The sequence below is a fragment of the Miniopterus schreibersii genome, assembly GCF_964146895.1.
Source record: "Miniopterus schreibersii genome assembly, chromosome: 20".
Classification (NCBI taxonomy): domain Eukaryota; kingdom Metazoa; phylum Chordata; class Mammalia; order Chiroptera; family Miniopteridae; genus Miniopterus; species Miniopterus schreibersii.
Window position 1 is genome coordinate 1,050,809 of NC_138122.1, and position 72,089 is coordinate 1,122,897.

General features: G+C 41.5%; 1 protein-coding gene across 2 annotated transcripts; it reads left to right on the forward strand.

The window, feature by feature from the left end:
• The first annotated feature begins 9,839 nt into the window (after nucleotides 1-9,839).
• On the forward strand, nucleotides 9,840-32,837 carry SC5D (sterol-C5-desaturase). Of its 2 annotated transcripts, none has more exons than XM_081123370.1 (5): nucleotides 9,840-9,987; nucleotides 23,950-24,167; nucleotides 24,903-25,035; nucleotides 26,561-26,661; nucleotides 28,158-32,837. In XM_081123370.1, the coding sequence occupies exons 1-5, from the start codon at nucleotides 9,855-9,857 to the stop codon at nucleotides 28,611-28,613; spliced, it is 1,041 nt and encodes a 346-aa protein (XP_080979496.1). In that variant the 5' UTR covers nucleotides 9,840-9,854; the 3' UTR covers nucleotides 28,614-32,837. The 2 variants fall into 2 exon arrangements, with proteins under 2 accessions (XP_080979496.1, XP_080979497.1); XM_081123371.1 differs by having other exon boundaries at nucleotides 9,882-9,928.
• The last annotated feature ends 39,252 nt before the right edge of the window (nucleotides 32,838-72,089 follow it).

The following is a 72,089-nucleotide window of genomic DNA, read 5'->3' on the forward strand; positions in this document are numbered from 1 at the left end:
ACCAGGGACCCCATCACTCCCTACTTGCTGTTCATCCAAGCCATTTTCTGGGGATCTTCTATGCAAGTGGCCTCTCTAGCCTCATGCTTGGTTCATAGGTTGGCCTCTCCTGGACACCTCCAAGCCCAGCACAAGTAGCAGCCAACTACAGTTTGCTGTGTAACTCATGCTGGGTGGCCCTCAGCAAGGCAAGGCAGAGGCTGACTTTGCATTTTCCGGGAGGCCCCAGAGAGAGGGCACCTGGTGGTCAGACTCAACCACGCTGGATTACAACCCTACCACAGCCATGAGTGACACTCTAAAGGGGTGTACTTGGTGAACACCAAAACTCCACTAAGTAAACCCTGTTCCATAGGGATGTCTCCAGAACAGCAGCTCTCCGGCTGTAGTTGCAGCTGGTCCTCACAGCCAATTGGCCTGGGAGTCAATTCCTCCCAGTGACAGCAACAGCAACCAAGGCTCAACTACAACAGGACAGTACACACAGCCCACACAAGGGAACACCTAGAACGACCAGCTCAGGTGACTGGGGAGGCTGAGCCACTGGGCCCTACGAGACACCTACTACACAAAGCCACTCTACCAATTCCAGGAGACATAGCAGCTCTAATATATACAAACAAGCACCAGGAAGCAGCCAAAATGCAGAAGCAAAGAAACATGTCACAAAGAAGAGAACAGAAGAAATCTCCAGAAAAAAGAACCAAATGAAATGAAGCCAAGCAAGCTCCTAGATGCACAGTTCAAAATAATGGTTATAAGGATGCTCAAGGATCTTAGTAAGACTATTAAGGAAACTAGTGAGATCATCAATGACATAATAAAGAACCAGTCAGAAATGAAGGCTACACAAACTGAAATGAAGAATAATTTACAGGGAATCAACAGTAGAGTAGAGGACACTGAGAATCAAATCAGCAACTTGGAATATGAGGAAACAAAAAACACACAATCAGAAGAGCAAAAAGAAAAAAGAATCCAGAAATATGAAGATAGTGTGATGAGTCTCTGGGACAACTTCAAGCAGCCCAACATTCATATTACTGTGGTACCAGAAGGAGAATAAAGGGAGCAAGAAATTGAAAACCTATTTGAAAAAATAATGACAGAAAACTTCTCCTACCTGGTGAAAGAAATAGACTTACACGTCCAGAAAGCACAGAGAGTGCCAAACAAGAGGAACCCAAAGAGGCCCACAGCAAGACACATCATAATGAAAATGCCAAAGGTTAAAGACAAAGAAAGAATCTTAAAAGCAGCAAGAGAAAAGCAATTAGTTACATACAAAGGAGCACCCATATGACTGTCAGCTGATTTCTCAACAGAAATTTTGCAGGCCAGAAGGGAGGGGCAAGAAATATTAAAAGTGATGAAAAGGAAGGACCTAAACCAAGATTACTCTATCCAGCAAAGCTATCATTTAGAATTGAAGGTCAGATAAAGACCTTCACAAGCAAGAAAAAGCTAAAGGAGTTCATTACAGCCAAACCAGTACTACATGAAATGTTGAAGTGTCTTCTTTAAGAAGAAGCTAATGAACAAAAGAATCTGACAAACAAAATGGACCCAGAGACACTGAAGCATGCAACAGACGGTTGTATTCTCAGAGAGAAGAGGGAAGGGGGCTTGGGGGGGGGGGGGGAGATTAACTAAAGAAGCTATATGCATATATGCATGAGTCATGGACACAGAGAATAATGGGGTAAAGGCCTGGTGAGGGGGTGGGAGGGAGGTGGAGGGGGAAAAATGGGATACCTGTAATACTTTCAACAATAAAGATAAATAAATAAAAATAAATTTTAAAAAATGAATAAATTACTTACACATGCTACCACACTGACGGCCCTTGAAAACATCACCAGTCACAAAAGACTACATATTATATGATGCCTTTCATGTGAAATGTCCAAAATAGGCAAATCTATAGAGAAAATAGTGGAGTACTGGTTGGCTAAGCTGAGGGAAAACAGGTAATGGGTATGAGATTTCATTTTGAAGTGATAAAATGTTTTAAAATTGATTGTGGTGATGACTGCAAAACTCTATGGATATAATAAAAACTACTGAATTGTATGCTTTAAATAGCTGAATTGTATTTTTTGCAAATCTCAGTATAGCATAACAGAGCTACATTTCATAAAGCAACAATTGATGAACCTTGGCAGAAGGTGTAAGAAACTACTATCTTTTCAACTTTCCTATAAATTGAAATTTTCTAAAATAAAAACGTACATTTATAAAGGTTACAGGATTCCAAGATGGCAGTGGATTAAGTGTAAGCTGCAATGATACTCTCCCCAAACCAAACTGGAATTACAACTAAAACATAGAAAAAACACCCTGAGTAATCAACTGAAGACTAGCTGGAGAGCACCCTCATAACCAAGGACATAAAGGGGAGACTGCACAGAGACTTGTAGGATGTGCGGAGGTGCAAGAGGGCTGCCTAGGCTCCCACAGGCAGCAGCTGAAGTTCTGGAGGGATATCTCAGCTGTGGGGGTTCCCATTGAGAACTCTGGGGTCTACACCGCAAGCTGGGCTCCCCAGCTCAGAGGATCAGAACTGAAAAAGGTGCCCACATAACATCTAGCCATGAAAAGCAGTGGGGACTTTGTCTGCCAGGGTGAGGTGGCTGGAAATGCAGGCACCCTCTTAAAGGGCCAAAGCACAAAGTTTTGTGTGCAGCCAATCACCTTGGGCTCCAGCAGAGAGAGGGCAGAGTGTACTACAGCTATGTGAGGAGGATACACAGTTGTAAGCTCTGGAGATAGAGCTTAGAGGGCACCCATCTGATTCCTGTGCTGAGTCATTCCCCCATACTGTAGAAGACATCTATCTTAGGCAGACATTTGACATCCAGGCAGCTTTTGCCTCAGGGGGGAAGCAATTGCCCTACCCTGTTTAAAAACCTCTCACCCCACCCTGTGTAGTTTACACCTTGCTGTGGTCTATAACTTGAGGCTCATTAAGAGACTGAAAATAACAATCAGCCTACAGGCACAGGCTGATCTCTGGATACTTTGAGTCTGCCTGATCTGCTTTCTGGACACTGGGGTATGAAAAGAAGACCTTGGTGCATATCTTGGTCCTTTCAAATGAACCCAGCCACAGGAGAGGGAGCCACAAGCTGTGGATTGCTAACAGCTCCAAACAGGGTACTCAGCGCCAGTCACAAACAGCATCTGAGACTGTCCTACACCAGAGACCCTCCAAAAAGACTGACAATCATAGCAGATCTACCTAATACATAGAAACAAACCCAAATAGGCAGCCAAAATGGGGAGACAATGAAACAAGCCCCAAATGAAAGAACAATACAATTCTCCAGAAGAAGAGCTAAATGAAATGAAGATAAGAAATTTAGCAGATACGAAGTTCAGAAAAATTACAAGGATGGTCAACAGCATGAGAAAGAGAAATTATGAAAAACGACCAGTCAGAAATGAAGAATGACATAGTAGAAATAAAAAATACATTGGAAGGGATAAGCAGCAGATAAGGGGAAGCTGAGGCTTGAATCAGCAAATTAGAAGACACAGTAGAAAAAAAATCACTCAGAGAACCAAAAAACAAAAACAATTTAAAAACAGGAGGACATTTTAAGGGATCTATGGAACAACATGAAACAATAATGTTCACATCATAGAAGTACCAGGACATCTAGAAAGTAAGCAAGGGTTAGAGAACCTGTTTGAAAAAATAATGGCAGATAACTTCCCTAACCTGGTCAAGGAAAAAGTCACAAAAACTTAGGAGGCACAGAGTCACAAGCAAAAGAACACAAAAAGACCCACTCCCAGACACATCATAATTAAAATGCCAAAAATTCAAGACAAAGAAAGAATCTTAAAGGCAGCAAGAGAAAAGCAAGCTGTTACCTACAACAGCTTCCATAAGGAGCTCCCATAAGGCTGTCAGCTGATTTCTCATCCAAAACTCTATAGGCCAGAAGGGAATGGCATGAAGTATTCAAGGTAACCAAAAGCAAGGATCTGAAACCAAAGCTACACTATCCAGCAAGGCTATCATTTAAAATAGAGGGTGAAATAAAGAGCTTCCCAAACAAGAAAAAGGCTAAGGGAGTTTATCACTACCAAACCAGCATTGCGAGAAATGTTAAAGGGACTGCTGTAATATATCTATGTGTGTGTGTGTGTGTGTGTGTGCATGTATATATATGTACAGAGAGAGAGAGAGAGAGAGAGAGAGAGAGAGAGAGAGAGGGAGGGAGGGAGGGAGGGAGGGAGGGAGGGAGGGAGAGAAACATAGGCATAAATAATTAAAAGGCCAATAGATAAGTACCTATCAATAATAACCTTAAATGTAAATGGATTAAATGCTCCAGTAAATAGACATAGGGTAGCTAAATGGATAAGAAAACATGACCCAAATATATGCTGTCTACAAGAGACCCACTTTGGAACAAAAGACTCACACAGGCTGAAAAGAACTTCTGGAGGACTTTAAGGGAGAGAAGGACAGCAAACAGTCGTAGTAGGGGACTTTACCACCCCATTGACTTTACTGGATAGATCTTCCAGACAAAAAATCAACAAGGAAACAGTGACTCTAAATGAAACACTGGATAAGATGGATTTAACTGACATTTACAGAACATTTCACCCCAAAACTGCAGAACATGCATTCTCCTCAAGGGCACATGGGACATTCTCAAAGATACACCACATGTTAGGACACAAAACAAGTCTCTATAAGTTCAATACGACTGAAATCATATCAAGCATCTTCTTGGACATTTACACCATGGAATACTATGCAGCTGTAAAAACAAAGGGTCTGTTACCCTCTGAGACAGCATGGTGGGACCTGAAGAGTATTATGCTAAGAAAATAAGCCAGTCAGAGAAAGACAAGTATCACATGATCTCAATCATATGTAGAATCAAATGAACAAAACAAACTGATGAACAAATAGATCCACAGATACAGAAGTATGGAACAGACTGATGAATCTGAGAGAAATGGCAGGGCTAGGTAGGTGGGGTGAGACTAACCTAAGAACTTATATGAATATATGCATAACCCATGGACACAGACAATAGTGTTGTGAAGGCCTGTGGGGTGCAGGGTGGAGGTGATCAACAGAAGACAAAGGGGTCATCTTTAATACTTTCAACAATAAAGTTTTAAATTAAAACTTTTTTAAATTCTGTAATAAAAAAAAAGATTACAAAAGTAATAAAACTATTTGTACAAACACTAGAAAGTGCAGTAAGAAAACAAAAAGGAAATAATATTCATACCCCACCTTCAGAAAAATGTCTACTAATATTTTGATGTATTTTCTCTTTGACCTTTTTAAAAAGAATATTATAACACACATGGTTTCTGTTCTGCTCTTCATTTTTACTGAGCACTCTTCATGCTTATGAACATACAACTATAACATCACTTGTAAATGCTACTGAGTATTTTGTTAACATAATTTATTTAAGCAACCCCCTATTATGTATGTTTATATTTTTAATTTTTATTTTAAACCACATGTTTAATGAATATTCTTGTAAACAATTTTCTGTATGTACTCACAGTTATTTTGGGTTAATATCTAGAAAGGGAGATGCAGGGACAACAGTTATGCATATCTGCCCCAAACAAAACTTCCAGTCTCCCGCTTACATAAATAAATAGATCATGCAGACAGAAAATTAATTAGGAAATAATGGCCTTAAGTGTCATATTAGTCCAGACTGGCTTAACTGACATTTATAAAACATATCTTCAAACTGCAGGATACACTTTTTTTTTCCAAGTACAAATGGAACATTCTTTAGGCCATGAAACAAGCCTCAATAAATTCAAGAAGATTGAAATCATATCAAGTATCTTTTCCAACTACAATTGCCTGAAACTAAAAATCAACTACAGAAAGAAAACTGGGGGAAAACTCACAACTATGTGGAGACTAAACAACATGCTATTAAATAATCAATAGATCAAAAGGGAAATCAAACTAGAAATAAAAAACTATCTTAAAACAAATGAAAATTAAAACACAACTATTCAAAATTTATGGGCTGCAGCAAAAGCAGTTTTAACAGGAATGTTCATAGCTATATAGCCTACCTCAAGAAACAAGAAAATAAACAAATAATCTAATTCTATACCTAACTGAACTAGGAAAAAGACAACAAAACAAAACCCTAAGTAAACAGAAGGAATTAAATGAAAATCATCAGAGCAGAAATACATGAGATAGAAATTAAAACAAAACAGTAGAGAAGATCAATAAAACTAAGATCTGGCTCTTCAAGACAATAAACAAAGTCAACAAACTTTTAGCCAAACTGCAACAAACCTTTAGCCAAACTGATCAAGAAAAAGAGAGAGTCCAAATAAATAAAATTATAAAGAATAATTACAGCTGAAACCACAGAAATACAGAGAATCATTAAAAGTACTAAAAACAATTATATCCCAAAAAATTCAACAATCTAGAAGAAATGGATAAATTTCTAGAAATATATGACCCTTCAAGACAGAACCAGGAAGAGATACAAATTCAACAATACATTAAGATGATTACATACCATGATTAAGTGGGATTTATCCCAGAGATGCAAGGATAGTTCAGTATCTGTAAATCAATTAACATAATACACCACATCAACAGAACCAAGAGTGAAAATTATATAATCATCTCAATAAATGCAAAAAAAAAAAAGGCATTTGACAAAATTCAATATTCTTTAATGATAAAAACAGTTATGGATATAGAAGGAACATATCTCAACATAATAAAGGCCATATATGACAAACCCTCACCTAACATCATGCTCAACGGTGAAAAACTAAAAGCTTTTATTTTAAGATCAGAAACAAAAGGATGCCAACTTACACCACTTCTATTCAACAGAATATTGGAAGTTTTAACCACAGAAATTAGACAAGAAAAAAATAAATAAAAGGCATCCAAATCAGAAAGGAGGAGGTAAACCTTTCACTATTTGCAGATGATATGATTCTATATACAGAAAACCCTAAAGACTCCACACACACACATGAAAAAAACTATTAGAAACTGGTAAAGTTGCAAGATACAGAATCAATATACAGAAACCCATTGTGTTTCTATACACCAATAATAAATGATCATTAGGGGATATTAAGAAAAAAGTTCCATTTATAATTGCATCAAAAATCATAACATCACTAGGAATAAATTTAACCACAGAAGCAAAAGACCTGTACTCGAAAAATATAAGACACTGGAGAAAGAAATGAGAGAGGACACAAATAAGTGGGAGAATGTACCTTGTTCATAGATTGCAAGAATTAATATTGTTTAAATGGCCTTACTACCTAAAGCAATATACAGATTCAATGTAGCCTCCATTAAGATACCAGTGGCATTCTTTTGAGAATTAAAATAAATCCTTATTTTATATGGAACCACAAAATGCTCTAAATAAACAAAGAAATCTTGAGAATTAAGCAAAGTGGGATACATCACACTTAGTAATATCAAACTATAGTGTAAAGATATAATAATTAAAATAGTATGGCCCTGGCAGGGTAACTCAGTTGGTTAGAGTGTCATCCTTTTTTTTTTTTTTTTAATTTTTTTAAAAAAAATATATCTTTATTGATTTCAGAGAGAGGAAAGGAGAGGGAGAGAAAGAGGTAGAAACATCAATGATGAGAGAGTCATTGATCAAGCCCACAACCCGGGCATGTGCCCTGACCGGGAATCGAACCCCAATTGCCTGGATCCCAGGTCGACTCTCAACCGCTGAGCCACGCCCGGCTGGGCTAGAGTGTCATCCTGATACTCCAAGTTTTGGGGTTCGATCTCCTGTCAGGGCACATACAAGAATCAACCGGTGATGCATAAATAAGTGGAACAAGAAATCTCCCTCTCTCTATCTCCCTTCTCTCTCTCTCAAAATCAATTAATAAAAAATTTAAAAAACAGTATGGTACAGACATAAAAACAGAAACATATATCAATGGAATAGAATTGAGAGTCCAGGAGTAAATTCTTACTTAAGTTATCAATTAAAAGGAGGCAAGCATAAAAAAAATAATAAATTTTACTATTCGCAACCACGTGGATGGTCCTAGAGGGTATTGTGCTAAGTGAAATAAGTTAGAGAAAGATAAATACCATATGATTTCCTTTATATGTGGAAGCTAAAAAAAACAAAATAAATAAACAAACAAAATAGAAATAGACTCATAGATACAGATATTGATGATTGCCAAATGGGAGAAGCTGGGTGAAAAAGGTGAAGAGGTTAAGAAGTACAAATTGGTAGTTACAAAATAGTCATGGGAAGGTAAAGTACAGCACAGGATATACAGTCAGTAATATTGTAATAACTATGTATTGTGCCAGGTGGGTACTTGATATTGGGGGGATCACTTTGTAAAGCATATATTGTCTAACCACTATGCTATACACCTGAAACTAATACAAAACTGGACAGATTCATGCAAAAAAAGTAAAATTGGACCACTTTCTTAAAAAATATACAAAAATGAACTCAAAGTGGATTAAAGACTTAAAGGTAAGACCATAAAATTGCTAGAAGAAATCATAGACAGTAAAACCTTTGACATCACTGTCAACAGTATCTTACAAAAGAAAAAATAAACAAGACTATATCAAACTCAAAAGTTTTTGCATAGTAAAGAAAATCATCAACAGAACAAAAAGACAACTTATTGAATGGGAGAAGATATTCACAAACGATGCATCCAATATGGGATTATATACAAAATATGTAAGGAACTCATACAACTTAACAACAAAAAACAAACAAAGAAAGCAACAATCCAATTTAAAAAATGGACAGAAGGCAGAGGACCTGAATTGGCATTTCTCCAAAGAGGACCTAGGGATGACAAGATGTTCAACATCACTAATCACCAGGAAAATGCAAATTAAGACCACAGTTAGGTATCACCTCACATCGGTCAGGTGGCTATTATCAATATATCAACAAATAACAAGTTCAGGGGGGAAGTGAAGCAAAGAGAACCCTCATACATTGTTAATGATATTGTAAATTAATTCGGCCACTATGAAAAACAGTATGGAGATTCCTCAACAAATTAAAAATAGAACTGACATACATTCTAGCAGTATCAATTCTGGGAATCTGTCTAAAATAAAATAAAAACATCAATTTGAAGAGATATATGCACACCTATGTTCAGCAACATTATGAGCCGTAGCCAAGATAGGAAGCAACGTAGGTGTGCATCAAGATATAAATAGATAGAATGGAATATTATTCATACACGAAAAAGGAAATTTTGCCACTTGCAACATGGATGGACCTGGAGGGTACTGTGTTAAATAATTCAGACGGAGAAAGACAAACACTGTGTTATTTCACTTATATGCAGGATCTAAAGAAAACAAAACATGAATAAACAAAACTGAAACAGACGCATAGAGAGAGAAGAAACTCGCGGCTGCCGAAGGAAGAGGCTGTTGGGGGTGGGAATAAAAATTCCGTAAAATGAAATGGCTACTTCCCAAAAACACGCATATTCACCAGCTGTGTGAAAACCACAGACGTTCCCTTTCCAACCCCAGCTAACTTTCCCTCCCGGAGCGCAGGCGCCCGGCCGCCCCGCCCCGCCCCGCCCCGCCCCGGGGAACGCGTCGGGGCCCTCGGGCACCGCGGCACCTCCGGGGCGCTCCCCCGGGCGCGCGCCTGCTTCCCACGGGCCGGCCGCGGAGCTCGGGCCCGCTAGGAGGCCGGGGACGAGGGGGCGGAGCCGCGCGGCCGGGCGCGGCGGCCACGTGACGGCGCCGGACGCGCGAGGCTCAGTCGCGCCACCCGCCGTCATATCAGCTTATGGCTCCGGCGCCTGATTGGATGGCGCCCCCCGGGGTCCGCCTCCGCCCTGTGGGCGGCACCGTTCGTCAGCCGGGAGGTTCGTCGGCCCGGAGGTTCGTGGTCCGGGGCACCCGAGAGCCTGCGCAGCTGGTCCCGCGCGGACCCTCTCCGGGTAAGGGCGGCGGGCCCGCGAGACGCGAGCGGGGAGGAGGGGGAGGCGGCTGGCCCCCCCCTTTCCCGCGCGCCGCGGACGTGTGTGGAACGCCTGCTAGGTGCGCGGCGCGGGCCCGGCCCGGGGAGCGTGGGCGCGGGGCGGGGCGGGCCCTCTGGCTCCCCGCGGAGGGGCTGGCGGCCGCGGGGGGGCCGCGCGGGGGGGCTGCGGCGGGGGGGCCGGCGGCTGCGCGGGGGGGCCGCGCGGGGGGGGCCGCGGCGCCGAGACCCCCGGCGGGGCGCTGCCCGGCGGCAGGTGTTCGGGGCGCCGGGCGGCCGGGACGCGGGGAGAGCGCTCGCGGGGGGCGTGGAGGAAGTGGAGCGTGCTTTGTTGGCTGCTGCGGACCCCGCACCCAGGGGACGCCTCCCCGTGGAACACCGAGGCTTTACTGTGAACGGGCTTCTCTCTTTCCATCGGGGACGTTTTTTCGTTTGTTTTTTAAGGGGCAAAGGAATTAGACTAAAGAACAAGCCTTCGTCTGACCGCTGACTGGCAGGGCAGTGCCAGCCCATTACTGCACGGAAACTGGGGCGGGGCGGGACGCTTAGGAGAGAAGGGCCGCGCCCCTCAGCCTAGCGCCCGGGGGGAAAGCCGCGTCTTCCTAGCGCCGTGTCCGAGTGTAAGTCTGGAGGTGGTTCCTAGATAGTTTCCAAAGCGGAAAGTCTGTGGTAGTGGGGTTTTCAGTCAGGACGCGGTGCCTTCCCTGCCTTCCCATCACCTTCCTTTTCGCCCCCTAACTTTGCAGTGGTAAGTGCCCCCGATACTAGTGCGGGGCCGGATCTTCAGAGCGCTTTTCCGTGCGTCCGTGTTGTGTGACCTGGGATGCTCGGGGCTGCATTTGCCCGGGTGACACCCTGGTCGCTAAGTGAGCAGCTCTGGAGTACGCATCCTAGCGGTACTTGTTACTGTTGTTGCTGAACAAGTTATTTAATACTCCTGATCTTAGTTTCCCCATCTGTAAAATGGGGGTTACAGAATTAAGAAATGGGTTGCAATAATTAAGCAATGGAGTAATGAACAGAGCTTTAAATAACACTGTGGTTATGAGATCTTGGGTTACAAGAATTAAGCAAAGGAATACATAAAAAGTGCTTTAAATAATACTTTGTGTTAGCTGCTAACTATACTTTTAAGGTAAAGCAAAAAGGTAATTGTAGACTCAGCCATTCTAAGCCTAATTGCGTTTTATTAATAACTATGTTTTAAGAAATGGTTTCTTTGTTTTTGCAAAGGTAAGTCATATTTACTATAAGCTTCTATTTCTGGCAGGGGTCTTAACTTAAGGTTTGTGGAGCCCCTGAGTTCAGCCCCTTAAAATTATATGCAAAATTATATGAACCTGTGGAGTCACTGATAATTTAAAAAATTAAAGAGCTAAAAAGTTGAGAGTGAGGAAGAAGCAGTAGAACTGGGTTAAAGGCAGTGGGTTTTGCAACCAAACGTCATGTGTTTTAATCCAAGCTCCAGCATTTATTTACTCGATGGCCCTGGGCAAGTTTTGAATTTTCTGTGCCCAACTTCATCTGTAAAATAAGAATATATTAGTACCTAACTCTTGGGGTTTTTTCAAAGGGTTCAATTAGTTAATATTTACAATACCTAGTATATAACAAATATTGATATTTCTATTACCAATGTTTAGCTATTATTTTTCAAAGAAAAGTCAAATGGCACCCTTTTTTGCATTAGGTTAAGGTAGTTTTGACTCACCTTGGATCCCATTACAGTAATAATAACAGCTCCTATTAATTGACTACTTTCTATGTATCAGATGATGCCCCAAAACTATGTTCTTAGTCTCTAAAACTCACCAGTTTATAGATGTGGGTTGAATCTAAACTTCAAAATCGAGTTCCAGTTTTCCAATCATACTGCTATTGACTTCAAAAGATTTTATGTTAGATGTCAGAAATTACAGCAGTATATTCATAAATACCTACTTACTACATTCAACAAATAGAATGAATTGAAACCAAAATTCTGAAAACTGCCTGTAGATTGACTGAGGTACATTTCTTCCTCCCTTCCAGGCACTGGTTTACCGTACAGTAAAACCTCAATATAACAAACTAATTCAAGCGAGGGGGTGTCCGTTAAAGTCAGAAGCCCCTTATGTAATAAAGTAGGTTTTCTGAATGCATATGTTAAAAAATGGACAAATTACTTAGTTTACCTGTTTCTACTTACGTAGACACATTTATGTAAATAAAATTAAGTATGTATGAAAAGTTTGATTTCACAGAAAAGTTTTCTATATGTGTTACTGTAATTTTAAGTTTTTACTGAATAGGTCTAGTAAACACGTGCATTCACCAGTCACCGCAAGTAAACAAATGCACAGGCAGGGGCGGAGCTTAACCCACTGGGAACATTGGCCAGCAGTCATTAAAACCGCTGCAGAAAGTCACTGCACAGGACAACGAACCCGTTACCACACACAGTGCGGTGTGATCATGGGCTCATCATTCCTGAACATTGTTTACAAGCAGTGACTTTCGCATTTAAATCTGTAGACTGTAGTTGTAGATATGTAATATTTATTTATATTGATGAAATTACTACAGTGTTTTTTCCAACATATGGTCTATTCACTAAAATTTGTTAAAAATAACAGTGAATTAATAACAAAAAATAACCTGTTAATTATAAGCAAATCTTGGTTAAAAGCATTTTAAAATTAACAGGGTGTTTGTTAATTTTCACATATGGCATACAGACCAGAAATTTTGTCCATTATATGCAAAATCTGTTAAATTGAGGTCTGCAAAATTGAGTTTGCTGTAACAGTAGTTATATGCAGAGAATACACAAATAAATACAATTAGCATGATCTTCAGAAAAAAGCAATATTAAAGAGTTTTTAAAGTTAAAGATTGAGATCTTGTGAAAGTTTTTACTTCTGATATTAAATACTGAATAAAGAAGATTCTTGGTTAGTGTTTGAGTTATTTTGGACTGCATTGTACTATCTCAGGTTCTACATTGAATTGGGGCTCTGTGCCATTGTAGGTAGCATGCAGGTTAGTCCGTCAACTCTTAACCAGCCTTTAGTGGGGTAGCAATATCCTTTTCAATTGTTAGGTTCTTCTTTAGTGTTTCTATTTCCTGGTAATTAATTACTTAGTATACTTCCCCTGCTACACTGTCTCCCTTGACAGTCTGTACTCCTTATGGCTTCAACTTCAACTACTGGGATCACTGTTGAACTTCAGATTCATATTTGCATGTCTTCTATTGCTCATGTCTAGTAGCCGAGGTCACCTAAGCTGATCTCCTCATTGCCTCACACACTCCCTATCCCTACTGAACCCAATCTACTAGCTCTCCCAATAGTCCCCGTTTCCATGTGTCGGATGGTGGAGTGAAGGTACAGTGTCCACCCTCACAAAAAGGTGTATCAAGACTGAAGAATGAAGCCAGCAACTCTTAATTATAACAATTTATTGTAGGGTAATTTACTTACAGGAAGATTTGGTTGGCTCAGACAGACAAACTAGCACTCTGTATAGATTATTCTCTGCTGCTAGACAGTTGTTACAGTAAATGTTTTGTAGTATAGCTGAACTACTAATGACTGACAAGACAGAGAGACAGAGAATGCCTTACGAGCCAGGAGCCCCACCTCCCCCTGGTCTTACAATGGATAATTGCTTACAGTTGATGCCAGCACCTAGTTTGATATTTATCTCATTTGCTATGCCATTCTGGCCTTTACTGACAAGAATCTTTACGACTACATTGTGTAAGCTTACAGGACACAGGTAGTCATTAACTAGGAGGCTTTGGTGCTGGCTGAGACTAGTTAGGTCAGGGTTCAGATTATGTAAACTAGAAAGACATCAGGGCCACACAAGGATGGAGTCAGCTTTGTTTACATCTACACCCATGCAACAGTATAACAGCACCACCACCCGCTCAGGCAAGATAAAAATCTCATAGTCATCTTAGATTTCTGTCTGACACACATTCCCATGTCTAATCAGTTATCAAATACTGTTGGGTTTTTTACCTGTTAAATCTCTGATGAAGAAATCTATTCTCTCATCTTCTCTGGGTTAATCTACCACGGAACAACCAAACTAGGCTCCCTGCTGCTTATCAATTCTCTATATTCCTAATGGAGTGGCTTTTATGAAATATGGGTCTGATTATACCTCTTCATACTCAAATATGTAGTTTCTCCCCATCGTGTATGGACGTCCAGATTCCTCAGCAGGCATCAGCTCCCTTCACTAACACCAGTTTCCTTTTACCAGCTTCATTCTTGAACACTTTTTCCCTCTGCTCTATTCCATCACCCTGTTTGGCACCCACCAACCACGCCATCGAGCCATGAATGTACCATGACCATTCCATGCCTTTGCACTTGTTGATATTTGAAATGCCTATCCCTAACCTTTTCTTTATGGTAATGTCCTTGAAAGCTCAAATCAAATGTTTTCATTATGAAGCTTTCCACTGTAAGCTGAGATAGTTGTGTTGTCTTTTCTGATTTCACAGTATTTACACATATACCTTTATTAAAGCACTTGTCATATTAATGTAATTATTTCTGTATTTGCCTTTTTTAAAGCCAAATTCTTTATATATATATCTTTAATGATTTCAGAGAGAGGAAGGGAGAGGGAGAGAGAAAGAGAGAATTGTCATTGATTGGCTGCCCCCCACACACCCCTGACTAGGAACTGAGCCCGCAACCACTTGCCTTACAAGATGGATTTAGATGATATGTTTTTAATCTTTGTATGCTCATTACCTAGTGTAGTATTTGATACTTAATTGTTATTTGAATGAATTAACAATGTATGGTGAAGGATATATGTCAATATCTGGCACTTGGTTCTTTGTGTGTTTTTTTTTAATATATCTTTATTGATTTCAGGGAGAGGAAAGGAGAGGGAGAGAGATAGAAACATCAGTGATGAGTCATTGATTGAGCCCACAACCCGGGCATGTGCCCTGACCAGGAATCGAACCCGATTGCCTGGATCCTAGGTCAGTGCTCAACTGCTGAGCCACGCCCAGCCGGGCTGGCACTTGGTATTAATTAAAATTTTCTTTCAGTGACAAAGTGAGAAAAATGTGTGCAACTCATCTCAAACAAAGGGCTATAACCTAATACGTAAAGAGCTTTTAGAATTTGATTTTAAGAGAATAAAAACCCCGTGGGAAAATGGACAATGAACAAAAACAGATAATTGACAGAAAAAATATAAATTACTCTAAATAGATAAAATTATGTTCAACCTCACAATAAGATAAATGTAAAATAAATATAAAGCAAGGTATTATTTCTTTGCGATCAGATTGATGAATATCCAAAAGTTTAATGATATTCTCTGTTGTTAAAGTTGTAGGGAAGTAGGCGCTATCCCACCTTACTGTGGACTTGCAAAGTAGTACAATCCCTATGAGGAGCAATTTAACAATAGTTACTAAGGTACCAAGACAGCTACTCTTTGACTTAGCTCTTCTGCTTGTAGAAGTTCACCAATATAGGTTTAGTCATTGTAGCATTACTGGTAATAGCAAAGGGTTAGTTTCTATCCAGATATCTATATGTGGGTTGCATAAACAGCAGTGAGATCACAAAAAGGAACATAGGCCCACAGTCCCTTAGCCACAGTTTCGAAGTCTGGAAAGTCCTGAAAACCAAAAGTTCTTTTTTAAAAAATTTTGTTCTGAGCCCTGGCCGGGTGGCTCAGTTGGTTGGAGCATCTTGTATATCAAAACGGTGGCCAGTTCACGTCCAGGCCAGAGCACATGCCTAGGTTACAGGTTTATAGATCCCTGGTTGGGGCACATACAGGAAGGAACTGATCGATGTTTCTCTTTTTCTCCCTTCCCCTCTTTCAAAAAATCAATAAAAACATATCCTCAGGTGAAGATTAAAAAAGAAAAAAATGGTGCTCAAACTCATTTAATGGCAAAGCTTGACTCCAGCTGATGGAGGTACCCATTGTGTCTTGGTGCACCTACCAGATCCTTCCTCTACTTTTTGTTCATACTGTTTTGTTTGGGTTTAATTACATGTGAAAATATAAAATGTAGTTAAAGGTAACCCTGTGAATGACAGAGTGAAAGGAAACACCTGTGATGAGTAATAGCACAGACATGGAGCTATTAAAGAGAGTGTGCTTGGTGTGTCCGTGAAGCATGGCACTAGAGAACATGTGACTACAGCCTAGGAGGACAGGTTGCTGAGGTTTTACACCAGCAGTGAGAACTGGGAACGGATGATAAATAGGGGGCCATTGCACCAGTTACAAAAGGAAGGTCCTAACTAGGTTTTGATTAAGTGGAATTGACAATAAGGAGGTAAATAAATGCCACTGATTGCTTTGTTTGTTGATCATGACATAGGCTAGAATGTATTGTAAAGAACTGCTACTGAAGATGAGTGCTCGTGTTGCTGGTGGAAATGGGTCTTTTCATGGGGTCGCGAGGAAAGCATTCTGGGAGACCACATGGGGAGAGTAAGTGATAAGGTTTATTGAAGTAAAAGCAAAGGGCTGCCCCGGGGTTATTTCCGTCCAGCTGTGAGGAAAGTTGAGCCTGTTCTTCATCTGGCCCAGAAGCACGCTGGTGCCCCACCTCCGCTGGAGCGGGGGAGCCCGTGTTGCCTTTGCGGTTGGGCTGGCTCTGTTGTCTTGGGCTTGGGAAGGACCAGGCACTTCTTGAAGCTAACCAGTCAACTTCCCCATCTTTCATGGTCCCCGCTAACCAGCCCATTTCCTACGGCCTCCAGGGATCCGAGTCGTTGAGCCAGTCTTCCTTTTCCCCCGCCAGGGTCGCCATCGCAACTCCTGCGCTTGTGCTCGCCTCCCCTTGTGGCTCTGTCAGCGCCCGTGACCCACGGGGAGCACACTGGTTCCCTGGGGGTGCAGCTGCAGCTTCCTGGTGAAGCAAGCAGGCAGATTGTCCGAGGCAGCTCCTGGTCTGTTAGGCTTAATTTCTGATTCCCTTCACTCCCTTTCGTTAATAACATCTAGCTACTTCCACTAACAGTATTAAGGAGGAAGAGTCATAAGGAAGCAGTGTGGTGAAAAATACCTGAAAGTCTGGTGACTATTACTCTGCTGGTCATGAAGTAGCTAAACATGACCTTGGTGAATTTGCTAAGATAATTTCTGATGGAAGCCTGAGTGCTGAATAAATTTGCGATGGTGATGAAGTAGTTCTGTATTTGTTTCACAATCCTAAAAAACTTTAGACTGTAGGAGAAACACCAGCGCCTCCAACACATAGAAGATAAAGTTGGCAATGACTAGAAAAAGCCACCATTTAAAGTGTTTGAATGAGTCTCAGGAAATACCTAAGCATCTTTATGCAGAAATCTTCAGGCTGATTCAGTAATACGTATGCTGGGGGTTCAAGCTCTTAGCAGGCTGGACTGGAAGACAAAGATTTTTAATTATTGCTAGACAGCTCTTTAGTGCATTTTCCTCAACTTTTTTGTTAAAAGAATGTCTTTTGAATTTACTTTCCATGCACTATGAGTGAAGTATAGCCTTTATACCAAGGTATGTTACACTCTGGGAAACGCAAGTGTTTGTACTACTTGCAGTAGTTAACAGAGACCTACAAATTAGCCAAAAAACATATGTACATAACACATAGACACAGACAACAGTGTGGCGATAAGCAGAGGGAAAGCTGGGTGGGGTAGGCGGAAGTGGACAAAGGTGGGGAAAATGGGGACGGAAAGAGACTTTGCTGGGTCCATGGGCACACGAAGCACTGTGCAGGTGATGTTTTATTAAGTCGTACACTTGAAACCTGTGTGGTTTTCTGAACCAGTGTCGCCCTAATAAATTCAATTTAAAAAAAACAAACTCCCTATGACCCAGCAATTTCACTTCTGGGAATTTATCCAGAGAAACCCGAAACACTAATTTGAAAGAATATATGCATCCCTATGTTCGTTGCAGCATTATTTACAATAGCAAAGATTTGGAAGCAGCGTAAATGCCCATCAGTAGATGAGTGGATTAAAAAAAAAAAAAAGCTGTGGTACATTTACACAATAGAATACTAGTCGGCTGTAAAAAATAAGGAAATTTTACCCTTTGTGACAGCCTGGATGGACCTTGAGAACATTATGCTAAGTGAAATAAGCCAGGCAGAGAAAGTCAAATACCATATGACGTCACTCTCATGTGGAATCTAATGGACTAATAAACAAAATAGAGACAGACTCAGAGCAGGCTGACAGCTGGTGGGGTGGGGGTGGACGGGTTGAGCAAAAAAAAAAAAAGAGAACTCATGGACATGGGCGACAGTGTGGTGGTTGTAGGGGTGTGGAGGAGGGTATAGAGGGGATAAATGGTAATGGATGAGACTTGACTGGGTGTAGTGAACACAATGAATTGTACAGATGATGTGTTGTGGAATTGTGCACCTGAAACCTGCACAATTTTGTTAACCAGTGTTACCCTAATACATTTAATAAAAAGGAAAATAATTCTAGAAGATGAGAAAAAATTCAGTCATAAAGATCTTGTTTGCAGAAATTGCAAATGTTTGAAATGATGTTGATAAGTCAGCATTAGTAAATGCTCAACATTGTAGCTGACAGTGAGGTTTGTAAATTAACCTGCAGATAAAGATTTTGCAACATTTTATATCACCAATAAGAAGATGATACCTGACTTCATTAAGTATGCCATGTATTTTAGCAGCCAATACCATAAATAAGTCAGGAGAATCTCACATTGAAGAAATGCTGGACATTGATCATGGTGCTTCTGTTACTCATTTCTTGGGTGGTTAGGAAGCTACTGAAAGATTGTTCAACACAAGAATGAAGCTAGTCATGACTATGATAATGATGGTGACAGCAATGGCTACATTGTGAATACAAATGGAAAAATTGCTGAAGGCATTATGGTAGGCAAACAGCAATGGTTTAAGCAGAAACATGCTAATAAGGCAGGTGACATTGGTAGAAATATTTTCAAAACGCCATCTTGGGTAGCATTGCTTTATCACTTGAGATCCTGATCCTGGCCCATCAGTGTCTAATTCCAACCTCATGGACCCTTCTCTATAAGATCCTCAAGCAACCAGATTTAATGAAAATGTATTAAACATATAACACATACATGTATAGTTATTTAACTTTAGTATGTATTTGAAAGTTTACTGAATATTTTTCTTTAAAAATAGAATAAAGTAGTGTTTTAGTCTATACCAATTCTATTTTTATTAATTACTACATATATAATTACTACATAAATTATTACCATACATATAAACTAATATTGTTTACAGTGTATATCCATTTGATGTGACTATTCATACATTTTTCTAAACAAATGTTTGTGTTTACTACTAGGGATATGTTTTGACCTTTGAAAAATCTAGAAATTCTGAATTACAAATACATCTGAACCAAATGTTTTGTGAAAAAAATGGTAGACCTGTACTATAGAAAAGGAGGAGCTGGCGGTGTCCAGACTAATAGAGTAAAAACCTCTGAAGATCTGTTTATAAAAGCAACAAAATACAAAAATTGTCAAGGTCAACTTTTGTAGAACTCTAGAAATTAGAGATTTACAATAATGCTAGGAAGGCTTATTCCAGAAAAGTGGCTGAAACACAGTAAGAACAGAAGGCTTTGAAGCATTTTAGCTTTCCTTGTTTCCACCCCCTTTCCCCAACTTCCTGATAGCCTTGAAAACAGCCTTGCAGCCTAGCAACCGGGCAAGGAACAGAACAGGTTTGCAGCTCCCCAAAAAGCCCCATCCCAGAGAATTTTCATCATTTCACCTCTCTGGCAGTTCTCTGAAAACCTTTATTGTCAAGGTTTGTCTTTATTTGACCTGAATTAGAATTGGCTTGGTGTGAATAATCCTGTCCCCAGGGCTTTTGTCAAGATAATCAGTGGTGATTGTTTAATATCATAGTTCTAGGAGACAGTTTTGACAGTTGGCACTAACAAGAGCCAAACCAAAAAACTTAAAAGGAAACACTGAGGAATGTCCATAGGAGGCTTTGCAAAACTCTGATATTTTATTGGGAATCTAGAATGATTTCCATGAGAAGGGTTGTGCACGTACCCAAGAAAAATGATAGAAGGCCCTAGTCTCTCACTTCTAGCTGACCTTGCAGGTCTGTCAAGCAGGAAGTGAAGGCTAAGTAAGAGCTGTAAACTGCCCAAGGAAGAATTGAAAGCATGGCCCCAACACACAGCACCTCACAAAGCCTGGGAGACATACTGGTTTTTAAGGCATTTAAGGAAATCTGTCCATTCATAGTTAGCAGAGACTTCAGTTGCTGCACACAATGAAAAATACAGGTGATATACAAGCAGTCTGGGAAAGTGACTTAAATAAACAACAGCAACACAAAACCCCAAGGGAGGCCCATGGGGAATCTGATTTCCAGAACTGCCATATTATGATATTTTAAAAATTCCATTTTCCACAAAACGTTATGAGACACACAAAGGAGCAAGTAAGTATGGTCTGTACACACACACAGTCGGTTGAAACTATCTCTAAGAAAGCCCAGATTTACGGGAAAAGATTTTATAATTGGCTGCTATAGCCATTCTGGTAGGTGTGAGGTACTACATCATTGTCATTTTAATTTGCATCCCTTGATGATTAGTAATGTTGAGGATTTTTTCATTTGTCCATCTGTATGTTCTCTTTCGAGAAATGTCTATTCAGGTCCTCTGCCCATTTTTTAATTGGATTGTTTGTCTTCCTGATGTTGAGTTGTATGAGTGCTTTATATATTGTGGAAATTAACCCTTTATCAGATGTATCATTGGCAAATATGTTCTCCCATACAGTGGGTTCCCCTTTCATTTTGATGCTGCCAGGATGGCTCCATCAGTAAATCAACAAACAAGTGCTGGCAGGGATGTAGAGAGAAAGGAACCCTGGTACACTGCTAGTGGGAATTCAGACTGGTGCAGCCACTATGGAAAACTGTGGAGTTTTCTCAAAAAATTAAAAATGGAGCTGCCATTTGGCCCAGTGATCTCACTTCTAGGAATATATCCTAAGAATCCCAACACACTCATCAGAAAGAATATATGCACACCTGTGCTCATAGCAGCATTATTTACAATAGCTAAGACCTAGAAACAGCCCAAGTGCCCATCAGTTGATGAGTGGATAAAAAAGCTGTGGGACATTTACACCATGGAACACTATGCAACTGTAAAGAATGAGGATCTCTTACCCTTTGAGACAGCATGGAGGGACCTGGAGAATATTATGCTAAGAGAAAGACAAACGTCACATGATCTCAGTTATATGTGGAATATAATGAACAAAATAAACTGACAAAATAGATCCAGAGACATAGCAGCATGGAACAGACTGACAAACCTCAGAGGGAAAGGGGGGGTGAGACAGGAAAAGATTAACCAAAGAACTTATGCATATATGCATAACCCATGGACAAAGACAATAGTGCTGTTGGCCTGGGTCAGGGGGGTGGAGAGGGGTGGAGGGGTCAAATGGGGGGGGAAAGGGGACATATATAATACTTTGAACATTAAAGGTAAATTTTTTAAATTGGCTACTGTACATATGTTTAAAGAACACCATCTAAATAATTCAAAGTATGAGAACAATATCCCACTAAATAGAAACTGTCAATAAAGAGATAGAATTTATTTTTTTAAAGAAAAGAACCAAATAAAAATTTTTGAGTTGAAAATATAACTGAAGTTTAAAATGAACCATCAGACTTAACATCAGATTTGAGCCAAGAGAACAAAGAATCAAATAACTTGAAGATAGGTCAGTTGAGATTTATCCAATGTGAGGAACAGAAATGAAGAATGAAGAAAAAATAACAGAGCCTCAGAGACTTGGAGGATACATCAAGAATATCAACACAAGCATAATGGGAGTCCCAAAAGAGAAGAGAGAGAAAGATAGTAAAATGGTTATTTTAAGAAATGGTGGCCCAAAACTCCCTACATTGAATGGCGAACATTAATTTTCACATCCAAGAAGCTCCACAGTATGGAGAATGAGGTTTCTTTGGGGGGGGATGAAAGTGTTCTGAAAATGGATAGTGGTGATGATTGCACAACCAGGAATATGCTGAAAACTTTTAATCTTTCTCTAGTACAGTGAATTTTAGAGTATGCAAACTGTATTTCAATAAGCCTGCTTAATTAAAAACAAAAAGGAGGTATTCTTCATATGATGGAGAGAGTTTCAAAATACATTTTTAAGAGAAAAGACTGTGTGACAGTGTATATGTCACTCTTTGTAAAGAAGGAGGGAAATAAAAATTTGTAGTTTGATCTTATATTTAAAAATAAAGATTCATGGGAAACTAATAAATATGGTTACCCAGAGAGCTAGAAGTGAGATGACGATTGTGGTGTACAGAGATATGTATGGAAGCAATGCTTTCTGTATCTCTATAGTGATCATTTTAAACTTCATATATGTATGATTTTTAAAAAGACTTTCTAAATTCTTGTGGGGAACCTAATAGGGGAAATAGTCTTTAAATAAGTACTTAAATATTTTAAAGGATTTTTTTTTAAGTTTTCATTTTATTTCATAAATTGCTGTTTATATGGCCCAATATATAGCAGATAAAGGCCATTTGAATACCTGAAACCTAATATGTATAGACAATTTCCAGACTGGATTTTTGTTGCTGTTGTTCAAAAGTTTCAATTATAAATGAGAGATTATTTACAATGTTGGACACATTTTCCTCTCTAAACTATGCAGTAAAGAATGAGGGTGTAGCCCTGGCCAGGTGGCTCGGTTGGTTGGAGAGTTGTCCCATCCACCATCCACCAAAAGGTTGAGGGTGGGATCCCTGGTCGGGGCATACGGGAGACACACGATCGATGTTTTTCTCTCTCATTATGTCCCTCTCTCCCTTCCTCTCTCTGAAACCAATAAGAACATATCCTCGGGTGAGGATTTTTAAAAAAAGGAGGTAGCAGATCAAAAATGATCCAGATTCAGTAGTCAGTTCAGAAAAGCTGACCGTAATGTTGCTGAACTGTAACAGGATTATCAGTATAGAATAGACTTAATTATTTGCTTAATTGACTAAAGTTTTTTAAAAGTTTAAGCCTCTGGACCAGGAGTTGACAAACTTTGCCTTTAAAGAGCCTAATAAGAAGTATCTTGCAGTGACTCAGCCCTGTCTCGAGAAACGTCCCTACAATATATAAACATCTGGACATGGCTGTATTCCAATAAACTTTTGTTTTTGTTGCTGCTGCTGCTGTTTTTACAGAACCAGGCTCTGGGTTTGGCCCGTGGGCCCCAGTTTCCTAGCCCCTGATCCAGAGTACCGTTAGTGGGGAGAGGAATAAATGTATTCTGATCCTTAACATTAAGAATACATCTCCCTTTGTTGTGTCAATGAGAGAGGCCTTGTGTCATAAGAACAGATAGTCCCTGACTTCTATGCTTGTGGTGGCACATAGACACCTTTTAGGAAATTAATTTTGAGTTTCAGCACTGAAGCAAAAATCCCTGAAATAATTTTTTTAGTAGAGAGAGGCTGCTAAAACTTGTAACTGAAAGAGTAAACCATTTGCCTGAGGACCTAGTGCTTTGCATTCCCCATCTTGACTACTTGCTGCCTTGCCCTAGGACACAGTAGATGAGAACACTAAGGAGGAATCAGATCTATACTTATGCCGTGGGTCAGCTAGACCTTAGAGAAAAAAAGTCTGAGTCTCAGTTTCTCTAACAGAGCTTTGGTGCTCCCTTGTATAATATGAAGAGATTGGACTAGAGATTATATTTAAGCTCCCTTCGAATTTTAAGGATGGCATTTAGTGGAGTCTGGTAGGAGCAGACTTACACTACACATGCTTCTTAAAGCAGAAACATCATGTATAGTTTTTCTGGAAAATACTGCTTTGAGAAATGTCAGTGTGGTAAATAACTGTTGCATGTGTTTATCCTTCAGGTGCTAAAATGGATCTTGTACTCAGTGCTGCAGATTATTATGTTTTTACACCGTACATATATCCAGCCACATGGCCAGAGGATGACTTCTTTCGACAAACTATTAGTCTCCTGATTGTAACAAATCTTGGTGCTTATATCCTTTATTTCATCTTTGCAACACTAAGCTATTATTTTATCTTTGATCATTCATTAATGAAACATCCACAATTTTTAAAGGTAAGTGATTTTCTTATCTATTTTTAACTACTGTTTTAGTAAAAATAACAATATGATGAGTTTGTGAGCTATTTGGATGCAAAAAGTTTTTGAAACCAGCCCCAAATGGGCTATATATTTTTGGTAGGGCTAATCCCACCTCTCCTTCCTTAATTTAAATAAATAACGAATCCAGATTTTTTCTTTAACTAAAAGTCTGGTATTTTGCTAGTTACATAGACAAGAATTTCTTTGCTACTAGTGATGAATAAATAAATGCACACATTTGTGTAGTTATTTTAATGTTTGACTTACAACTGAAATAAATTTTGACTATGTATATTTTTCTTTAGCTATAGGATCCAAACTTAGTTTTAGGTTTGTTTACAGTCATTCTTCTATTTCAGTTATTTGTATTTTTCAAATACAAGTCTGCAAGGACTGGGGGAAAAGGGAGGATTAGGGATGGAAGTTAATTATGAAAGAAGTTATTATTTAATAAATAGAAATTTAGAATACAGATTTTGTTGGAAGGAGAATAAGTTTGGGGATTTAAAATATTTATTGTTTTTGCTCAATACAAAAAGAATTTTTTTCTTACATACCTATTCCTGCATATTAGCATTGTAATAGAAACATTTTGGAAGTAAGCTGGTTCATATAAAAGAGATTCTAAAAATCCAACCAAAATAACTTTATGCTAGTTTTGCTTAGTAGACAGTTTGTGGTTTTAAGTATTGGAAATGTCATTTTCAGAACCAAGTCTATCGAGAGATCATGTTTACTGTCTGGGCCCTGCCATGGATAAGCATTCCCACAGTCTCCTTGTTCCTGCTGGAGTTGAGAGGCTACAGCAAGTTATATGATGACATAGGGGGCTTTCCCCACGGTGAGTGAATATCAAGAATGTCAGGCACAGGCTGGTGTTTCTAAAGAAACAAATCTGCCTCTTTTAAAATAATTACAAATTGCTCAGTTTTTAATATCCTTTCATATTCTTTTATGCATTTATGTCTTGTCACATAGTATGCACTTATTTAAGTTTATCAATTTTAAAGGCTTTGTTTTAGATAAAATTGTGCCAGAGGGAGATTGGCATGGTCAGACATAAAAGCCTTTGCATTTGCTTCCCGTTACCTGTGTTGAATTCAGCCTTCAAAAAAAATAACTCAAATAGGACATGACACTCACGGAAAATCAGAAAGTACAGATTTCAAAATATCAATTATCTTTCTACTTAGAAACTATAAATCTTTTGACATATGTCCTCTCACTTTTCTATGCCTTGTATTACAAAAATGAAACTTTCCTATGCATACTGGTTTGAACTCATTTTTTTCCGTTAGCAATATATGCCCATATTTTTGTGCCTATAAACATTGGCATTATATAGTATGTTAGTTATAGTATCTCATTTTGTAGATATCCTTAGTTTATTTAAGTGATCTCTAATTTTGGACCTTTAGATTGTTCCTGTCTTGTCTATTATAAACAGTCCTGCAGTAACTAAACTAACTTTCTGTGAAATTTTGAAATTATTCCATCAAGATATATTTCTAGTATCTAGTATTATAAAGTAAGAATAATAGTTAACATTTATTGTGTGTTAATAAATACCAGCTGCAGTTTTAAGCTTTTCACATATATTAGTTCATTTTATTCTACATCAGTTCTGTAAGGTAGGTTCTATTATTATGCCACTTTATAGGTGAGTAAATTAAGTTTACAGAGAATTTCAGTAACTTGCCCAGGTTTCTAAACAAATAAGTGGTAGAAACCAGCACCCCTGCTTTCTAAGAGGTTAGTTAGTTAAAGGAGGGAACAAAAATCATACACTAAGATGATGACTAGGTTTTGAAAAGTATATGGGATTATGAATAAAAATAAACAGAGGAAGGGCATTCTAGATACATGGAAAGAGAGGTAAGACTTTCAAGATGCTGGGAGGATATTGAGTAACCCAGCCTGGTTAGTACAGGAACAGATGAGGTTGGAAAGATCAGAAGGGGTAGGTTATGGAATAGTTGCTCAGTTTAAGGTATTTAGTGGAAAATAAAATTCAAAGCAGGGAGATAATGTATAAAGATATGTTTATGAAGGAAAATTATTAAATAGAATTATTCTCAGAGATTTAAATAATACCAGTGCTTCAGGAATATATTTTTTATCTCACAAATAGCTTAATAGTATAATTAAGAAATATTTTAGGTGGGACACTTCCAAATTTTTATATGAGGAAATGAGCAGATTCCAGAGAGTCAAAGGAGATTACTTTATAATGTGTTTAGTTGGCCAAAACAGATAGTTCATAGTATTTGACTCTAGGATCATATTTTGCGTTTAGATGTGTAAAAAATAAAGGCTAATCAAAGAAGCTGAATCTTGATTCTGCTGTATACTATTATGTCTTCTAGGCTGGTTTCAGCTCATCGTTAGTATCCTGTCCTTCCTCTTTTTCACGGACATGCTCATCTACTGGATTCACAGAGGCCTTCATCACAGACTTGTATATAAGGTAGAGTTGTGTTTATGGAAAAGAAAACAATATTATATATGAATCTATATAAAACTGAAACTCATAGACACAGACAGCAGTCTGGTGGTTCCCGGAGGGAAGGGGAATGGAGGTAATAAAGGATGAACAGAAGAAGACTTGACTGTGGGTGATGGACACACAGTGCATTGTACAGATCACGTATCATAGAAACGTACATTTGAAACCTATATGACCTTGTTCACCAATGTCACCCCAATAAGTTTAATTTTTAAAAATCTTGTCAAAGGGTAGAATAACCACATAGAAATATACCTGAGTTCAGTAATTTGACGTGGCTTGTGAAAAACATTCTACACCTGACCAGATTTACTGTTTTACTCAGTGACGCCCACCACTCAGGATCCTTGTGTAAAACTTCAGGAATAATTTGAGTTTCTCCCCTGGGTCAGTCCCGCTGATGCTTTTAGCCCAGCCTGGCGTCCTTCAGGCTTGGCCCGGCCCAGCGGGTCGGCTGGTGGGGGGACAGAGCGGCGGGCTCCCCGTCGGCACTTCCACTCAGCTGTGCCGCATGGTGCCCGGAGCTGTACACCAGCTGATACACAGTGAGGAGAGTGGAATTTTATTGACTCCATTGTGATTTCCACATACCTCATTCTAACTAAAATCCTACAGCAAGTGTTGCAAAGAGTTTACCCTTAATATGACAGTAATTCAAAGACTGGTCCCCAGACTGCCTGGATCAGAACCGCCTGGGTCCTTATTAAAAACTGATTTCTGGCTCCCACTCCAGACTTAATATATCGTAATCTTGGACACAGAACGTGGCTAGGGTATCGGGAGAAAAGCCATGGTTAGGGTCACTGTGGCTTTGGTGGGAAATGCAGTGTGTGGTGCCCTGGAGTGTGATGTAGGGCAAGCTGGGTGGTAAAAGAAAAGAAAATAGTGTACATTTCAGCAGTTTGTGATTCTAAATTCAGTTCTCTATTTCCAAGAATTTCCTCTAACTATATTAAATACCTAAGTAACCATAATGATGACAAATACCAGGTATATTTTGTTTGTATTATTTTGTTATTAATCCTTCCAAGGATATTTTTTCCATTGCGTTTTTAGAGAGAGTGTAAGGGAGGGAGAGGAAGGAGAGAGAATCAACGATGTGAGAGAGACACATTGACTGGCTGCCTCCTGCACACACCCTGACCAGGGCTGGGAGTGAATCCGAAACCCAGGTACATGCCCTTAACTGTAAATTGAATCTGCGACCTTTTGGTGCATAGGCTAAGGCTCTAACCAGTGAACCACACCAGCCAGGGCTGTTTGTATTTTTTATGAGTCTGGAGTGTTTGTGCTAAAATTTTACTGTTTGGGGGTAAAGAAGGAGGGTATTTTATAAAGTGATTTTGCTAATTTCAAAGGGATTTTTAAGTCATTTCCACAACATAAGTATGAAAAGCTAAGTTGAATGTTACACTTGGTAAAGTTTGTGGTGCTAATGGTGTTCTTTTCTTCTATAGCGCATACATAAGCCTCATCATATCTGGAAGATTCCTACTCCATTTGCCAGTCATGCTTTTCACCCTGTGGATGGCTTCCTTCAAAGTCTACCTTACCACATATATCCTTTTATCTTTCCATTACACAAGGTGGTTTATTTAGGTTTGTACATCTTAGTCAATATCTGGACGATTTCCATTCATGATGGTGATTTTCGTGTCCCCCAAATCTTACGGCCATTTATTAATGGCTCAGCTCATCATACAGACCACCACATGTTCTTCGACTATAACTATGGACAGTATTTCACATTGTGGGATAGAATCGGAGGCTCATTCAAAAATCCGTCCTCCTTCGAAGGGAAGGGGCCACTTAGTTATGTGAAGAAGATGACTGAAGAAAAGAGCAACAGCCATGCAGGGAGTGGTTGCAAAAATGAAAAATTATTCATTGGAGAGTTTACAAAGACTGAGTAGATTATTGCCCAATTATTAAATATTTTTAATAAGAAAAATCTATATACAGCCAAGAGACGTAGCAAGTAAATGGTATCATTTGAAAATCAGCATTGTGGTACTGCTGAGGGATGTCATAATGTAAATCAAGGGAAGATGCTGTGAGCACCATGATTTTAACCTCATGCTTAAAATACTAGATGCTGGTCTCAGGGACAGCTATGTCTTTCTGCCCAGCAGAGCTGTAATTTCTATAGGTAGCCTCAACAACCATTTTTAAGAGGTGGAAAATCAGTTACTGAGGGGACTAGGTTATGTCTTTCTGCCTTTATTATATTCATTAAGAAAAATCCATTGTGCTTGATGACACCAAGATAGCACCATCACAGAGAAACACTGTTATAGAAATGACTGCTTGTGTCAAGAATGGTTACATCTTTGCTTTTGGTATGATTTGTTCAAGTGCAGACATCAGTGTTGAAAAATATACTGATAGAACATATCAGAGGCTTTGTAGATGATCTAATTAATAGCAATGTAATTACATTATCGCTTCCTACACATAGGAAGCTTATTCACTAGAGGTGAATAAATAAATTGGAATTTAAAAAAATAACTGATACTACCATGATTTAATCCAGATCTAGGATTATTTTGATGGTTATTATTCCAAACTATTATTTAATAAGTATAAAAGTATGTGAATCTGAATATGCAGTATTCCCCCCTTATTCATAGGGATACATTCCAAGGCCCCCAGTGGGTGCATAACACGGCAGATATTTCCAAACCATGTATGTGATATATACTATATTTTTTTCTATACACACATAGCTATGGTAAAGTTTAATTGATAAATTAGGCGCAGCATAACAACAGCTAATAAACTACTGTAGTTAGAAGCCCAAATAATATATTTGAACTACTGATTTTTAAATTGAGTTGGTGCCCTGCACTTCTTTATTGTTCAATGTGTTTTGAAGAAAATGTAAAGTAGTCCTTTTATGAAAATTGCACCACAGTGGCTATTCAACATTTAAAGAAAATAACCATCAGTAATAAAATAGGGCATTTTTCATATGATCTTCAGTCAGAATTTTTAAATTTCTAATACAACCCAGAAACTATATGTCAAAAATCACAAAGACAAATTGGTTCAGTTTTGAAATATGAATGGCATTGGTCATGCTGAATTAATTTTACAAAATCAAATATCCAGTGGAACTATTCATTTTGGCTGGATTCACTGCACTGCTAATGTTTCAACATTACAAACCTATAATGTTCTATAATCAGGAATAATTGTCAAACATTTAGGCCTAATACAAAGATTAGTTTTGAAATAACTATTCTCCCTCTCCTCCCCTCACTTTTTCCCACTTCCTCTGCAAAGATTTAACTAATACTTTCATAAATGTTGTGTATTGTAATAAATATATGGAGAAACATGGTTTGCAAAGGCGTTCTAGAAGCTATTTAAAATTGATAGTTTATTGTAATTATCATTAAGCTGTATCACAAATATTGTAACAGCATAGAGTATTCTTTGTACAAGTTTTATATTAATTTGAAACCACAGAAATGATGTGGATTGTCAAAACTGTTTTACAGTGTCCCCAAGTTCTCATTGTCAGGGGGAGAAAGAATCTCAAGTCTTTTTATGTTTCACATTGTTATTAGATTTGAGTGTTTTAGCACTCAATTTTATGAGACTAGTCATAACATTTAATGCTTGAGATCCAGATGAATTTTTTTTCTCTTTGAGTTGCTCTCACAATGTTTAGATTAAATATGCCCCTGTACGGATCATTGTTTTAACTGGTAAATGCATCTGAGTGCTCTTCCCTAGCTATCCCACCCCACAGTACTCCACTTTGCCCAAGAAAAAGAAGGAAAGTAAGAGTAAATTTTGTTTCCTAATAATAATGGGAGCTAATATCTATTGAGCTTTTACTCTTGATCAGGCACTGTTATAAATACTTGACATGAGGAAACTGGGACCAAGCTGTGTAACTTTTCCAAGGTCATTTCTTTCTCGTTAGTTGGGTATGGATGTTGCTGGTCAGTGGGCAGCCTTTCACAGTTATTCTGAGTCCCAGTCTCCTTCCATCTTGGAAAGCCGCCTTTCTCCAGTCTGCATGCAGTCTTTGTTGAAGGAGCGCACAAGGGAAGAGGGAACGGCATGCATGGAAAAAGTTTGTCAGGCCTGGAAATCATGCATATCCCCTGTATATTTCCCTTTGGACAGAACTCAGTCATGTGGCCCATCTAACGGAGAGATTCAGAGAACGTTAGCCAGTTTGCCATACCCCTATAATTTATGCCCTGTGTTTAGAGGGTTCCACTAAAAGTATTGAAGCGATAACTGCTCAAAAGTATGTCACTATTCTCGCACTAGTGTCTTCACATCCTTAATTCCATAACTTAAATTATGAGCGTTCAAGTTTCCTCAGGTTCTTATTACTGTGTAGCTAATAGAATAGAAAGGGCATAATTTATGGAGAGAGGGAAGCTTCCTCGAAGGCAATCAGACTAGCCTGTGCCCTCCCACCCTTTTTCTTTTCTTTTAATCCTCAAAGGTATGCTTTTACTGATAGAGAGAGAGAGAGAGAGAGAGAGAGAGACTTTGATGTGAGAGAAAGCTGCCTTCTGCATGCGCCCCAAATGGGGATCGAACCTGGAACCTATATGTGCCCTGACTAGGAATCGAGCCCACCACCTTTTCTGATGTATGGGATAGCGTTCCGCCTGCCATGGCCCACCCTTTTCCTTCAAGTTTGGTCTTACAAAGCATTGTTACATTCAATCCTAAGATTTTTTTGTGTGCACTACCATCACATTCTCCTATTCTCCATTAAAGGAAGTCACAGAATAGTCAATGCAGGGAGGATCTAAATTCCCTTCTGCAGGACTATCAAGGGAAAGACTTTTTCCCTTGGCTTTGAAACTTTTTATACTTATAGGACAGGAACGGAAAATCAAGATTATATTTTGCACGTTTATGTTAGAAATTGGAAAATGGATGGAGGTATTACAAAACCCAGAAGTCTTTACTGGCTCCTCATCTCTCTCCTGTGTCCGTCTCTCCCTGTCCATGTGTCCCGAGGCTGTGACTGACTCCTCTCAGAGCCCAGCATCATGCTGCTTTTCCTCCCATTTCAGGAAGTCACAGTGAGACTGGGAGAGAGTTACAAGTTCCATGTTTGATACATGGAGATTACAGTGCAGGCTGATTATATAGAGATGATGTCTGAGAGGGAGATGGAAACGAGGGAGACAAATCAGAACTAATAATTGGGATTAACTCATGGAAGAAAAGTTTGAGACCTTGAGGTCAATTGCCAGGGAATGCGTGAAAAAGGGTGTGCAAAGAAACAACCCAACTTACGGTGTAAAGAACTTCCTTTTTTATTTTTCTAACTTCAAATTCAAAACACTTGATAGGCAGTCTTATGTCAGTATTTCCTGCTTTCTGTCATCTATCATTGTTATGTGTATTATTTATTCTAGACCCTAAATTCCTTCAAAGTAGAGACCATGTGTGACTCATGGCTGTGTCAAACCATATGTCCTTCCCGAATGCCCAAGACCTGGATGAGGGTCGATAAATAGTTTGCCAAATGAATTAATAAAGTGGCGGAAATGCCATTCTCTTCAGTAAATATTTAGTAATCCCTTTGTCAAACACTGAACTAGATGCAAATATTTAATCCCAGCCTCTTAAGTGCTGTCCTTTTAGCCAACAATTTGTTTCTCATTTATTCACTAGCTGGCATTTGCTGTGTGCCTTGGGGAGTCACAAGGAGAGCTAAAGGGAACTCAAAAAGATGGTTCCTGCATCAGGAATAGGCCACCTTTTATTTCCTTACTCAAAAGGCATACATTCCTCTGGAAACAAAACCCATCAAGTACCTGGATTCAGACCATGTATGAATCAGCAGTATGAGTACTAGAGAGGTGAATGAATCTGTGGAGTTGTTACATAAAATAGTGCTCTGGACACAAAAAAGATACAATTATTGATTGCTTACATGAAGAAATTACGAACCTAGGAGGATAATCTAGAACTTAAGCTGGAATGTAATTCATATCAGAGGAATTGTAGAAGCTAAAAGCTCTGGACTTAAAACAGTTTTGAATCCTGGCTCTGCCACTAGCAGAATGCATGACCTTGGTTTCTCCACCTGTAAACTGATGACAATACTACCCACCTAATAAGAGTAAATAAATTTAAAACAAATTTGATTTGAGGTTCTTATTCATGTAAATTGTGCTTAATGTCTCTAGGTTTAATGATTATTTTTAAGCCTAGGGTATGCCCTGAGTAGAAATCAGTTGCAGGGAGGAGAAAGCCTAGAGAGGCTCTAAGATGGCTGCGGAGCAGGTGGAAGCTACATACACCTTCTCCCAGCGCTAAACTGGATTTACAACTAAATTTTAGTCAACATGAATGACCAACTGAAGGACAGCCAAACAGTAGTATACCCAAGGATTCATAGAAGAAGCTACACAGAGACTGGTAAGAAGGGAGGAGATGCGAAGAGGGCTGGCCCCTGCGTCCTGGTGTGGTGGCTGAGAAACTGGAGGGATATCGTGGCTGCAAAAGTCCCCCCTGAGGAGTGTGGGGTCTCAACCCCGGAACCCCCAAACCAGAGCACCAGGGCGGGTAAGAGGAGCCTGCATAGTGTCTGGCAGTGAAAATCAGTGGGGACTCGTCCACTGGAAAGACGGGGGAGTCTACTAGAATCCCAGGTTTCTCCTAAAGGGCCAACTTGGGAGCTCTTGGGCACTCACCTGGAGCTCTGGTAGAGGGAAGGCAACTTAGGGTATATGGAAGCCATGAAGAAAAGATCTGGATGGAGTGGCTCTGGAGAGGGATCTGGAGGGTCGGCTACTGAGGTCCTGGACATCCCACACTGCCCTCTGGTGCCATCTTCCAGGGTTGGGCACTCCTATTCTTACAGCGTCAGCGTAGGGAGTACACCAACCAGGTCCTCCAAATAATGGTGGCACCACCCTGCCAAGCTCGAGTCTGGCAGAAAGGACTGTTGGCCGCACCCAACAGGGACCTGAGGTGTGCCCTTTTCCTGGAGGAACTATAGGCAGACTCTCGGATGGTCATTGAACTGTATGGCTTTGGAATGGGGTCAAGTATCCCCCCCCCCATGGGTTTAGCAGGCACCACTCCCAGTGGAAGACTCCCTTGTCAGGGTCTCTGGCAGTGTGGCTGCAGAGCTAAAGGGAGGCCTGCAACTTGCTTCCCTCCGCTAACCTGCACCACCCCCAATGGAAGACTGCCTTGATCTGTTTTTATAATTGTGCTCACCCTGTCCTGATGGGCTCAGTTCAGCAGGGGGGAAAGGTGGCTCCACTTAGAGGCGGGACATTCATTCAGAGTACATCTCCCTCAGAGGCTCCAGTTAAGGGCTCGAGCAGGCGTGGCTACAGAGCTGAGGGGAGGAGTGCAACTTGCACCTGCCCCATGGCCCACCCGGTACCACCCCCAATGAAGGGCTTTGGGGCCCACCCCCAATGAAGGGCTTTCTTGATCTGTTTGTCCAAGTCCCAGTGACCTCATCCTGCCGATCTTGCTTCTGCAGTTGGGACAGCTGACTGCACCCAACCTGAACCTGTGGTGTGCTCCTCCTGAGGGGGCTAGAGTTGGACACTCTAGGAGAGAGTGAGTTTGAATGCCTCTGGAATAGGGGCCACAATCTCCCCGTTGAGTGCCTGACCACACTGCCCCCAAGTTGGGGACCCACTAATCCTGTATTCCCAACCCAGCTGTCCCGCCCTACAGAGCTTGAACTGTGTGGGAGGGTCAGTGGGGCACTACCAGCCTGGGCCCACTCTATAGCCTTCGTAAGACTCTGGAGGAAGTCTGGGCAGCCTCGGGCATGGAGTAGCTGACAGGAGTTTGCCGACCTTAGGGAGCCTTCGACTTTTAATAATCTGCCCCCAACTCAGAGCTTCAGGAAGCTGATCACTGTACACTGCCTGTAGACAGCCACAAACAATGAATAGTGTGGTAGCTCCAGATGGGGAGCCCAAGGCTGGTTACACACAACATCTGACATCGACCTGCACTGGAGCCCTGGCCAAGGGGTCCAAAACCAACACAACTGGTGCTGGGCTTCAAACCACACCAGAGATAAACACAACTAGCCACACAAATGGCATAGACAAGTGTGGGACGCTGGCAGACACTAGACCCTGCCAGGAACAGTGACGACTCAGGGACCAGCCCTTGAACAGTGACTCCTACATGGTGAACGAGGTCTGTCCATATAGTCAGCCAGTCTGAGGTTAACTACCCACCAAGGAGCTAACAGCACTCAAGACTACAAGAGGGCACATAACCCACACAAGAGTCCTTTCTGGAGCACCTAGCTCACGTGATTTAGAAGATTGCACCCCTGAGACCCACAAGGAACCTACATCAGAAAGCCCTCATAACAAGCTTGGGGGTCATAGCAGATCTATCTAATACACAGAGACAAACACAAAAAGCAGCCAAAATGGGGAGACAAAGAAATAGTCTTCAAATGAGAGAACAATAGAAATCCCAAGAAAAAAAATTAAATGAAATTGAAGCAACCGAAGTACCAGCTGCAGAGTTTGAAGCAATGTTTATAAGGATGCTCAGGGACCTTAAGGGAAAAACGGGTAATCTCACTGAGAACTTAAACAGAGAGTAAGCATTAAAAAGGGCAGAAACCATGTAACAGAACCAGTCAGAAATGAAGAGTACAATATCTGAAATGAAGAATACGAGAGAAGGAGTCAACAGCAGGTTAGAAAAAGCAGGACTGAATCAGCAATTGAGAGGACAAGGTAAGAGTAAGGGCTGGCCCCTGCGCCCAGGTGTGGTGACTGAGAAGCTGGAGGGATACTGGTTGCAAAACTGAACGATCCAATGCTCCTAAACATTTAACATCATTTATAGATTTGATTAATTACATTTACTTAAAATTTGATAGATTTAATGTATTTGTTTCGTCCCCCACAAAGGCAGACTTGTACACTCAACAGATTTTTTCAGCCTCCTTGACAACTCATACATTAATATACCCATACTTAAATACACTTAAACACAAAGTAGCATAATGATATCAAAACTTAGTCACTCAACGTTCAAGTATCTATACGATAGACTTTTATTGACTTCTCGTCATTTTGGTATGCCTTCCTCCAAGATTATAATTTTACTAATCATGCCATTTACTCAGTGAAAACTTGGCCCCTTGACATGTGCTACCAAACAAATAGGAATCTAGAAAGTGCACATTTCATTACTTAACAGCAATTGTTGTAGTGACTTTTGTCTGTGCCTTCATTGGATTTTTTCTTTTAATCAACTTAATGGGGGGGAGTATAATTTACATTAAATGTACCCATTTTAACTGTACAATGAATTTTTACATATTTGTGCACCATGTAACCACCACCCCAATCAAGATAGAGGACATTGTCTTCACCAGAAAAAGATTTTTATCTTCCTTTGCAGTGTCTCCCCAGCCTTAGGTAACCACTGATCTACATTTTGTCACTGGAGATTAATTTTGCCGATTCTAGAATTTCAGATGAATCAGATGATACGTACTCTTGCATTTAGTTTCTGTAGCTTACCATGTTTTAAGATGCATTTGTGATGCTGCAAATATCTATACTTTGTTCCTCTTTATTTCTGAGTAGCAGTCCATTGTAGTATGTCAGTTTCCTTATCTGTGTATCTGTTGATGGATATTTGAGTTATTTTTAGTGTGAGGTTATGAATAAAGCTGCTACAAACGTGTACAAGTCTTTATATGGATATATATTTTAATTTCTCTTTGGTAAATACCTATTCGTAGAATTGGTAGGTCCTGGATAGATACATGTTTAATTTTATAAGAAACTAAAACTTCCAAAGTTATACCGTTTTAAATTCCCACTACCAATGGTGAGAATTTCCGTTTCCTCTACATTCTCATGAACACATAGTATTGTCAGTCTTTATTTTTAACCACTCTAGTAGCTTTGAAGTATGGCTTAAGTTGTATTTTTTTTTTTATGACTAATGATGTTAAAATAAACCTTATCTCTTGATTTTGGCTGTTTTGTGTTTCTTCCGTGAAATATCTGTTCTAGTCTTTACGCCATTTTTTCAAATTGTGTTATTTTTTTTTGTATTATTTTTAAGAGTTCTTTGTATATTGACAAGGAATACTTTGTCAAATATATGAACGTTTAATCCAATCTGTGGTTGCCTTTTCAAATCCTTAATTGTGTTTTTGATATTTTTTAATTATTTAATTTTGATTAAGACTAATTAATCACTTTTTGTCTTTCATAATTATTGCATTTGATGTCCCATCTGAGAAATCTTTGCCTATCGCAAAGCAAGTCTGAAACTTTGGTGAGGTTTTTTGTTTGTTTGTTTGTTTGTTTTTAAATATATTTTTATTGATTTCAGAGAGAGGAAAGGAGAGGGAGAGAGAGAGAAACATCAATGATGAGAGAGTCATTGACCGAGCCCACAACCCGGGCATGTGCCCTGACCGGGAATCGAACCCCCATCGCCTGGATCCTAGGTCGACTCTCAACCGCTGAGCCACGCCTGGCCGGGCGTTTGGTGAGGTTTTTGATAATTCAAATTTTAATAGATATAAGGCTTTTTATATTTTTATTTCTTCCTTTGTGTGTTCTGATACACTACCTGAAAGAAATTTGTTGATTTCATTTAAGTTGTCAAATTTGTTGCCATAAAATTGTTTGTAACATTCCCTTGTTCTTACAATGTCTGTAGGATCTGTAGTGGTTTCTTTTCTAATTCCTGATATTAATAATTTGTGTTTTCTTCTTTTTCTTGGTCAACTTAGCTGAGAGAATATTAATTTTATTGATAGTTTTAAAATAACTTGTTTTTGGCTTTTTAAGTTTTTCTGTATCATTTGTCTCCAATTTAATTAATTTTTACTTCTATCATTTTATTTCCTCCTATTTATTTTGGGTTTAAATTGCTCTTCCTCCTCCCCCAACTTCTTAAGGTAGAAGCTCAGATCATTGATTTAATTTTTTTCCTTTATAAATATAAACATTTAAAGCCACAAAATTCCCTTTAAGACCTGCTATGACTGTATTCCACAAATTTTGACATGTTGTGTTTTAATTATTATTCAGTTCATAGTATTTTTTATATATGCTTTTGTTGGTTTTAGGGAGAAAGGAAAGCAGAGGGAGAGACAAACATCTGTTGGCTGCCTCCTGCAGTCCCCCTACTGGGGATCAAGCCTGCAACCTGGGCATGTGCCCTGACGGGGAATCAAACCGGTGACCGTTCCATGCATGGGACAACACTCAACTGACTGAGCCACACTGGCCAGGGCAGTTCATAGTATTTTCTATTTTCAATGAGATTTCTTTGACCAGTGGTATGGAGGGCTTGTATTTTGTCAAGTTAGCTAAGCCTGAACTATGTTTCCCAGAATGACTTTCCTGTGTAGTTCTAGGTTAGCATGGATACACAGGTCATTTTGTGTAAGATTTAGGTGGAAGCACAGCAGCAGACACCCTGCTTGTTATGCTTGGGAATATGAAACACTTGCTACTCACTCATGCAGTCTCTTACCTGCTGGCTCACCTGGCTGACCTTCGGCAGCATCTGGCCCTATGGAAGCTGCAGTTCCTCTCTGCTACACTTCAGCTTCCCCAGATTCTGGGTCTGATGTGTGATTAACTCCATGATGAAGAGCTCCAGCCTCTGATGTCCTTCATCTAAGAGCTGTAAGAGATGACAGGGGTGCCATTCTGCTGTCGTGGGTTCCAGCTCGATGTCCAAGGTCTCGGTTGTCCTTGCGACCCTTCACACCCATACCACATTAAATCTCTTCTTCCTAGCTTCCTACCCTGCAGACTTCAGATTCCAACACTAGACACAGAAGCAATCATGTATATAGGTTGTGTGACCTCCTTTCACAGTTGTTTGTGGTCAAATCCTTACATCTCTGATTGAACACTAATAAAGAATTTGGTACTGAAAATAGTTCCAGAGGTCAGAACCTTAAGAAAGTTCTCTGAATTGATCCTGTGCTATCTGCAATTGGTTTGCCGATTTGATTAGGTTTCAAGTCATTAGTGACCTTGTTTCCAATATTAAAGAGGATATTGGGAGTCCATGGACTTTTGCAATAGCAAAAGTTATTTAAATAATCCCTTACAGATACCTGTAATCAAAGGCCTATACAAAGCAAGGCTTTTTGGACCAAGTATTTGCTGCATAGAACATTTTAGTGGAAATTAAGGAGTATAATGCAGTCAATTGATTGCTTCTAAGTGTGCTGAGGAACTTGGGCAAAGAAAATGATTAGTTCATCACTAAATTCTCAGTTCAGAGTCCAACTAAGGAACCCAAAATTTTCTATGATTGCCCTAAAATAACCCCTTTTTCCTATAGTTGTAGGGCCAAATCCAGTGTGGGCTGGGGTGGGGTGTACTTCCCCACACCAACGAGCAATTCAGCCAGCTGGGTGTCCTAGATTTCCACTCAATTCTGGCATTACTCAGCGATACCAGATTCCACAGGTTAAGAGCTCAGTCCCATAAGACTGCCCTTCCCTTCTGATGCCCTTCACTTCACTTGCAGGTTAATGCTGGTGCTTCTGACTGACAGACTATAAATCAGAGGTTCCCACAACCACCACCTAGATTATCAGTTTATTACAAAAAAATATTAAAAATACAAATCAACAGCCAGATGAAGAGGTACATAAAGCAAGGTACTGAATGGAGGAGCTGATGTCCTCATGGAGTTTAGGGCCTGGCACAGTGTCATGTGGTAGCATTCTGGTCCCACAACCTGAAAGCTCTCTAAACCCTGTCCTTTAGTTTTTATGGAGGCTTTCTTACATAGGCATGCTTAATTAAAACACTGGCTATTGGTGATTGATTCAACCTCCAGGTCCTCTCCCATCCCCAGAAATCCAGGAGGGAACTGAAAATGTCAAGCCTTGAATCACAGAGTAGGTCCTCCTGACAACCAGGGCCCATCTTTAGGATTGGTCCAAAAGTCACGAACATAACAAGAGACACCTTTATTTCTCTCTACATTAGAGAATTGTTTTTTACTTTACATATTTTTCATTTTTCAGTTACAATTGACATACACCATTGTAGTAGTTTCAGGTGTACAATTCAATGGTTAGACATATCATTTGTTAAGTTATTCCCCCCCAAAATCTAGTACCCATCTGACACCACACATAGTTATTACAATATTATTGACTATATTCCTTATGCTGTACTTTACATCCTTGTGACAATTATGTAACTACCAATACGTACCTCTTAATCATTTCACTTTTTTTCACTAATCATCCTTAGAATCCCTCCAATCTTAAATAAGACCATTTAACATTTCTTGTAATGCTCGTTTGGTGGAGATGAACTCCTTTAGATTTTTATTGGAAACTTACCTGTCTTTAAGTCTAGATGATAGCTTTGCTGGGTAGAGTAATCATTTTTTCCTGTTTTGTTTTTTTTTTAAATTATTGTTGAGTTCAGAGAGAGGAAGGGAGAGGGAGAGATAGAAACATCAATGATGAGACAGAAACATCTACTGGTTGCATCCTGCACACCCCCTACTGGGTAGAGTCATCTTGGCTGTGGGTCCTTGCTTTTCATCACTTTGAATATTTCTTGACAATCCCTTCTGGCCTGCAAGGTTTCTGTTGAGAAATCAGCTGACAGTCTTATGGAAACTAAATGCTTTTCTCTAGCTGTCTTTAAGATTCTCTGTCTTTAACCTTTGGCATTTTAATTATTATGTGTCTTGGTGTGGGCCTCTTTAGATTCATCTTGTTTGGGACTCTGTGCATGCTGGCCTTGTATGTCTGTTTTCTTCATCAGGTTAGGGAAGTTTCCTGTCATTTTTTCACATAGATTTTAAATTTCCTGCTCTCTTTTGTCCTTCTGGCACCTCCATGATGCAAAAGTTGGTATGCTTGAAGTTGTCCCAGAGATTCCTTATACTATCCTCACTTAATTTGGAATATATATATGGAATATACATATACACATATAGAGAGAGAGAGACAGAGAGAGTAATATATATATTACAGATGTGCCCCATTTACCCCCTTACCCTCCACCAGCCCCCACTCCACCCCAGGTCTTCAGCACACTATTGTCTGTAGCCATGCCTATGGATATATGTATATAAGTTCTTTGGTTGATCTCTTCCCATCCCACCAACACCCCTCCCCTCTGAGCTCTCTAAATCTGTTCCATGCATCCATACCTCTGGACCTGTTTTGTCCATCACTTTATTTTGTTCATATATAACTGAGGTCATGTGATATTTGTCTTTCCCTCACTGGCTTTTTTCACTTAGCATAATACTCTCCAGGTCCATCCATGCTGTCCGAAAGGGTAGAGATCCTTCTTCTTTACACCTGCATAGTATTCCATGGTGTGAATGTCCCACAGCTTTTTTATCCATTGATCTACTGATGGGCACTTGGGCTGTTCCCAAATATTAGCTATTGTAAATAATGCTGCTGTAAACATAGGGGTGCATATATTCTTTCTGACTGGTGTTCCAGGATTCTTAGGGTATATTCCTAAAAGTGGGATCACTGGGTCAAAAGGCAGCTCTATTCTTAATTTTTTGAGGAACATCCTTACTGTTTTCTATAGTGGCTGCACCAGTCTACATTCCCACCAGCAGTGTACTAGGTTCCCCTTTCTCCACATCCTTGCCAGCAGGAGTCCTTTGTTGATTTGTTGATGGAGCCATTCTGACAGGTGTGAAGTGATACCTCATTGTGGTTTTAATGATGCTTTCTTTTTCTGTACAGCAGGTTTTTGGTTGGATGTAGTGCCATTTGTTCATTTTTTCCTTTGTTTCTCTTGCTCTAGGAGATGTATCAGTGAAAATTATGCTATGTAAAATGTCTGAGATTTTGCAGCCTATGTTTTCTTCTAGGACTTTTTTTATGGTTAAATGACTTAAATTTAAGTCTTTTATCATTTTGAGTTTATTCTTGTGTATGGTGTAAGTTGGTGGTCTCGTTTTAATTTTTTGCATGTGCCTGTCCAATTTTTCTAACACCATTTATTGAACAGACCGTCTTTACTCCATTGTATGCTTTTGCCTCCTTTGTCAAATATTAATTGACCATAATGTCATAGGTCGATTTCTGGGGTCCCTGTACTGTTCCACTGATCTAATGCCTGTTCTTGGGCCTGTACCAGACTGCTTTGGTTACAGTGGCTTTGTAGTATAGTTTTATATGTGGTATTGTGATCCCTCCAACTTTGTTTTTCTTTCTCAAGATGGCCGGAGCTATTTGAGGTCTTTTTCAGTACCATATAAATTTTTGGAATATTCTAGATCTGTGAAATATGCCATTAGTATTTTAATTGGGACTGCACTGAATCAGTAGATTGCTTTGGGTATGGACATTTTCATCATGTTAATTCTCCCAATCCATGAACATAGTATGTGCATCCACTGGTTTGTATCTTCCTCAGATTCTTTCTTCAATGCCCTATAGTTTTCTGAATACAGGGTTTTACTTCCTTGGTTAAGTTTAAGCCTAGCTATCTTATTTTTGTTGTTGTTGCAGTGTTAAATGGGATTTTTAAAATTTTCTCTTTCTGAGAATTCATTATTGGTATATAAAAATGCCATTGATTCTTGGATGTTAATTTTGTATCCTGCTGCTTTGCTCAATTCATTTATTAAATCTAGTAGGTTTTTGGTGGAGTCTTTAGGGTTTTCTATGTATAATATTGTGTCATCTGCATTTAATGACTTTTACTTCCTCCTTTCCAATTTGGATGCCTTTTATTTTTTCTTCTTGTCTGATCACTGTGGCTAGGACTTCTAGTACTATGTTGAATAAAAATGGTAAAAGCAGACATTCCTGTCTTGTTCCTGTTTTTTAAGGGAAATGCTTTTAGTTTTGCACATTGAGGATGATGTTGGCTGTAGGTCTGTCATATATGGCCTTTATTATGTTGAGTCATTATCTTTCTATTCCCACTTTGCTGAAAGTTCTTGTCAAAAATTCGTGCTGGATTTTGTCGAATGCTTTTTCTGCAACTATTGATACGTGATTTTTATCCTTCATTTTGGTTAGGTGATGCATCACACTTACTGATTTGCAAATATTTTACCAGCCTTCCATCCCTAGATTATATCCCACTTGGTCATGGTGTATTATCTTTTTAATGTATTGCGGGGTCCAATTTGATAATATTTTGTTGAAGATTTTAGCACGTATGTTCATTAGGGATATTGGCCTATAATTTTCTTTCTTTGTAGTGTCTCTATCTGGTTTTAGAATTAGGACAATGCTGGCCTCGTAAAAAGAGCTTAGAACTCTTCCTTTTTCTTGAATTTTTTGTAATAGTTTAAGGAGGATAGGTGTTAGTTCTTCTTTGGATGTTTGGTAAAACTCATCTCTAAAGCCATCTAGTCCATGACTTTTGCTTGCTGGGATTTTTTGATTACTGCTTCTATTTCATTAGTTGTTATTGGTCTATTCAGATTTTCTGATTCTTCCTGATTGAGTTTTTGAAGATTGTATATTCCTAGGAATTTGTCTTATCTTGCCCAGCTTGTCCAGTTTGGTGGCATATAGTTATGTATTTTCTTACAATCCTTTGTATTTCTTTGATAGTTGTTGCTTCACCTTTTTCATATTTGATTTTATTTATTTGGGTCCTCTTTCTCTTTCTTGATGAGTGTGGCTAAAGAGTCATCAATCTTGTTTATCTTTTCAAAGAACCAGCTCTTGGTTTCATTGGTCTTTTGTATTATTTTTTTTAGTCTGTGTCATTTATTTCCACTCTAATCTTTATTATTTCATTCCTTCTATTTACTCTGGACTTTGCTTGTGTTCTCTTTCTAGTTCTTTTAGTTGTAGGGTTAGATAGTTGATTTGAGGTTTTTCTTGTTTCTTGAGGTATGCTTGCAATGATATAAATTTCCCTTTCAAGACTGCTTTCCTCATGTCCCATAGATTTTGGGTTGTTATGTGTTCATTTGTTTCCAGGCAGTTTTTTATTTCTTCCTTGATCTCATTGTTAATCCATTCATTTTTTTAACAACATGGTATTTAACCTCCATGTGTTTGAATGCTTTTGACTGTTTTCCTTGTAGTTGATTTCTAGTTTCATGTTATTGTGATCTGAGAGGATGCTTGACATGATTTCAATCTTCTTGAACTTGTAGAAACTTATTTTGTGTCCTAAAATGTGGTCTGTCTTTGAGAATGTCCCATGTACACTTGAGAAGAACATATATTCTGCAGCTTTGAGATAAAGTGTTCTGTAAATGTCAATTAAATCTCTCTTATCTCATGTGTCGTTTAAGGTCGCTGTTACCTTGTTGATTTTTTGTCTGTAAGATCTATCCAATGATGTCAGTGGGGTGTTAAATCCCCTACTATGACTGTATTGCTGTTGACCTCTCCCTTAAAGTCCTCCATGAGTTACTTTATTACATATTCAGTGCTCTATATTGGGTGCATTTATGTTTACCAGGGATATATTCTCTTGTTCTCTTGTTTAGTATTATGTGGTGACCTTCTTTGTCTCTTTTATGTCCTTTTGTTTTGAAGTTTGTGTTGTCAGATATAAGTATTGCTACCCCTGCTTTTTTTTTGTTTCCTTTTGTGTGGAAAATTTTTTTCCATCCCTTCACTTTCATCTTGTGTGAATCTTTTGTTCTGAGGTGAGTTTCTTGTAGACATCATATACATTGGTCATGTTTTCTTATCCATTAAGCTACCCTATGTGTTTTGATTTAATCCATTTAAATTTAAGGTTATTATTGATAGGTACTTATTTATCAGCATTTTTATTCTTTATGCCTATGTTCCTTTTTCTCCATATTTCTTCAACTTACAGCAGTCCCTTTAACATTTCTTATAATGCTGGTTTGGTGGTGATATACTTCTTTACCCTTTTACTGTCTGGGAAGCTCTTTATTTCACCTTCAATTTTGAATAATAGCCTTGATGGATAGAGTGGTCTTGGTTTCAGATCCTTGTTTTTCATTATTTTAAATACTTCATACCATTCCCTTCTGGCCTTTAGTGTTTCTGTTGAGATTTCAGCTGACAGCCTTATGGGAGCTCCTTTGTAGTTATCTGACTGTCTTTCTTCTTGCCCTTAAGATCTCTCTTTGTCTTCAACATTTGCCATTTTAATTACAATGTGTCTTCCTGTGGATCTCTTTGGGTTATCTTGATTGGGACTCTCTGTGCTTTCTGGACTTGTGTGACTTTTTCCTTCATCAAGTTAGGGAAATTTTCTGTCATCATTTCTTCAAACAGGTTCCCTGCCCCTTGCTCACTTTCTTCTCCCTCTGGTATCCCTGTGATATGGATGTTGTTCCCTTTCATGTTGTCTTAAAGTTCCCTTAAACTGCTCTCATGTCTTTTAAGTATTTTTTTCTTTCTGTTGCTCTGATTGATTTTTTTTTCTACATTGTCTTCTAATTCTCTGATTCAAACCTCTGCTTCTTCTAACCTCTGGATTCTTTTCTCTTTTTGCTATTTTGATTGTGTGTTTTCTGCTTCCTTATCTCCCAAACCTCTGATTTGACCTTCTGCTTCATCTACTCCACTGTTGTGTCCCTATAATGTATTCTTCATTTCAGTTAATGTATTCTTCAATTCTGACTGATTTTTTTAATGTTTTCTAGGTCCCTTTTTATTTATTTTTTATTTTTTAATTTTAATTTTAATTTTTTAAAAATATATCTTTATTGATTTCAGAGAGAGGAAAGGAGAGAGAGAGAGACAAACAGAAACATCAATGATGAGAGAGTCATTGGGGATTGAGCCCGCAACCCGGGCATGTGCCCCGACCGGGAATCAAACCCCGATCACCTGGATCCTAGGTCGACGCTCAACCGCTGAGCCACTCCCGGCCGGGCTAGGTCCATTTTTAGGTTCTCACTAAGATAACTTAGCATTCTTATAGCCAGTTCATTGCACTCTGCACCTGATAAATTGCTTGTCTCCATTTTGTTTAGTTCTTTTTCTCGAGTTTTTTATGTTCTTTCATTTGGGACATGTTTCTTTGTCTCCTCATTTTGGCTGCCTCCCTGTATTCACTGTTATGTATTAGGTAGAGCTGCTACATCTCCCTGACTTGGTAGAGTGGCCCTAGGTGGTATGTGTTCTGTGGGGTCCACTCTCCCTGATCACCCAAGCTGGGTGCTCCAGTTTTCCTGGCCCCCTGTGTAAGCTGTGTACATGTTCCTATTGTAGCTGAGCCTTGATTGTTTTTGGTATGTCAGTGGGTGGGGTTTACCCCCAAGCCTATTGACTGTGAGGACTGGCTGTAACCACAATGGAGGATCAGCTGTGCAGAAGTCAACTCCATGGAGCAGGACTTACTTATAGGGGCTCTGGTTCCCACTGAGTCTGCCTCTTGTGTGTGTATTGCTTATGGAGGTAACTCTGGGGTCTCCTGGGAGGTGCAGGCCATGGTCAACCACCTCCTCTGTCCTGCCCAGGGCTACCCAGCTTGAGTTACAAAGTGATCTGCAGATGGCTACTACTTCTGCTGAGCTTAGAGATGCCCAGGAGAGGCCAAGCTGAGAACCAAGGCCAGCTGCCACTAATACTGGGCCTGGAGCCCCTTAGTGAGAGGTACAGGCCATGCAGAGGTCAAATGCTGCTTGTTTGAGAGATTTTAGGAAAGCCTGAAGCATGAACCAAGACAGGCCATTTGTATGGAAAAGCCACTGGAAACAGCTTGTGTGGGCCTTATTATAAGTTGGGTGTGGTGAGGTCTCAGGGAGTCACCAGGGCAGAGCTAACAGTGTGAGCCAGGTTGATGGAGACTCAGGTATGGTGCTCACCTGCTGGCTCTGTGAGGGGAGGGCAGAGAAAAGGAACAGCGGCCTCTTCCAGTACTTCTAAGAGAAAGCTTCCCCTCCAGCCTTCACCCTGAAGTCAGACAATTCAGTTCTTCCCTTTATGTCCCTGGCACCTTCTGAGCTGCTGCCCCATCTCTGGAGCTCAGAGCAAGTGAGTCCAAGTAAGTCTGTACACAGACCCTTTAAGAGGAACGCCTGAGACTCCAGAGCCCTCTGTCTCACTCAGCCACAATCCCCACTGATTTTTACAGCCAGAAGTTATCGAGACATGTCTTCCCAACACCAAAACCCTGGGCTGGGGGTTCTGATGTTGGGCTGGGACCTGTTGCTCCTTAGGGGGAATCCCTGTATCCGAGATATCCCTCCCTATTTTTAACTGCCACAAGTGGGTTTGGGACCAGTCCATTCCATGTCTCTTCCCTGCCTACCAGCCTTGGTAGGCTTCTTCTGTAAGTCCTTATTTATAGAACTTCTGTTCAGTTAAATTTCAGGTGGTTCTGAATGATGGTTGTTCTATAGTTTAGTTGTAATTTTGCTGTGGTTGTGGGAGGCTCTGAGTACTGTGTTTAGCTATGCCACCATCTTGACCAGACCTCTTCCTCCACAATTTTATGAGTCTAATTGTTTCATTGAACAGTTTGTTGGCTTGGAAGCAGCGGTTCATTAGAAAATGGGAGAACACACAGGACCACCTTCCTGAAGGAATGTGAAAATTCTTAAATATGAATGTTCAGATAATGTTATTATTATTTAGAAAATTTTTTCATTCAACTAATAGTTTTAAGCATCTTGCACATATTGAGCATTGGGCTAGGAGGTGGGATGTGACATGAATAATTAAACAGGAGCATCAGTAAACTATGGTGAATATTTGATAGGAAATGTTCAGAAGTGCTATGAGATCAGAAGTTAGTAGGACCTAACCTAGCCGTGGGTGAGGAAAGTTCTCTCAAAAGGATGAAACACTTCACTAGAGACCTGAAGGTGACAGGTGTGTGGGCCAATAAAAGAGAGTTCCAAGTAAAAAGAAATGAATGAGAAAGATTCATAGTTGAAACAGCATTGACAATTAAGGACAATGAAGGAGGTCTACCATGGCTGGAATGTAGAATTCTAGATAAAGTCTGGAAAGTGAGGAAGGCTGGAGTGCAAGGTAAGGCCAGATCCTGGAGGGCTTTTTTGCCCAGCAAAGAGGTTTGGTTTTATCCTAAGAGCAATGGGAAGACACAAAAGAGTGTATTCAGTGAAGTGATAGGATATGATCTGTTCATGGGAAATATGCTGGCTGCTATGTGAATATACGGGTGTCATAGGGGTGTCGTTTTGGAAGTTAGCAGTATATACATGTTAATAAGAGACATGAGAGGGATGGCCCAGAGAATGCCTATTGAATGAGAAATGGGCCAAGGACAGAAGAGGAACCAATAAAGAAACTTGGAAGGAGGAAATGAGGTTAAGCAATAGAATATTGCTTTGCAGGAATAAAACAAAAACAAAAGACTACTTCAAAAAGGAAGGAACTGCCAGTGGTGACAAATGTTGCCAAATAGCTAAGCAAACTAAGGGCTAGGGACAATTTAGTGCATTTAACACAGGGAGGTCATAGGTGAGCTTGATACAAGCAGTTCCAGTCGGGTAAATAGGAGTGGGAGCAAGGTGACAGTGGGATATACAATGAATGTTTGGCGAGCAAATGGAGATAACTCTTCAAGCAGTACAGCTCCACATGTGGGGAAAAGATAGAGCCAGTAGTGGATGGATGGTAGGCGATTGGGTCAAAGTATTGGGTATTTTATAAATAGGAGAAATTTGGAGGATATTTAGGTACTAAAGAAAATGATAGATTGAATGGAAGGGGTTGAAGGGAGTCTAGATGGAAGTTGTTGAGAAGGATGGCAGGTGAGATCCAGGGTGCAAGTAGAGCGACAGCTTTGGACAGAAACAGATGCACTTCTGCTCCACAGGAGGGCAGGAGGGAAAATGGGTAAACCGGGGCACACTAGTGAAAAGGCAGGGATTTAAGAGTGTTCCCCTCTGATGACTCATTTTCTCTGTGAGGAAAAAAGGAAATAAGGGGTACCTATTTCAATATACTCATTGTGAAAGTTTAAAATCCTGTTGAACAGGAAGTTTTTAAAAAGCATTCATGAGGTTGAGAGAGAAAAGTTTCTAAATATTGTACTTTGAAAAAAAAATTTAGACAAATGTAATTCATGGTCAGGACAGTGTATAAAAATAAGGGAACCATTGTGAAAATTCTGCTTAAAAAGATGTGAAGGGTGCACTAATGATATTAATTAAAACTAAAATTGTTTATCTTACTGCAGTATTTTTTGATCAAGCCTAATGGCTAGATGAATTGAAATAATTCACCTTACACATCCTAATTTAATGTTTTATTTTCTCTGAACAGTTGAATGAATACATAAAATCAGTAGTTTAATAAACTTTATAGAGCTGGGTAATAATTATCACAATAACCTGACCTTAGATACTTGTATAAAATGCTGGCAATGAGCAAATGCTTTACTTAATATCCACTTCAAGTGCATACTAAATATCACAGCATGGTCCAATAGGAATATGGACAGTCAGTGAAGCTTGAAGAAATTAGAACAAATGAATTATACTTGATTCACACGGATCTCACCCTGAGAGGAAGAGGGCACAGGGACACAGCACAGACGTGGCACTCCTTGTCCCAGGTTCATTGTGCAGAACTCAGTGCTCTGAGCCATGAAGAGCTAACCCCCAACTGAGCCCTGGGCGGTGTTTGAGAGGAGGGTGACTTCTCCAGAAAGGGCTTATGAAGCATCTGGAAGGCTCCTCAACAGCAGGGACCCAAGTCCCCTTTGTTATAGCGCAACCTACAATTTTCTCTATTTTCTACCCAGATACATAGGAAAATTCCCCAAGTAATCATTCTCATACTCCAGATCTCAGCTCCTCAGGCATCATCTCTGCAAAAAGTCCTGCGTATTAACTGTCCTCTACAGCAAGGCTGGAGAATCAACTTGAAAGCCACAGTTGTACAAGGGCACAGATGCTCCCCCACTGTTCTAAATAAATTACAGTGACTTCAGATTTGGTGCGGCCGTCTTGGAAGCCATACTCACATGGGCCCTACTCCAGCAAAAGTGTGCCAGGAACTACTGACATCAGCCCCACGTTCTTTCGTCACATCAGAGTAAATTATTAACAACAGCAGGAGGGAAGCAAAGCTTTACTTTCTTCCTGAAGATCACTGCCCTGTGGTTCAAGAATCTTGCAGCAACTTGTAGATGCCTTAAATCCCATAGGCCAGAATCAGCTACACTAGGGCATGTGTTAGCTTGGCCATTCTTCTCATCCTTCCTGGTTCTATTTCAGGCCAGGACCCAAAGACCATTACAGCTAATGGTGTTGAAGGGGCCAGGAGTGACCACCAAGGAAGCCACTCTCATACGCTTTCTCCGCCCCCCCTCTCCCCCAAATCTAGTGAGCTACATTTATCTTCTTGAAAGGCTTTCCAATCAGCCCTGCCTGTTCCTGTTCTTTCACTCCCTGTCCTTTATGTATTTATTTCCTCAGAAATATCTGGCTGCCCTTGCCTGGTGCATTTTAGGTAGTTTTGATTGTGCAGTCATTATGTATTACCAGGAAAGATAACTATCTAGGTAGCTCTCTTTTTCTTTACTTGTTTCCTAGGATGCCAGTTCCCGGTTCTGTGTAGTGCAGGTTCAGACAGTGCTGTTCACAATCCAGCTGTTTATTTGTAATAAGGGTTAAGTATTTGAGCTTTGTCATTGGACAGACTTATCTTTGGGTCCTGCCTCTTGCCAATTGCTAAGTTTGGAGACTGGATAAAGTTGTCTAATTTCTATGGACCTCATTTTCATCATTAGTGAAATTAGAATAAGTGTATCAAGTATTACTGTAGCATTACCACAGTACCTGGAAGACAGTGCTTTTTCAATCCTGCTGTTATTAAGAGTCTGAGACTTTACTTTGAGTTGCACAGTTGTGTAAGGGAAGGGACCATGATTTTTTGTCTCCATGCTGTGTAAGATATTGCCTTTGTAGATGCTAAAAGCCCAAAGTGAGGGCATTTGCATTTCTCTTATAAGTAGTAAGAATCTTGTCCCCAACTGCTCAAATGAAGATGAGCCTTAAATCAAACTTTATTAGAATAATACATTCTGACAGTCTTATACTGGGTCTTGAATAACCCAAGTTCAGGTGCCACTTGTCTTGAGATAAATAAGTTGCATGAATTTCCTACATAGATCTTAAGAACACAGCTAAGAAATGACTCATGTTTTGCTATATTTTCCATAAGAATATAATAAATTACAAGGAAATATTAAGCTTTAATTCATCTCATTTAACCAATATTTATTGGGATGCTAAGGCCTCCCAATGAGACAGGCATGGACCCTTTCCAGCTGTCGTGTGGAGCTTAGAGTCCAGTAGGAGATCCCATTGACACAGAACAAACAAATTAAATAAGCTGATGTGTGCCATGAAACAACAGGCACACTGCTAGCAACAGTTGTGGGCAGGGGACCTGCTTTTGGTAGCATGGTCAGTAAAGCCTCTTAAGGAGTGATACTTGACCCTGAACCGAAAGGATAAGAGCCAACAACCAGGGAAAGGGGGAGGGGAAACTTTCAGATAAAGAAGTGGGAGGTTCTGAGGTTAGGACGTCCTGTTCAGCCTAGTCAGGAGCTGAATGGGCCAAAGGGGGCCACTGTGTCGGGGAATGAGTGGGGTAGGCCCTGTCTAAGAAAGGTGATCCTGTTCCACCTGTGGCCTCCTGAGTATTTCAGAAGCCTGTTCAAAGGGGCTCTCAGCCCTGGCCAGTTTGGCTCAGTGGTTAGAGCATCGGCCCACAGACTGACGGGTCTCGGGCTTGATTCTGGCCAAGGGCACAGAACTCAGTGGCCGGCGCGTGGGGGAGGCAACCAATCAGCGTGTCTCACATCCATGTTTCTCTCTCCCCCTTCCACTTTCTCTGAAAAACAATGGAAAAAATATCCTCGGGCGAGGATTTAAAAAAATGCTCAGAAAGCACCAACCTACATATTTCACAATTTAAAAATTGGTATGTTATTAAAGCAAATTGGGAGTTCTGGTAGAACATAACAATTTATGGAAGGGCATTTTAGGCTCAGTAACCTGAATTGGTAACTGGGACTACACTGTTATTTTTAAATGGTCCATCTGCACCTTTTATATAGAAAACTATTACACCTCAGGTCTCTGTGTCAGGAATCACCTGGATATTCAGCAGCTAGAGGTTTTCTCTTTTATAATGAATTTTAATACAGTTGTAGTCTCCAAAATTTTCTCTTGCTTGCTTTTCTTTAATGTTTTTAAAATATATAATAATTGTAATTTTTTAATATAATTTAAAATAACTGCAGGCTAAATGAAATGTTTTTGGAGCACTTTAACAACACTATTAATGCCATTGTTAGACTCAAATCAAGCTTCTCATTTAGTTAGGTCAGCTTGACCTGCTATGGCTTTTTTGGCAGATTGTCACACCCCCTCGCCTCCTCCCCTCTCCCCCCTGAACATCCTGAGAGAGGAGAGATGTGTACCCACAAACCAGAGAAACTGAGCAGCAGTGCCTCGAAAGCTCTGCGCCTCCGCCGTGCCCCTCCCCACCAGGCATCAGCTGCCCTGAGGGCAGCCTGCTCGTGCAGGCCCCACTCCTGAAGGTCGGGTCCACAGAGATGGCCTCCTGCCTGGCAGGGGCCGGCTCCTCTTACTCCCCCCACTCACTTCTCTCTGCACCCTTTCTGCCACTTCTCTTTTCAGAGTGAACATCAACCACCCGCCTCACTGACTAAGAGAAAATAACAGATCCTTTGAGAGGAAAAACCTCCATCACCTTCCTTCACAGGTTTTTAAAACATGATCATAGTAAAGATAATGAAAGCAACAACCTTCTCCACCATTTACTACTAAATGAATTAATATATGTAAAGTACATCTTAATGCCTGACGTGCAGTCAATGGATAATATATGAAAGGTTACAGGTTGGTGGTGCGGCAGCTAAACAGCCATCTCAGACGGGTGAGTAAAGAAAAGTTAAATTTATTAAAGGGAGGTGGGGATCTCCAGGATCTCCAAAGGGAAGGACTGCACAGCACTGAGCCAAAGGGTATTGGGTCCATGATGATAGCAAAACATACTTGGGACAGTGAGACAAGAAAGAACACAGAAGAGGCAACAGGAGAGCCTGGCTGGGCTGCTCTGGCTCCCTGCGAAGTAGGAGAGAGAAGGGGCCTTGGGGACAGGTTCAGGGGGCAAGCCTGGGGCAAGCTGCCGCTGTCCAGTGCTCCCCTGGTTGCAGGTTTCATAGGGTCCCCTTGGAGGGGTGGAGATGGTGCTGAAGTACTCTCCTGGTGGGGAGCGCACACTAGGTCCTTTGTCCTGAGCATGTTTATCTCTTTCTTGCAGGTGGGAATCTTAGGGGATCTCTCAGGGGAGGGTCTTAATAGAATATTCATCAGCTTTCCAGGTGCTCTTTCAGGGTCCTGGTCTCCACTGATGGGTCAGTGCCAAGGCAGGGGGTCATTAGTCAACGTATCTGGTCCTGAGGCAGCCACGGTGCCACTTGTCTGGTTTCAGGGCTTATCTGGACCTGGCGCTAAAATACAACCAAGGCCTAGATGTTATCTTTAGGGAGGACACGCTCAGCGGGTCTAAACCGCATGACCAGTGATATGCTAGGGGAGGAAAGGTTACCCTGGGGACAAGGTTCTTGTTTTCCCAGTTTCACCCCTTACTAGACATCCTGGGCTTCCTGCCCTGGTGAGTTTATGTACCCTAGTTTCTGTACCTGGCCCATCTAACAATATATATTAAATATTAGCTATTATCATTATCAATATCATGTATGAAGCAAATACGAAATTCCAGGTCACTATGATGAATCTTTTCCATATATAATCTCAAATCCTTGCAAAAAACCGAGGAAGTAGCATATCTTTTACACCCATCTCACAGATGAGAAAATGAGGACTATAAGAAGTCAAGTGCCCGAATTCAACACCTGATATATGTGGGATCAGGAATTCAAATCTAATCTCCATAGCCTGCGTGTTTATCCTCTAAGTCAATAGGATTTATGTTCAGGTGGGAATGATTTAGGGGCAATCCTTGTAAAAGGTTGGGAGATCATTAAACTGGAAGATTCTCTTGGGCTCGAAAATTCTATAATGAAGACTTAGATGGTTTATTGTACATGAAATGCATCTGAGTGAGGTGGGAGGAACAGAAGAAAGAAAAAACATTTCTGAAGTATATATTTGTACATTTATATTTATTTAGTATATAAATTTATTTATACACACATACAAATTCCTTAGAACTTTGTAAGTATTGTCTCTTTTTTAGAGGCTAATTTGCACAAGCCCACCCAATTAATTAGCAGTCACTTCAAAATTCAAACCCAGGTTGGCCTGACCTTGGAGCCCAGCCTCCTGCCTGGAACTCCAGGGTTGCACATTTGTGCTCCAATTCCATAACTCTACAGCATGACAAGTGCTTTAGTAATAACTCCACATTTTCCACTGAGACACTAAAATGTCTTTTCAAAGGAGGTCAGAGAAGCAGCTTCCTTAGAGAATAGTCAGCAAAAAAGCTAGATAGTTGTATTTGGGGAATGGGTGAAGATGGACGAGCTGACCTCTCAGCTCCTTTCCGGCCCCAGAACCACAGAATTTATTTGCCGAGAAAAGTGTCAGACTTTTTCTTCCATAAAATTATGTATGATATTCTGAGTATATTCCCCACTCCCACCCCCATCGCCTTATATCTGATTAAAGAGCAATGATTAAATCAGCAGAAGCAGTGGAAAGGAAAATTTTCTCCAAGAGTGATGAGGTTTCCTGAGATAAGGCCACAGGAGTAGAGGGGACACAGAGTGGACTGGGAGGGACAAGCTGGCCTAGGCATAAAGTGGGCGGATGGGACAATGGACAGATACAATTGAGCTATATGGACCATCATTTTGCATTAACCAACAGGCGTAAAGTGTATACCAGGTCTCTACTTTTGAAAAGAATATCCTCTAATTAGACAAACTAAATTAATGCATTTGAAACAATTGGAGAAACATCTGTTTCTAACCAGAACATATTTGTTCAATAAATATTCACTGAGTGCCTACTCTGCTGGGCACTGTTTTGGGTGAGGGAATAATACAGAAATGAACCAAACAGTTCTAAATAGCTGCCCTACTTGGGGAGACAGGGAAACAAAAAAAGTACAAGTAGTATTCCAATCAGCACTGACTGCTAAGTAGAAAAATAAAGCAGAGAGATGAGTGGGAAATACCAGTGTCAGGAGGAGGCAGGTGTAATATTTGGAAGGGTGGCCAGGGTGCCTCACTGAGGCCATGCCTGAGTAAAGGAGTTGAGGGAAGAAAGAAGAGAGCAATAATGAAATCTGAGAGAATTCCATGCAAGGAACATTGATGCAAGGTCCTAAGGTGGGAGTGGGCCTGGTGCTTTAACAATGAGGATGCTGCGGTAGCTAAATAGATGTGAAGTCAAAAGTAACAGGGGCCAGGTCACATAAAACACTGGAAGGATTTGAAAGGATTTTGTCTTTCACAGTGAGTGAGATGGGAGCCATGGAAGGCTAAGGAGCAGAGGTGGGACCTCTTTGACCCACACTGTAAGAGGCTGGCCCCGTGCTGTGTTGGGGAAAGCTGGAGGCGGGAAACCAGTTAAGGAAGAGGTTGTTAGCTCGGACAGGTGGTGGTAGTGGAGGTGGGGGAAAGTAGTCAATGTCTGGATATTTTAAAATTCTAGACCTTTAAAGGTGAAAAGAAAGAAGTCTCAGGGCAAGGAAGGAAAGGCTTTGCTAATGATCTGCCCCTGGACGCTTCTGCCACACCTTGTCACCTCTGCAAAAGAATCGCGAGGTTGTGTTAAGACTGAGAGTGTGATGGACTAATTCATGCTCTTAGCTGGTTTCCACTGAGAGTTGTGTTAAAGGATCAGGTCGCCAACTCTGCGCTGGGCACTTTGTTTGAAGATAAAAAGTTCCTGCCCCCAAAGAGCTTGTTCTAATGAAGGAGATGGGTGTTATCAGCAACAGTATCAACGTGAGGGAATAAAGGAAGAGGCCAGGGTACCTGTAGGAGCACAAAATAGGGTATTTTGTTCAGCCTGCAGTAAGAAAGGTGCTTGGGGAGTTTTGAAAGATTGAAGAGTTAGCCAAGAGAAACCACAGAAAGAATATTCTAGGCAGAAGGGCAGCAGGTACAGAAGCATGGAGATGTGAACCAGCATGGGGTGTGCAGGGACCCATGTGAGCTGCGTGGGCCAATTAGCCAGGTACAGCCAGGACACACCTTGATAATAAATAGCATGCCAGTCAGCCAATCAGCTGAACTGTGGTTATGGTCACAAGGTAGAAATGAAAAGATTCATCTTTACTCCTAGAAAAACTAACCCAAAGTGTATATTTTTATGTTTGACTTGTCTCATCACTGTCTTTTAATATCAGATCCTATCTGTGAGAAGCCTGGAGACCGGATGTCTAGTTCCAAGTCCTGCCTTTGCTACTTGCCTGACCTTTAGAAAGTCACTATTTCTTAGTCGTACCTTGTCTATCTGCAGAATAGGAAAATAATAACATAGGTCTCATAATGCTACTATGAAAACTAAATAGAATACGTTTGCAAAAACTTTTCCTAAAATGTAGAGTTGTTCAAATGTTGTGTTGTTTCAGAACTAAACAAAAAACAAACAAGAACCTCTCTGCTGCTGATCTCTTCTTTCCACTGCTCTCATGCCCTTGTTACCACTGCTAGCATTTCATGGGCCACCAAGTTCCCTGCTCGTTCCATTTCACCTCTGCAAGGTCCTCCATCTTCTCTCTTTTCTTTAACCGGCCAACTCCCCTATAGATCACCATTTCCTTGTTTAGAATCCCCTCACCCTTAGGCCTGGTGTTGATGCCAAACCTTCACTCTCTTCTCAAGTCTCAACACTCTTGGCAAATGACATTACCTCCTATTCCCTCAAGAAAACTGAGGCCATTGGCATGAAGTTCTGCTTTCTCACCTTCCTCCAGCCACCACCAAAAACAACATCAACAACAAAACAATGCCCGTCTCATTTATAAACACCCTTCCTTCTTTTTTAGGGTCTCAAGAAAGAAGCCAGCTCCTCTCCTGCTCAAGATAACTCCCACCCCTTTGACACACACACTCCTCCTCACCTCCACCTCAGCTTTTCATTCGTTATCTCCCTTTCCCTTTGGGACCTTGCTCCATCCATAATCCCCTTTCTTCTATAAATGCACTTTCTTGCTTTCTATCAGCTCATTGCCCTCGTCCTATAAATACATCACGTTTAACCTTTTGAAGAGAAAATTTCTTTTGACCTCCCCTTGACTCAGCCAAGGATCTCGAAAATAGCTCGTCTACACACTTCACATTTCCACGGCTGCCCCCTGGCCTCTTACCAGACTGCTTCATTTCCACGCCACGGGACACGACCAGCCTTCATCTAACTGCCCGTTTCCGTTGCATTTGGTACTTCTTACCATTCAGCTCTTCCTGAGACTCTCTATTTCCTTGTCATCTCTTATGACTCTTTTCCTACACCTCTGATCATTGCTTTTTGTCCTATTTAAAAGGATCTTTCTCCTCTGCCAACTTCTTAAATGTTTGCGTTCCCCAGATGGTTTCCTTCTGGCCGGCTCTCTTATTTTCCAATACTGACCAGCAGTTGTGAATTTAATGCTCCCCTTCCTATGTTGATGGCTTCCAGATTTAAATCTCCAGCACTGACACCACAGCTGGACTTAAGACTCCAAACCAACAGTAGTATGATAAACATCTCACCTAAAAAGCCCACACATGAATCAATGTGGCCCAAGCTAACTGCATCATTGCCTCCCTTTCCCCAAATAGGCCATTCCTCTCTTGGTAGGTGACAATATAACCCACTCAGTTACTGAAGTCAGAAAACTGGGACTCTTTCCAAATCATTCTAATACATCCCACCACAGTGGGCCAGTCCTTGCACGTTATTTCTGTGGTCTCCTAGCCATTCATGGGTCAGCTTCCTCTACACTTCCTCCCCTGAGCTAGCTCAGGCCTCCCCTTCCCTCACAACTTCAGTCACTTCTAGATTGGTCACCGTCCCCAACATTCATGCTCTACAGTGTTGCCAGAGACTAATGTAGAATGAATTCTGAGTGGGTTACTCCCCAGCATAAAACCAAATTCACAAGATCCCACACATGGTCTTGAAGATAAAGGCATTCCATTACCTGGCTCTTCCAGACCTGTCCAATCTCGTCTCCTGCCCTTGGCACCTCAAGCCTACGTTTCCTATGTGGCTCTAGAGTGCCCACTGCCTCGTACCCTTCCCTGCTCAAGTTCTGAACCAATCAAGTAACAGGAAAAGGAGGCCACACGAGAAAGACCAGTACCCCTATTACCACAGACACAGCTTTTGTTTTTAAATATGTCTGTATTGATTTCAGAGAGAGGAAAGGAGAGGGAGAGAGAGAGAAACATCCATGATGACAGAGTCATTGATCGGCTGCCTCCTGCACGCCCCCGACTGGAGATTGAGCCCACAACCCTGCATGAGCCCTGACCGGGGATTGAACCTCGATCGCCTGGATTCCAGGCCGACGCTTAGCCACACCGGCTGGGCCCTACCTGACTTTTCAAAGTGGATCCTGGCAAAAGATTCTTCTGTCTGCAGACAAGGGCTTTCCTCATTGTGAACCCAGGAAGAGACAAACATGTGCTCCCTCTCTAGCTCGCTCCATGGGGAGAAGAGAGCTGAACCACACTTGTTATTCTTCTCAGACTTGCTAATCAGAATTTACTCCAACCCCCATGAGAACAAAAGGGGGGGGGAAGGATAGGTGTTGAGCTCCCTTTATATGAAGATGAGCCACAGGAATGGGGAAGGTGCATTCACTCACACTGCCTCACATCTGTGTGGCCTGTCACCTGCTGTTTTAACTGCCTAGAATATCATCCCCTCATTTCTCACCTAACTTCCACTTATCCTCCAACACACAGGTTTCCTTCAGAAACCTTCCATGAACTCCCAGGACGTGCCCCTCCTCTGTGCTCAGGTATCAGCGCCATCCCCTTAGTGCCTTTAATGTGTACTAATCTGCCTGTTTTCCTTAAGGGAAACATCAGGCCACTCGTTGTGTGATACCATGAACTGTCCCTCTAACTCCGTATTATTCAGGCCTGTGCTGTTCCCATGGCCTTCAAGCTAATAGCTCCCGTCGGTCTTGCACAGACACGCTCATCATTAGAGGACTTCTGCTTGTAGCCCCAGGTTTACAAAACAGGCCCCTCCCATTTCCCCTTTTCTGATGTACAAGAAACCTGAACTCTGTACTTTAAGATGGATTTGAGAAAAAGGGCCATCTGTAATATTTTAAACAAAAATAAAATTTAAAAAAAAAAGGGTGGATTTGAGGAATCATGAGGGTCCTCACCCTCTCAGTTTGTGCCTTCTCTATCAACACGGCATTGCTGTAATAACCGGACTATAATTTAACCGGGAGGTGTAAAGGGAAGACTAGGTAATACAGGCATGCCCTTTACACAGCTTTGCTAACCCAACACCCTCCACGTCTGTTCCCTGCAGATCGCTGGGGGAAGGGACTGGAAAAGGGCAGTTTAGTCTGAGTGACATGGGGAGGTGCTTACCTGTCGGTCAGTCACACCTGAGAACAGGTAACTGGCCAGAATAGGCAAGGCCACTGCAAGGGTGTGGAACCTTAATATGTAAACTTCCGAACAAAAGGAGATGTGCTCGCTCGGTTCTTGGGTCCGGATCCCTTACACTGGGCCACCTGCCCGGCAGCCCTGCAGACGCCACACGGGACTGACGGGCTGGAGCCGGCTGATGCCGAACTGGACCCGCCGCAGCGCGGACGCCAGCTGCGGACAGCGCCCCGCCTCGGCCTGTGCCGGACGCCGGCTGCACCTTTCTCAGCGCTGCGTTCAGGGCCCGCAACTCCGCGACCGAGGAGTGCGGCTCGGCGCGGCGAAGGCCTCCGTTCTCCCGCCGACTCAGACCCCGGGGCTGCACAGCTACGGCACGAGCCGCCCCGAGGGCGAGCGCACGACCCGCGGGCCGCCGGGCGGGGGGCGGGCGGCCGGGGAGCGGAGCCCGGCGGGCGCGGAGCCGGGGGGGCGGGGGGGCCCCCATTCCGCGTCCGCGTTCCGGGAACCCCGGCGCTCAGCGCCCGCGTCCTGACCCCGCGCAATCGCGCTCCTGCTTTCCGCCGCCCCGGACGCCGCAGCTTTAGACCCGGGACTGCTCCGCGGGCGGGGGCGGCCGGGGCCGCGGGGCTCGGGCCGCAGTGAAAGGCGCCCCCGCGGAGCGAAAGGGAGGTGCCCCGCCCAGCGCCCCTGCTTAGGCTCGGCAGGCGGGGCCTCGCCGCAGCCCCGCGTCTCCGCGCCCAGGGCCCGTTCCCGCGTCTCCGAAGCCTCGGCCGGGCGCGGGGCGCTAAGCTCGGCCCGCGCGGGGGGGGGCGCTACGGGCCACCTGCCCAGCAGACGCCCCGCTTCTCCAGCCCGGCGCCCGCAGCCCCGCCCCGCCCCGCCCCGCCGCGCGGCCTGGGAAGCCCTGGGCACGCCCCCCCCACGCCCACGGGCTTGGGGAGCTCGCGGGGGGAGGGGCGCCGATGGGACACCTTCCGGAAAACCGACGGAACCGACTGCGGGCCACGACGGCCCCGCCCCTCCTGCTAAACTGCGGGCGCGGGCGTCGCCCCTGGCAACCGCGTCGCTCTTCCGCCGTTTTGCTTAGGGGCAGACTGGTCCCTGAGGCCCCGCGGCTGGCGGGCGGAGGGCGGAGGGCGGAGGGCGCAGGGCGGAGGGCGGAGGGCGGAGGCTGGAGGGCGGAGGGCGGAGGGCGGAGGCTGGGGGGCGGAGGGCGCAGGGCGCAGGGCGCAGGGCGCAGGCTGGAGGGCGGAGGGCGGAGGGCGGAGGCTGGGGGGCGGAGGCTGGAGGGCGCAGGGCGCAGGGCGCAGGCTGGAGGGCGGAGGCTGGAGGCTGGAGGGCGGAGGCTGGAGGCTGGAGGGCGGAGGGCGGAGGGCGGAGGGCGGAGGGCGGAGGGCGCAGGGCGGAGGGCGGAGGGCGGAGGGCGCAGGGCGGAGGCTGGAGGGCGGAGGCTGGAGGGCGGAGGCTGGGGGGCGGAGGGCGGAGGCTGGAGGGCGGAGGGCGGAGGCTGGAGGGCGGAGGCTGGAGGCTGGAGGGCGGAGGGCGGAGGGCGCAGGGCGGAGGCTGGAGGGCGGAGGCTGGAGGGCGGAGGCTGGAGGGCGGAGGGCGGAGGGCGGAGGGCGGAGGCTGGGGGGCGGAGGGCGGAGGCTGGAAGGCGGAGGGCGGAGGGCGGAGGCTGGAGGGCGGAGGCTGGAGGCTGGAGGGCGGAGGCTGGAGGGCGGAGGGCGGAGGCTGGAGGCTGGAGGGCAGAGGGAGGAGTGCAGTCGCATTGCTGGTCAGTAACGCTGTGCTTCCCTGGTATCTCAGAGCGAAGGCTCAGGTGTACCAACACTAAGGGAAGGGAAAGGTTTTTATTACTTGATCTTAAAAACTGACTGAAAAAAATTTAAACCCAGGGCACAGAGTTTTAAATTTTATGTAGTCGAATTGAATACTAGTTCCTTTCAGTCTCATGATATCAAGTCTCAAGTTTCTGAGACTTAGGAAAATATAAGACAGTGACAAATTACTGGCTCAACTATGAAAAGCTAGTTAAAAGAGCCAGCTCGTTTCTATGAAAGCCTTCAATAAGAGCAGAGGCCATCAGCATCACCCGCGTGGAAGGAAGGAAGCCCGGCACAAGGTGCCTGCTCAGCACCGGCCTGGGTAACCCTCCGCACGGCGGAATCACATTGCCGCTTCGGCAGGCCCCTGCTCCAGCCTCGGGGAGGGGCGGCAAGGCGGGTCTGTGGGCGCAGAGACCGTGCTGCGCAGGTCCTAGGCCCTGGCACAGGACCGGAAAGTGAGAGAAAATTAAGGATACTTAAGCATTTCCTCCACTTTCCAATCTCTCTCCACTCCGGATATTTCTTTGTCTCATAAAGTAAACAATACAGTTTTCATTCCTCAAAAGCACCTGCTCTGGCATGGAATGCAGATTCTGAGTTAAAAGAGATCTTATCTGAGCCTAAGGTTATCTGAGCCAATTGATTTAATTCACTTCACCTCTGATTACTAAGTCAGTGAATTAAAATAGATCTTATCTGAGCCTAAGCCAGCTAAGCCAATCAGTTTGACTCAGTTCACCTGTGGTTTGCTAAATCCGTGAGTTTTGCCGTATACCTGTCTCCATTAAAGATGTCACTTAAAATGTCAGTATGTTTACTAAAAGATCATGATGTGTTTGCTAATGTAGGAAATGATAATTGCTCACTTTTCGCTTTTCTTCCTCCCAACCTGATCCCTCCAGAACTTGGCAGTTCTTAAGAAGTGAGTCATGACAATGCATTTCTCCATAAATTCAATAAGTCCAATTCCAAACTGTGTGGTCTTATTGATTAAGACTTTGAAATGCCATGTCTGAGACAGACATGCCTGGATTCTGGATGCCACCAGAAAGCCTTTTAAAGAATTGAGATTGACTCTCAAACTAATGGAAACCAATCAAAAACCACTTGCAAAACAGGCCAGCTACATTGCTTGGTCATGTGGTTCATCACTGTCTTTCCAGGGAAGGAACAAAGGTTGCTTTCCTGAATGATGACAAGAAAGAAAGTGCAAGGGGACCTCAAGGACCCAAACCAATATTCCAGGCACTGTTGCCAAAACCATGGCAACCATGGTTTTGGCTTCTCTGCCGTAAGGGGCTGACTTCTCACTAAAGCTCAATCTAAATAAATGAAATTCCAGCAAAGCAAATTTTAAAGAGCCTATGTAATCAATTTGATCAGTTGCTACTCTTGTTGTGTTTATGCAAATAATCTAGCCAAACCAGAACTAGACTTAATATAGTCTCTTTAAACGCGAGGGTAATCTTAGGGAGAGAAAAATTATGCTTCAGTTAAAATCGCAATGCCCAAATGTGAGTACTGGACTCCAATACTGTTAACTGTCTTCAAAATGTTGATTTTAAGGCTGTATCTATGTATACCATACAGACCTCAGCACCTGATGACATCACCAGAGATGTTCTAACTTCAGACAATCTATCAGATTGTCACTGCTTGCTTTCCTTCCAGCCATAGCCTTACATCTGGAATCTTCACAACTGGTTTATGATTTACTGTGTGCATTAACCTTTGTGTCCTGTTTGCTTCTATTTTCATAAAATGTATGCCTATGTGTTTGTGTACCTAATTCCTTATACATGCAATATAGGCCTCACTTTAGAAGCCATCTGCATTATTGTCTTCTGCAATGAGACTCAATGGTTTGGACTTATGGTTGAGTCAATAAAAAATGGATGGTCTATCAGCTTCACTTGAAACTGTTTTCCTTTTCTGCCCAAACAGATCAGACAAAAATGCCCACAGTTTCTCATGGAAAAAAATCTTAGAATATTTCCCTTAGTTTAATTTAGAATAAGTATGGTAGACAAAAGGGCTTCAGACAGGTGTGACATACCTGCCTTTGTGGAAGCCACCCCTCCAACCTAATTGGGGACCGTGTAAGTTTCATTTTCCCTTTATCACATGGGTTTTTGCCTTTTCTAAACCTTTAGTTATTATAAGTCTCTTCACTTTTGAATTTTGTCTTTTAGTCTTCTTGTCAAGTTTGTCATTTCTAAAATACAACAAAGATGCCAGCTTGTCTAATGCATCATCCTTCTATACATTGCCTGTGTCATAGTCCAGGAACACCAGACTGAAGTGGACTTTGCAGAATCCCTCTTCCCTGCATAAACGCCTTTCCCTTTTTGCTTCTCCCTTCCTCTGTCAGACAGGGGAACCTCTTAGCCTTCAGATAGGCAGATCTACGCCCCTTGACATCAGGAAGCAGTTACAGAAGAGAGACCTTTGCCCATTTCCCCTTTATATGGTTATAAAGGCTTCTAATTTCTCAGTGGAGAATTATACCATTGTAATAATCTGGTTATTATTTAACAGGAAAGTAAAGGGAAGACAAGATAATATAGGCATGCCATTTATACAGCTCTGTTACTTTAACACCCTCCAAGTCTGTTCCCCACAGATCGTTGGGGGAAGAGACTGGACAAAGACAGTTTAGACGCAAGCCCAGTAAGGTCTGAGTGACGTGGGAAGGTACTTCCCTGTATGTTAATCACACCTGGGAACAGGTAATTGGCCAGAATAAGCATGGGTACTGCAAGTGCACAAAACATGAATATTTAAACTTCTGAACAAAAGGAGTTTGCTTTCTTGGCTTTTGGCCCTCTTGGACTCCTGTTGCAGGGGTGCACTCCCATGCATTCGCCCACATGGCGCACCATCATATGGACTCCACACAATGGACTAATAGATTTTAACTAGTGTGATGCTCTGCCAGACCCAGCTTCAGTATGGAACAGACACTTTGGACACTGGCTCTCCTTTGGGCTCTACTGGAACCCCAGCTGCACCTTTTTCAGGACTGGATTAAGGAGCATGAGACTTCGCAACCTGAGGAATGTAACTCCATGCCAATAAAAACCATCCTCCTATGTGAGTCTTATAAAATTCATTTTCTAAAGATATCATAAGAACCCCCACTCCCACGAGTGAGAGAAGAATTTGATTCTCCAGTAACAAACCTTTCCTTACTTCAGACTCTAATGTTTTGAGTTTTGCCTTCTGAAGTATGGGCCACAAGGACTGTGGACTGGTAACACTTGTATTTCCAGTGCCCAGTACACAGACTAATACATAGTAGGTACTTAATGAGTGCTCAGTAGATTGGCTGAAATCATTCAGATAAGTCTCTTTATTTGATAAATAATCTTTGAAAGCTCCATTATGTATTGTGAGAATATTGTTAGTAAACAATGGTTCTTGAGCCCAATTCCAACATGTGTGTGGAGGCTTCCTCACTCATATCAACAAGCCATTCAACTCAATTCTGACACTATCTACCTGGACATAGAATCAGATTTTATAGGTAAAGTGCTTAGTCCAACAAGACTGCCATCCACTTTAGATGCCAATCACAAGCCTAGGCTGTCACCTGTGCCAGTCACAAGTACAGCTTTTACTCATACTTGTGACCCCCTAGCTATAAATCAAAGGTTCCTCCACCCCTTCTTTAGACTCAATTAATTTGCTAGAATGGCTCACAGAACTCAGGAAAACCTACTTACTCACCAGATTACTCAAAAGATACCAAAGAATATGAGTCAGCACCTAGATGAAGAGATACATAGGGTGGGGTCCTGAATGAAGGATCTTCTGTCCTCGTGGAACTTGAGGCTCAGCACAGTGGCACGTGGAAGAATTCTGGTTCCCCAACATAAAAGCTCTCTGAAAAAGGACCGACAGGCTGTTCTTTGGGGTTCTTAAGGAAGATTCTGTATGTAGTCATGCCTCTCTCCCCTCCCTGGAAATCAGTGAGTGAGACTGAAAGCTTTAATCCTCTAAGCACATGATTGGCTCCTACTGGAAACCATCCCCCACTTTTGATAGGTCCAGAAGGCACCTCACTCATTTAATGAGACACACCATTTTTGTTTTCATTACAGGAAATTCTAAAGAGTTTGGGAGCAGTCAGCCAGGGACTGTTGGTGAAGACCAAATACACCTGCACCATATATCCTAGTCATCTGAATGGCCAAGTGTATGTATGTGTGTGTGTGTGTGTCTATATATATATATTTGAATAAACCACAATATTGCAGGTAGCAAAGCAGAGTGAGACTCGGGTCAAGCAGTTTGGTCATTAGCTGTGTGCCCAAACTCAGGTTACCTGTCCTTCTTAAACCCTGGTGCTTTAACCTGTACGACAAGGGCGAGCACACCTTCCTGCCAGCTTATGGTAATTATGTGTGACACGGGGCTTGGTCCTTTTCACTCTGAAAGGGCAAGGGATTTTTCTCCCTAACTGACCCCTCCAGAATTTGGCAATTATTAATGAATGAGCCATGGCAATACGTACCTTTGCATAAATCCAAAAAATCACAATTGGAAACCGGTTTTATTAATCAAGACTTTGACTGGGATGCCATGTCTAAAAGAGACATGTCTGGGTGGGAGTGCAGAAGGGTGCAGCCACCATGGAAAACAGTGTGGAGTTTCCTCAAAAAGTTAAAAATGGAGCTGCCTTTTGACCCAGTGACTCCACTCCTAGGAATGTATCCTAAGAATCCTGAAACACTCATCAGAAAGAATATATGTACCCCAATGTTCATAGCAGCACAGTTTACAATAGCTAAGATCTGGAAACAGCCCAAGTGCCCATCAGTAGCTGAGTGGATAAAAGAGCTGTGGGACATTTACACCATGGATACTACGCAGCTGTAAAGAAGAAGGATCTCATACCCTTTGGGACAGTATGGATGGACCTGGAGAAAATCATGCTGAGTGAAATAAGCCAGGCAGAGAAAGACAAACATCACATGATCTCGCTTATATGTGGAATCGAAGGAACTTCAACCCAAGGACACGGACAATGGTGGGGAGAGGGACTGGGGAGGGGGATGGGACGGAGTGGAATGGGTCATTGGGGAGAAAAAGGGACATCTGTAATATTTTAAACAAAAATAAAATTAAAAAAAAATAAAAATAAAAGAGACATGCCTGGACTCTGGATGTCACCAGAAATCTTAAAGGAATTGAGATAGGTTTTTAAGGTAATAAAAACCCACTACAGAAATGGCCTGGTGCCTTGCTTGGTCATGTGGTACATGGCGGTTCTTCCAGGTAAGGAATGAAGGTTTCTTTTCTGAAAGATGACAAGGAAGGAATCTCAAAACATTTTGGGGGGCCTCAAGGACTTGAGGAATTTACCCAAATCCTTAGGTATTGCAGGCAAAGCCTGATGGCAACTGTGGCTTGTCTTCTTTGACCTGAGGGGCTGACTAAAGGTCAATTTATAGATTTTTTGTGTGAGGTACCAGCAAAGCAGATTTAAAGAGCCTGTATAATGAATTGCTATTCTTATTGTGTTTATGCAAATAATTAGGCCAAATTAAAACTAGACTTAATGCAGTCTTTTTAATGAAAATGAGGATAATTTTAGGGAGAAAAAATGTGTTTTAATGGAAATCACAATGTCTAATTGTGGATATAGGACTCCAGTGCAGTTAACTGTCTGCAAAGTTTTATTTTTAAGGCTATGTTTGTGTATGCCATACAGAATTTACCTAAGCACCAGATAACACATCACCAAAGATATTCAAACTGCAGGCAAGGAGGACCTATCAAATTGTCACTGCTTGCTCTCATTCCAGCAAAAGCCTTGCATCTGAGTCTTCTCAACTGGTTTGTGATTTGCTGTGTACATCAACCTTTTTGTTTTGTTTTCTTCCTTCTGTTTTCGTAGAGCATGTGCCTATGACCTATTTACCTGATTGCTTGTTTACACAGTATAGGCCTCACTTTAGAAGCTATCTGCATCACCATCTCCTTAAATGAGACTCAACAGTTTGGCTGGGTTGACTTGATGTCAGGACTAAATGGTTGAGTTGGTGAAGTATGAGATGACTTGAAAACTGCTTTTCCTTTTGTGCCCAAGTGGTTTAGACAGAAAAGGCTCATAGTTCTTTGAAATCAAAATCTTAGAATACACCCCTTAGCCTAATTTGATTTAGATATGGTGTACAGGAGGGCTTCAGACAGAAAAACCACTCCTCCAACATAATCTGGGACACTGTAAAGTTAGTCCTTCCATTTACCACATGGGTTTTTATCTCTCTCCAGACGTTTAGTTGCTATAATTCTCCTCACTTGGATTATGCCTTTTAACCTTCTTATCAAATTTAACCTCTAGACTATAACAAGAATACCAGCTTGTCCAACTTGTCATCCTATGGACATCACCTATGCCACCTCCCTGGGACAGTAAACTGACCAGAACTTTGCAAAATCCCTCTTTCCTGCATGATGACTCTCCTTCCCTTTTGCTCCTTTCTTCCTTTGGCAGATATAAAGAACCTCTCAGCCTTTGAATAAGCAGGAGTATGCCCCTCTGACAACAAGAAGCAGTTACAGAAGATGAGACCTTCATCCATTTAGCTTTGTAAGATTACAAAGGCTCATGTTCTCTGGTGGGGGGTGTTATCATTGTAATTAGCTAGTTTATTAATATTAATAATAGAAAAAAAGCAAAGGGATGTCAGACATTGTAAGTATGGTCATCTGGGCAACTTCATCAGGAATCTACAGCTTTATGCTCCCCAGCGAATCAGTGGTCCATTCCCTGCAGGTCACTGGGGGAAGGGATCAAACAAAGGGGGAGATGGGTGCATGGGCAGTAAAGTTGGTGTGAGGTAGGAAAGATGCTTGCCTGTTAGTCTAGCCTTGGGAACAATGGATTGGCCAGGGCTTGGACTCCATCAGAAGTATGCAAACTCTTGGAGAGTTAATTGGTTAGTTTTAAGAAGCTCCTGGTTAAAAATCCCCAGACAAAGAGTTCTCTTGCTCTGTTTACTCTTATTCTTGCTCTCTCTTGCGCCATGACCTGCACTCACCAATTCTCTCTCCATAGCCATGTGACCTTAAGCTGCCACATGGCCTCTGGCAATGCAGACCTCACATGCAATGAACGGCAGCTGGGAACACAAGCTAACCAGATGTTAGGATGGTCTGTACTTGAATATGGAGCACCAATTCTGGGCAGGGGCCTTAACTCTGACTCTGCTGGACACAAGATTTGACTCCTTCCTGAAAGATGCTGAGCTGGACAGAGAGGGGACTCCCTTAATTTTACATCACCAAGAAAGCTTTCCACAAAACCCATCCTGATGTGGGGGCCTCAGGAAATTATTTTCCTCATGGTACCCCAAGAACTCCACTTTTACCAATAACAAAATTACCTAGCTCTCTAGTGCTCGTATAGCATATACACTAAATAAATAGTAGCTATGAATATGTTGTCACTGTAGTTACTATTAAATTGTATTTTATTTGAAAAAATATTTAGTTGAATATCTTCAGAAACTTAGAGTGTAAAGAAGGAGCTTAAAATGGGGATTCTGTATTTCCAGGATCATACAGAGGATTTTGTATTTCAGGATGTGCTTGCTACTCAAGGTTCTTCAGATAAACAGAATGAATATATATAATGAATGAGGAATCAACTCATTCAATTATGAAGGCTGATAAGTCTCACTATCTACCATTTGCAAGCTGGACACCAGGAAAGCCAGTGATATAATTCCAGTCCAAGTCCAAAGGCCTGAGGACCAGGAGCACCAACAATGTAAATCCAAAAGCGTGAGAAGACAGATGTTCCAATTTATGCAGTCAAACAGAAAGAGAATTCTTCCTTTTTCCACACTTTTGTTCTATCCAGGCCCTCAAGGGACTGAATGATGCCCATCTATGCTGGATGGGCCAATCCTCTTTATTCAGTCAGATTCAAATGCTAACTTATTCCAGAAACACCCCCCTAGGCACACCTATAAATAATGTTTAATCAGATATCTGGGCATCCATGGCCTAGTCAAGTGGACACATAAAACTAACTATTACACTAGATAAAACTTTATATTTTTAAACAATAATCTTTATCACTTGAGAAACTCTGAGTCCTGCATGGGAGCGGCCATATCTCTATTCACTGACTCATAGCAAGTCTTTATCTTACCCATTATTTACTGTCTATGTGTAGAATTATGTAAATAAATGAATTACTAACTTTAAGTGAATGATAATGTGTCCTACGTAACTGCTTCTAAACGAGCTGATAAGGTTTTAACCATCATCTAAACATTGTAACACACAAACCCCCTCACTTTCTAGGCTCTCACCATCCGCCCACAGACAGCTCTCTTCCACACTGTCCTCTTGCTGCTCCTTACTTGCCAGCAGGCCCCCAACCTCAGGGCCCTGGACTCAGCCGCTCCCTTGCCTAGAGTATTTTTCAGTTCAAGTGCAGCCATTGATCACACCCTCCCTTATCAGGCCTCTACTGAAATGTTACCTTTTAAGTGAGGGACCCACAGCCATCCTCAAATTAACATCACACATAAAACCACAAGTCCAGGAAGCTCAGAGAATACCAAGCAGGATGAATGACCACCCCTCAAAATGATTTATAAGCTTTTCATGTTCAAATTTCAGGAAATCAAAGATAACAAAAATATTTTGAAAGAAGCTAGAGGAAAAACACTTTAGTATGAAAGAGCAAAGATGAGAATTACATCTGATGTCTCAGAAACAATAAATACAGGGAAAGACAGGTGTGAAATATTTAAAGCATTGAGAGAAAAAACCACCAAACAAGAATTCTATACCCTGGAGAATTTCCCTTTGAAAGTAAAGAAAAAATACTTTATCGTAACAAAATTTGGAGATTTGTTGCCAGTAGATCCACACTGGGAGATGATAAAAGAAGTTCATAAGAGAGAAAGAACATGATAGAGATCAGGAACTCAAATGTACATTAAAAAGGAAGAGCATTGGGAATGAATAAAGAAAGAAAAAATTAAAACTTTAGTTTATCTTATTTTTAATTCATCTATCAGATACCAATATGTTAAAAATAATAGCAACAATATATTGATGCATCATGTATTAATAGATAACATTAATGTATCAATATATTAACATAATTATTGTATTAATATATTTATTGTATATACTTATATTGATATATTATTATATTAATATAATTAGTGATAATGTAAATTATATTAATATATAATGCATATTAATGTATTGATATGCATACACACACAGTATAAGCAGATATATATACTGTATATAAGCGAAATGAATGACAGCAATGATACAAAGGCCAGGAGGAGAAATTAGAAATATTGTGTTATTATAAGATACTTACACTAACCATGAAGCAGTATAATATATAAAAGTGAAATTGTATCAGTTGCAAATGTATAGTGCAACTCTAGGGCAACCACTGAAACAGGTTTTAAAAAGAAGTATAATTGATAGGCTAAGAAAGGAGAGAAAAATGCAATAATATAAAATACTCAAAATCACAAAAGGGAGGGGATCCAAGATGAAGTTAGAGTAGATGGAAGTTATATTCACCTTTTCCCAGGACCAAATGGAATTACAACCTAAATACAGAAAAATCAACATGAATAACCAACTGAAGACCAGCTGAACAGAAGTCTTATAATCAAGGATTTAGAGAAGAAGCCACATTGCAACTGTTAAAAAGCGTACAGAACCCAGCTGGCATGGCTCAGCGATTGAGCTTATGATCAAGAAGGTCAAGGTTGATTCCCAGTCAGGGCACATGCAGGCTCGATCCCCAGTCGGGGTGTGTAGGAAGCGGCCGATCAATGACTCTCTCATCATTGATGTTTCTGTCTCCTTCCCTCTCCCTTCCTCTCTCTGAAATCAATAAATATATATATATATTTTAAAGTGTACAGACACAAAAAGGGTTGACCCCACACTCCTGAGCAGTGATGGACAATCTGGAGATATATCCTACTCGCAAAGTTCCTCTCTTAAAATCATGGGGTCTCCAGTTCTAAGATGGCTGTGGAATAGGTAAAAGCAACACACACCTCCTCCCAGCGCCAAACAGGAGTTACAACTAAAATTTAGAGAAATCAACCTGAATTAACAACAGAAGGATATCTGAATGGGAGTATTATATCCAAGGATAAAAAAAAAAAAAAAAAGAGGCTACACAGAGACTGGTAAGAAGGGCGGAGACACTAAAAAGGCTGGTCCCTGCTCCCAGGGACAGCAGCTGTGAAGCCAGAGAAATGTCACAGCTGCAAAAGCCTCTCCTGGAGGAAAGTGGGGTCTCAGTCCCAAGATGGGACCCCCAACCCAGAGCAACAGGGTGGGAAGAAGAGCCTGCATAACATTTGGCAGCAAAAAATAAGCAGGGACTTTGTCCACTGGAAAGAAAAGGGAGTCTATTTGAATCCCAGGTGATCTCCGAGGGCAAGAGAAACTTAGGAAAAGATAAACAAATGGGACTATGTCTGCACAGCAAAAGAAACCATCAACAAAATGAAAAGAGAACCCTCTGTATGGGAGAACATATTCACCAATGATACATCTGACAAGGGCTTAATTTCCAAAATATATAGAGGAGCCTATCTCACACAACTCCCCACTGTCAGAGCCTATTTTAGTAACTGAGACTAACAGAAAGCTAACAGGTAGGGGTAGATCTCGGAGTGCCTTGGGCCTTTTGCTGATCTACCCCTGAGCTCTGGACTGGTGGAAGCCAAAGTTGGTATGCAGCTTGCTTACTCCCAGACACACTCAGGCTCAGCAGAGGCAGCCACAAACTGTGGATTGCTTTGTAGCTCCAAACTGGTAGCCCACAGCCAATAAAAGGTAGTGCCTGACATTGACCTGTACCAGAATACTTCCCATGAGGCCCCAGAACCAATCCAGTGGCAGGATTGAGACCACATCAGAGCATGATCCAATTAGCTCTACAAGTAGCACACCCAAAGAAAGATCTTAACAGGCACCAGACCTTGCTGGGGCAAATTCTTATTCAGTGAGTCAGGCCCACACAACAGCTTGTACACTGTGGTCAGTA

What these genes read in the sequence shown, in the direction of transcription:
- SC5D (XM_081123370.1), top strand. Translation starts at nt 9,855, where the DNA reads ATGGCGCCCCCCGGGGTCCGCCTCCGCCCTGTGGGCGGCACCGTTCGT. An exon ending in CCCGCGCGGACCCTCTCCGG is followed by an intron (nt 9,988 to 23,949) that starts GTAAGGGCGGCG and finishes TTTATCCTTCAG; the next exon opens with GTGCTAAAATGGATCTTGTA. An exon ending in CATAGGGGGCTTTCCCCACG is followed by an intron (nt 25,036 to 26,560) that starts GTGAGTGAATAT and finishes TATGTCTTCTAG; the next exon opens with GCTGGTTTCAGCTCATCGTT.